Source organism: Cibotium barometz, chromosome 41, assembly GCF_041138505.1.
Source record: "Cibotium barometz isolate CiBa-2024 chromosome 41, ASM4113850v1, whole genome shotgun sequence".
Classification (NCBI taxonomy): Eukaryota; Viridiplantae; Streptophyta; class Polypodiopsida; order Cyatheales; family Cibotiaceae; genus Cibotium; species Cibotium barometz.
This window is the reverse complement of record NC_141086.1, coordinates 37476412-37548500: the sequence shown is the minus strand read 5'-3', so window position 1 is coordinate 37548500 and position 72089 is coordinate 37476412. Positions and strand designations below refer to the sequence as shown.

The following is a 72089-nucleotide window of genomic DNA, read 5'->3' as shown; positions in this document are numbered from 1 at the left end:
ATTGGTTATGCTTTAAAAAAAGAGAGGACCTTGTTCTCTTAGATCTCCTGGAATTTTTAGGAAATTCAGCAGTTTCTAGTTTTGGGAAATCAATGGCAAATTTTTGTAAATCAACTATCATGTAGCTTTAGGAAATTTATCAATTCATTGTCTTACTGTCCGAAAATGAAATGGGGAGTTTGTAAAGGGTAAAGTGTAAAGGTCTGCCACAGAACTTATTGCATGGTTTTTCTTGTTTTGCAGATGATTGATGATCAGGATCTTGGTTTTTTTGCAAACTTTCTGGGGATTTTCATATTCATTCTGGTGGTTGCATACCATTATGTGGTGGCAGACCCCAAGTATGAGTAAGTGCCCTGCCTTTTTCTATCCAGGAGGGAGCATGTGGATGGAAAATCTTGATCGTGTCTCTGCCTTTATCGACATCTATTGTGTTTTTTCTTTTCCTTATTTATAGAAGTAATGTGCTTCACATGGAGAGGCATGGGATAGAGGAAAGAGGGTCTTTGGGTTGGAAGGGTTGCACATTAACTTCTTGTGCAGGATGTTGGGATGGATGTCTGTATGATGAACATGCCATTAATATTGAAATGATTCATGATCAAAGGGCATGATGAACCTTGTATGTTTTGGAGGCTGCATCGTAGTATCGCTGCTGACATAGTTGTTTTTGCTGTTGACATGCAATTCTCATGCTATGTCAGTGTACCCATCTTTCAAGTAGTTGAGGTACTTTGCTCCATGTTTACCTTTACATTTTTTTATTTGCAAATTGTGTGTGATGTACTTTGCTGTTGCATATGCGTCTCTCTTAGCTCACTTGGGTAATTGAGAATCAAGGAAGCTGAGAATGGTTGCATGTAGTTGGCTTCACAAGTTTGGGGTATGGTGATTCTGCATTCCACCAGATACAACACACTAGTAATTCCCTAGATCGAGGCTGAAACCTTTCAGGCAAGGCCTTGTTAACAAAGGCTAGCTCTATCAGCAGGGGCTCTTCCTACTAGACATTCTCTCGAAACTGATCAAAGAAGCCTTGCTCATTCTCAATGTAGGTTTCTTTATAGTAAAGTTTCCAGTGGTTGAAAATTTTTGCTTCCAGAGTTCATATCAGGGTGCTATAGATATCCAGGAAGAGGATTCTGTATTGTATGCTGTAAAGCTGGTGCCCACTCCAATCAGCTTCAGTATTGCAAATCCAATCATCCTGGCCTTTTCAATTGGCAAGAGCTGATGTGCAAGCATTTCCTTTGCCAATTTCATGTTCCAAACCTGTGCTAGAATGATTTCTCATGACGCTTTGTAGCACAAAATCTGGCTCATCTGCTGTGCTTGCTTCTTGCTGCAGCTTTCTCTGGACACAAAAAATCCAGGAAACGGTGTTTGAGTTTTTTTATAAATCTAATGATTGTTTGAAAAAGTTTTTGTGCTGGTGAAAAGCTTGGTGTTAACTATGCCTTACCAACATTTGTTTTCTCGATAGAAAAGTTACGAGGGCGCTCCTTGCACTCATCCAAGATCTATAGTTCTCAAAACTTGTCGGTAGTTTGTAATGCCCGATGTGTCTTGCTTTGGCAAAATTATGATCAAGAAGGTTGACTCTCACAGTCACAAGCAAATGCGGAGTTCCTGCATGAAAGAGCATGCAGGAACTCTCTTCAAGTATCTTTCCCTTGCACATGAGGTTGCTAAGTGTCTCTTTGCATTGTGTGTGAAAGTCACTTACATACCTAGGCCACGAGTTCACATTGGGTTGGACACTCGTTTACAAAAGGACCAAAAGTTAACTTGGCTTTATAATCACGGCCTGTGCAAATGAACTCCATGCACTTGGCAATGCATACTCTTGGCAAAAGCCTTAGGCATAATTTATTGAAAAAACCTAGGGCGAGAATTACAAAATTAGGCTCCAAAATGTGAGAATGTCTCCCTTTATGTTGTAGGTAAAAGCTAGACTGGCTTGAGTTTGTTGGCCTCCCACAAACCTCTCAAGGCATTCTTCCACTTTTGGATATTCCTTGTGTAGTGTCAGAAATAGTAGTAGGGAGTACAAAAGCGAATGTCAAACATGTCCTTAAATGTAACAAGATAATGAGTTGCCATGTATTGAATCCTCTAGAAGTAGCCAAGGATGCATGCTGCACTTGGCCTTGTGTTGAGATTGAGGTTGAGGTTGGCAAGGTCACCTCTTTCATAGCTTTGTTTTGGCTGATTGATGAGAAGCACCAAAATTTAAAGGATCTACATGTGGCAATGATATCTGCATTTGGTATACATTTCCAATATTCATCCCTCATATATTCCATTTGTTGCTTCAGCTGTGAAGTGGTTCAGAATTTGTTGGCTCAATTAAAGGAAAGTTGAAGTTGACATGCAGGTCTTGCTTTCTGAGAGTACTTAATTCTTTCTAATTCTACCTTCTTTTGATTGGGAAGTATGTGGGATCTGTGATGCGTTGATACCTTGGCGCATACATGTTGACATGTTATTTTGGATACTTCTTGGTGTTATGTTGATATTCCAAATACTGATTAGAGGACTCATATATTGGTTAAATCCACAACACATTAGAATTTGGGGGTTCGACTACACGGTGTGTGGTACCCAACACATCTATATTTTTTGGAGTTTCTCACTTTTTCGGATAAAATGATTGATAGCCCTTATAAAGGTGTTAGTCATGCAATGGATTGGGTTATTAGTATGCTATTATCGATGAGAAATATTGGAATAATCTCCAACGAGGCAACTACTGGTTTTTCATGATTGTTGACTCTTGTCAGGCTTGATCTACATAATAATCTGGCCATTACCAGTGTAGTGTATATTGCTAATTTTAAACTTTGTGTTAAGAGGGCTTTTGGATATAAAGACTCACGCGGGGCTGGTGCTGAGATAACGGTATTTTAACTACTCTAGGATTGACAGAATAAATTACTATTAATCTAAACATTGAATGGTTTGATTGACACATTAGGGTAATGCTGTTTATGGCAGTAACATGGCTGACTTCTGACTAGGCATTCTGAATTGTTCTCTTATTTATGGAATACATTCATTATTGGTTGGGTATACATACTGGCTTCATAATGAATGTATACTCTACTGATAGGATAAATGATTGATAGGGTCTACTCGATGGTTTATGTGTATCTATCAGGTAGGATTATAACTATGGTGTGGCTCATGACTTGCTAGAAGTGCTCTCTATGGTTAGTGATTTGTAACAGTTAATGTGGTGCTGAAAAAAACAGAGGTTTAACATTAAAAACAAAAGATCATGAGATTAAAGTGCTTGGATACTCACCAATTTCACCCGCTTGGACAAGTACCTATTCTAGGCATTCCTTAAGCTCCAGGGACAGTCAGTGAGCCTGAGGGGTGAGGGGATGTCTTTGGGTGTCTTTGCTAGTTGTTTTTTCGGAGAGTTTGTGCAACTTGTTATTCTCTTGTCATAGCATTCAAAAGCTAAACGTAGTTCTACTTGCTACTTCAACCCTCGGTTCATTTTAGCCATTTGTTGTAGAAGTTATGTGGCTCCTATTGTTTCTTGGTTTCTTCTTGTTCCTTTTTCTTCAATTGTTGGGAGGAGAGCTTCATTCATTGCTTTCATGGCCTTCTCTATTTCTTGAAGTGTTATAGACTTCATGTTGCTATAATGTGGCAAGCAACTTCTTTTTGGTAGCCTTCCATTTGGTTTTGCAAGAAATTCTTGATCAGCTCGTAGTTTAGTCTAGTGTTTACATGTGTTTGGTCTTCTGTAGTGATCTGATTTTTCATGTTGGTGGGGTTGTATGTACACACATTCTCCATGCAAAAGCTTGAGGTCGGTTCCCTATGGCATGGTCCAAATCATATTGCCAAGGCCAATGTTTACTAGAGCTCCCTTCAACTTTAAAGTAGTGATCAAGGTTTACATGTGTGTGCCCTTGAGCTCTTCATGCAGGTGGGGTCCATATATATAGATTCCAAAATGACATGGCTATGGTGGCAAGAGGTTGGTATGGGTGTGGCATTCCCAAGAAATGGGTGTACCATTTGAATGGTATGGCCATACCAGTTGGAGAAGCATTTGGTATGGGCGTGGCATCTAGATCAAAAGTTAGAACGGCCATGGTATAGAGGGATGAGAATGGAACGACCTTGGCAGTTCAACTAGATGGTGGCTTGGCTGTGGCACTTGGATTTCTGAATCATACGGCCGCATGGAAAATTTGGTACATCCATGGAAAATTTGAAGTGTAGAATGGTCCGGCTATGGCAAAGGAGAGGTGAATGGTACAGCCATGGCACTTTTTGTACAACCGTGGCAAATAGGAATTTTTTTTAGGGCACGTTGAATTAAGTTTTGTACCCTTGGGCTATGCTGCCAACACCCCATTGTGGGTTTTGTACTAACTACGTGCCCAATTCGCCAAACGGACTAGTATGTTCCAACTAGGTGATGGCAAGGGTGGGACTTCCTTGGGGAGTTCAGAGGCTGGTGTGACGAGGGAGTACTTGAGATATAAGTGGTTAAGGGTTGATCGGGAGTACTCCGATGGAGTCTAACAATGACGGGTGGAAGAGCCGATGTCGAAGGTATATCTCTAGTATGGACTCTTGGCTGTGGTTGGGGGGTCACAATGTCATCGTGAAGCTTTTGCTTCCCTTTCTCCTACACAGTCATTCGTGGTAGAGGCCACTTTGGGTCTCCATTTAAGGGTGGGTGACTGCGAAGTGACAAGAGTTGGGAGTTGGTGCCTTGGTGATTTGCGGACCCAACTGTGGCAATTGTCCACATAGAAATGTTGAGCTTGTGCTAGAGGTTTTGGGATCCATTGGGAGGTTGTTTTTGGGCATGGCCGCATAGGGTGTAATTGAGGATAGGTGGGCCTTGGAGAGCATTTGGGCCGCCATTTTTCTTGGACCATGTGTGCTTGTGGTTGTCGAATTGGTTGCCTGCAAAAGGAGGATGAGGAGCTCTAGGTGTCGATGTGTGAGGATGAGAGTTGGATCGTTGAGGGATCCACAAAGTAGAAGTGTCCTCATAATACCCTTACATGTTTAGGATCCTTTTAGGTACCCATTGCCAAGAAGGCATGCTCTATTTGTGTTTGTTAGTGTCGTTAGAAGTGTTACTATAGCTAATATTCTATGGTGGGTCAATAGCTTGGGTGGCTTTTGAGATGTGGGAGTGGGATGTTGCCAAGTGGGGTGGTGGAGAGGATGTGAGAGGCAATTGTTTGTTCGAAGTGATGAGCGCCCTCTTTTTGAGTGGTATGGATTTGTGTGGATGGGAAGGTTAACTGATCTCGGTGAGTGGAGGGATGACTTGTTGGCATGGGGGAGCAGCGGCGGGTACAGGTTCTTCGTTTGTCATGAGGACAATAACTTGCCCAAAGGCCAGTTGTAGGGTAGCCGTCCTTGCATCCCAATCGATGTTGCACCTATTGGGTCCCATCCAACCCCTTCCGAGGAGTATCTCTTCGTGCATTGTTCTTGCAGGCATCACATAAAACTTTCCTTCCAATGGATTATTTCCAATGTGGAACAAAAGTGTGATTGTGTCTAAGCAGTGAACTTCTTGAGATGCCACTGTCGTGACTATGGTAGGAGTATCTTTCAATCGTGGGAGTTCTCCAAGGGAAAGCCATATTTTGTGAGACATCAAATTGTAATTAGCCATTGTATCTACAAGAGCTAATTTTTAGGTGAAGCGCATCGGGGTGGTCATTCCTAACCATAACCGAGCAGGCTCCACCTCCCAGTCTTCTTCTTCGAGGTCGACCACTTTGGCCATGTTGACCATGATATCTTTATGCCGAAGCTTGGCTTACCTCGCTTTAGCCTCTTGTTGGGAGGCTTGTTTCATTTCTTCATGGTCCCTTTTTTCTTTGTTTTTTGTCGTGAATGGCTCTTAGAGTAGTTTTGGTTAGTGGGCCATAGTAGCGTTTCAACTTTCTACTGTTGAAATATCCCGCCATTTCAACACCATCAAGTGTCTCTATGCACACCACACCTTGGAAAGGTCCTAGCCCTCTGAGCTTGAGTTTCTTTTTGTGTTGAATAGGAGGACCATGTCATTCATTTGCTTATCTTTCAGCTGGTCGTCAAACCATTGTTCATGCCTTAGCTTTTTGACAATCATGCAATATACAACTAGGAGGCATGTTTCTTCAAGCTTTTCAAGCTCGAAAAGGCGATAGCCTAAGACATTTTCCATGAGTTTTTCTTGTACAGCAATGTGTAAGATTTAGACCAAGAACTCCAAAAAAACACTGGGCATTAAAGTAGAGGTTGAGTTTTCCATAGCTCTCTCTCCCACCCATTTGTTGCAAAGCTCCTTTGTTGTTTGCGATACAACAAGAGGCAGGTTTGAGTACCCCACCTCTCCATAAGAGAAGGTTTCCCTTCTAAGAGTAGCTAGAGATGCAAGCCAATAAGACCCTTTCTTTCTTCCTCCTCTTCTCTCTATCTTACAAGGCTCAATGTTCTCAAATTGGTAAGACCCTTGTATTCTTTCCCATAGACAAGACAAAATGCCTTTGGTTCCGATCATTGCATAATAGTAGCAACCATTTGAGAAATGGGGAATATAATTCATTGGGCCCATTAGTCCAGCGCAAAAGCCACTCGAAAGGTAGATGCTCATATAACTACGAAATTTTTATACGAGCATATCATATGAAGATCACTAATAAGGGCTCCCATTTTATCAAGGAGGTCATTGAGGACTTGTTGACAGGATTTATGGTGGTACAATGTAAGTCATCACCTTACTACCCTCAAACTAATGGAAAGGTAGAAAGCACTAATAAAATCCGTAATTCATCACCTTACTACCCTCAAGTTAATGGGGACAAGTAGAAAAAGCACTAATAAAATCCTTTGTTGTATCCTGACTAAGATTGTAGAAGCTAGCCAAAACAATTAGGAGCATAAGCTAGCAGTAGCAGCAATGTGGGCCTATAAGACTTCCTATAAGGTACACACTCCTTTTCAGCTCCGCCTGTGATATTGAGGGAATGATGCCTATGAAATGTTTGGTGCCTAGCTTGAGGATAGCCATGAAAGAACGTCTAAGGGAGAATGCTCTAGTAGAGCTAAGAGGCTAGTTGAAAAGCTTGACAAGACTAGAGTAATTGCTCTACATGGAATGGTGTGGAGAAGCTCACGTGGCGCAAACAATGGTTTGACCAAAACCTAAAATCTAAAGAGCTACATGAGGGATACCTAGTATTCATGTATGGGGTCATCATGTAAGGTTTTTGTCATGCATGCAAGTGCCTTGGAAGAGGAAATGTCGCTCCGAAGAAGTTAGATCTCCGCTATGAGTTGCAAAGTTAATTGGTGAGTGAATCAAGGAGAAATCAGTGGGATTAGATGCTTGGATGTAAACTCTATAAATTGAGGCATTGGCCTAATGAGAATTTGCTCGTTTTTTATTATCCATGCCTACATTAAGCTATCAGTTAATTGCTCACTAATCACATCTTAATTATCATCTAAATTGCTCACTAATCATATCTTAATTATCATCTAATCTCTTTGTTAAATGATGTTGATTCTAGCATTTGATCCACCATAGCTCATCACATTGCTGTAATTTTAACAATTGGGAGTGAAAGACTTCCCACCTCTCATCTAGGGATTGTAGATATACATTATCACTATGGAACATCATAGACCCTAACAACAATCTAAGCAACTGTCGCCACAGCCACCCAAGATGTTACTATATCTTCCTGCACACAAAGCACCACAAGTACCCCCCGCCCAGAGGCCATAATCCCACCCCACAACAAAACTTTAAGAACCAACAACCTCATGTTCATCACTATTGGGTTCCCAAACGACTGTAAAGGCATAGTGATACTATGACAGGAATAGGAAGGTATCGGTACCCAAACCATAAAATCTTGAAGCAAAGCCATCTGTGCAAAAAACTCATCTCAAGAACGACCAATAGCCCCAAGTACCACAAACAAACTAGCAAGGAAAAGTTGCAAGAGAAATGGGAAGCAAGAATAAGTCCTAACCAAGCACACCACCCTTCCAAGTCAAGTAACAAGGGAGGTATAGGTGCCCAAAAGAAAACCAAGACAAAATCACTACACTAGACCGTAAGGTCACTAGGTGACAGAAGTCACTGCCCACCACTACAAACTAGGAAGCCACAAGAACATAAACAAGAGCCACAAGAACCTTCCCAACTTGACGTCACAAAGGATTCCAAGTAAACTAGGGTAAAACAAGTGAATTACCCCCAAGGGTAAAGTTGTCATAGCAGACCCACAAGACCACATGTTCAATCAAGACATGTTTACACAAGAACTTGTTACAAATTCTATACAGTGACTAATTCAATGGATGGGGTAAGAGTTGATGTGTTCCACAAACGATCCACAGAAAAACTACAAATGTTACACCAACACACCCCTTCTACATCCAAAGCTTCAACCAAATATGCTTGGGCCTATATCCATGTAGCACATCAGGCTAGCAAATCACGATGATCCTATATAACAAGCTCGAAGGGCGAACAAACTAACAATCTAACAATACTAACACCACCTAGAAAACCTCAAATTAGCTACCGCCGTGATTCTACAAAATCATGTCATATAACTTTTGCCCAGAATCATCCAGAAAGTTTAAAATCACTCCTAAAGTACATTATGCTCCAACCTAGACCCTATCATGGCCATACCTCCACTATCCTATCACCATGATTCTGGTTGATCACGGCCACCATGATTCTCACACCTATAGAATCATGCCATAAAACTTGAGCTGAACTTAATCGTTTCTGAGCCCCAGGCATGTCATGTGCCTGGTAAGGTCGTGTGCCTGGTAAGGATGGAATCATACCCCGACGTGATCACGGCCATTGTTGATGTGATCAAATCATTGCCATGATCACGGCATGCATTCCAAGACCACTAATATATTACCATGTGTCACATGCATTTATCCTCCCACCATGATCCCCTAGCCAGAAGTAGATGTGTCACATGCATTTATCCTCCCGCCATGATCCCCTAGCCACAAGTAGATGATTACTTCTCTTATTTGTATTATTTCCCATCATTTTTAGCTTCCCTCTTCTTCAGTGATTGATTATGCTTGCGCTTGTATCAGTGTTACTGCACAATGATGTCTAAGTACACTGACAACCCTCACCAAGTAGGAATCATGTGCCCAGCCTCCTTTACTTCTTTTTATTGCGCTTGTTTTGTATTTATCAAACCAATAAGATACCCATACTCAAGAGGCGGGTAGGTGTATCACATCAACTGCCATGTTTTCTTTATCTTTCACATGTTTTCCTTCTAGGGAGGTCCCCTACCCATTCGAAACCCCTCTTAAATCTCTACGCCTCCCTCCAAACCTCATAAAACATAGGTTCACCCACCTATGATTGTGAAGTCTACACAATCATGGTCCCCCAAAACCGTGACTGCCATATCAAAAAAACACAACCAATAATTAACCCCTCCACAAGGACATTCGAGCTGCCAATGGCATTAATTCATGACCAAACACATCCAAGGGCAATCGTGATTCTGTACTCTATAGAATCACAGTGCGTTATTGGACATGTGATCGCCACATCACCTAATCATGCCTCAAAATCATAGTGTCATGTCACCAATTGTGCCTCAAAAATCATAATGCCACATCACCAATCACGTCTCAAAATCACGGTACCATGTCACCAATCACGCTTTAAAATCACAATGCCACATCACCAATCACGACTTTAAAATCACGATACTATGTCACCAATCATGCCTCAAAATCACGATGGACGTTACCAATCATGCTTCAAAATCAAAATGCCACATCACCAATCATGTCTTAAGAATCGCGATGCCACATCACCAATCACATCAACCAATCATGGCGTGATTGCTACATTATCAAACATGTCTCTTACGCCACATCACTAATCATGGTTTCCACATCATCTTTGCATAATCATGTCACCACCGTGAGACTGCATAATCATGAAATCTTATTCTTCATATATGCTCTCCCCCAAAAATTCACCACATTGATCCTTCTCCTATGTTCTGTTACTATAAAGGATTAAAATCATGGAAGTTGTCACCTACAGTTTGCTAAATCACAGCCGTGACTGTGAAAACAGAGCCGCACTTCACTACAACCTAATTTCACACAGTTCAATGCTAACCAAAATTCTAACATTTAACCTCTAACAAGGGACCATGATGCTTCTACCAGCTAGTAGATTGATAAATATTCTCTATTTTAGCATCATGGTAGGCAAAGATACCAACCAATATCCACTGTACAAGGACCCAAGATCACCCATTTCCTTGAGAGGTGATGCCAACACCCCTAAGAGAGGTAGTCCAAGGGAAAGGTCACGTAGGTCCACCAAAAAGCCAGCTATCTCGAACCACTTATGGACTAGTGTCATAGCATAATCCTCAACCACACCGAGGTAGTAGACAACCAAAAAGTTTATTTTCAATATCATTCCCTAGCTACATGCAGTTAATAAATGACATCGAAGTAAAGGAGAAGTTGGTCCGAATTGGGAACTTGCCTGAGGTTGTGCAATGCAGGATCATCACGAAATTTTGTACCAAATTTCTCACCTCCTACCCACACCAGGGCACCAAGAGAGGCATGGTTACAAGTGCGGATGGATCCAAGAAACCCATATTGATAACAAAAAAGCTTATTCGAGATACCCTCTACCTCCCTGTCAAGCCCACCCCCTTTTCAAAGAAGTTGGATTTCTCGGACACCGCCACTAAGGTCAACAACAATGAAGCTAAGTTTGCTACCCTAAAAGATCCCAAGTTAGAGAAGGCCTATAGGGTTACCTCCATGATAATGCAAGTGAAACCCCCCTAGCCGGGTATAATAGAATGGATATGCACAAGGTCTATCGCTTCAACAGGGGAAACAACACACTACCTCATGAAACATGGCAACAACAAGGCGGTGAACCTCTATCTCCTTACATAAATTTTAAGCCACACTGCCGAGGTTCCATTGTTGTGCAAAAAGGTCATCCCTTGAAGAACCCGAGGTGGTCCCCCTAGAACACAAGGAAATATAAAGAGATCTAGGGAGGATCAGCACTCATAGTAGCAGATACAAAAAGGTTGGTGTGGCACAAATTGGTTTAAGCTCTCCTAAATAGCCACCAAAGAAAAGAGTAAAGAAGACTCCTTGACGGTGCCTTTCTACTTCCTCGACCCCTTTTGCTCATGCTAAAGGAGGGCATGAAAGTACTACAAAAATAAGCCCCAAGCTCTCCACCACCACCACCTCCATTCACACAAGAACCTGTCGCTCTAGAAGTGCACAAAGACTGGGCCTAGCATGCCACTCTAGGAGTCTACATTGATGAAGCCCAAAGCCAACAACCTAGTAGGTCTCTACTACACCAACAAATTCCCTTTGTCCTTCCAGGAGCAATTGGGTGAGGGCTAGCTTAAGGTGATCTCAAGCTCTAATAAACCTAGCAGATATTGCAACCAAGCACCAAAAGCAAGAAGCATCATAGAGCAAAGAAGAACCTTTCAAGCCCCTCTGCTTTTATAGCTACAAGATATGGATGCCACAGCTAGGCGGGTGGTTGTCCACGAGTTGAAAAAGGGCCTTCTTCATTGTCTAAATCCAAAGTACACCACCCAAGTGGAAGAATACATGAAGTAAGGAGAGCATAAGGATTACAAAATGTAGGCATACATCTCCGATCTCAACATCCTTTTTGCCCAAATGATGGAGTGAAATTTTCATATACACAAGCTTCTGCCACAAGCAACTATTGAAATAACATGCAAGTGTCACAACAACACGAAGCTCAGTGTGTAATTGTGGAATAAATGGATCGAATCACTAAGGAGGCGAAGCAAAGGTAGAAAATCACATATGCCAACAACACCCTCACCCAACAAGTTCAAGGGCTTCTCCAACAACTAGAATCTCATAGGCAAGTGAAGAAAGGACCCACCACACACAACTGCAAATCCAAGTGGATAGCCTCACAGGAGAAGCACAAAATTGATGTGGTAGAGCTGCAGGCTAAAGCACAAACCCAATTGTGCTAGAACTCCAAACAAACTTTTCTAATGTTGTGAGAATGATCACAAAGCCCTGAAAATTTTGTTAGAAGAGAAAGATAGAGAGCTCAAGACTATCGAATTTGGGCTTAAAGCACAAATGTCAACATTGGAAGGGCAGCTCGCACAAGCAAAGGATATTTATGAAATCAGCGAGAATTTTAAGATCTAGGTTAAAGATCTTAAGAAACACTATAGGGCCTATAAACTGAACATGTGACAATATTGGCTAGCCAAAGTCATTCCTCACCTCAATGAGTCGATACTTAATGCCCACTCAGTAATAACAGGCTTATAGGAAGAAATGGGAGTTCTCCAAAAAGATAAGCATGACCTCATCCTACAAAATACCCAGCTTGTTGAGGACACCCACCAGCATAGGGAATTGGCCATAGACCAGCAGGCTTTGGTTGCTCATGAAGAACAATTTATCATCCTCCAATAATAGTTGCATCCATAGAGGAAACCCGGATGCGATTGAATAGGATATCGAAGAGGATGATACTTATAGCAAGCTAGTGGATAGGGCAGCCCCATTGGCTGACCTTCTAGTCGATTCCTTGGGCCCCTCACAAACATTTTCCCTCTTTTTTTCTTCACTAACCCTCTCTAGTGGATAGGGTAGCCCCACTGGTTGACCTTCCAGTGGATTCCTTGGTTCCCCCTTATAATAAACCTTTTTCCTCTTTTTTGCTTCACTAACCCTCTCTTTGTGTTAATACAATTTTAACTTAAGTGAGGAACTAATCCAAGGGGGACCTGGTGCTTATTCAACAAAATATTTCGTCGATACGTCAATCCAACCATCAGCATGGCTATGTTCACCGGGGGGGCTCAAACTTAATGAGGATCACTCCATGTATATTTACCCTTACACCCCATTATCCTTAATTTTCAATCTTGGTGGTGTTAGGTACTCATTAACTCTACTAACTTTAGTGAGGGGGAAGAGCTTGTCAAATTAATAAAACCATCTAGCATCTCCCCTACCTAAAATACAAGAAAGCCTAAATTGGATGCTAACACACAGAGGTTGGGTTGAGGCTTGGGACACCCCACCATCACCTGTTTGCTAATCCATAATAGTAAACTATATCATCCTTACGCTATTCTATGATTTTTTTATCTCATTTGTGCACACTTACAAAACTTATTAACATTAGTCTATGATTTCGAGCAAGTTCACATTGAGTACCCTTCATTTCGTATAGTAAGGAAGAAGATTTGCATACCCTACATGATTTCTTTATCACAAAGAAACCGTTGCCGCCTTCCAATGATGAGAATGATGCTTGGCCAAGATGAGTGATGGCCAAAATAAAATTGTTGGAACAACTTCAAAATTTGGAAGTATCACATGACAGGCAAAGGGCCTTGGAATCTAGTGACAAGTGAAGAGGTGAAACCAAGGATTCCTGCAATTAATACAACTCCGACATAACTTACAGCACATAAGAACAAGATGGAAAGAGTATTCAAGGTGTTGCATTATTTCTCATATTTTGTGATTAGATGGGATATTATGTCATATCCAGGATGTAGATAATCCCAAAGATGCATGGGATACATTGGTGAAGATGTATGACACAAACACAAAGGGAAGGAAGATCCAGTTTTGAAACAAAAGATACACAATATAGCACACAAAACAATAGAAGTGTGCATGAATATATGTAGAAGAACAAAGCATGTGTAGATACATGGGAATCTATCAATGCACCAATGGATGATGATGATTTGGTTGCTCTTACATTGAAAGGTTTGGGCAAGGATTACAAATCATTTGACACTTCTATCATTGTGAGAAGTGGTGATCCCCCAAACTTATTATGAAAGAGATGAAGCTTGGATTAGGTACATCATCAAGTAGTAGTGGTCAAGGGACCATGCATTTTGCACATAAAGAGGTGCAGAAGCAGGGGGGATCCTTTTTAGAGGACATATAAGTGGATGTGGTTGTTGGTAGGATAGACCACCACAATAACAACAAAATTTTCAGCCCTTGTATGGTGCATGAGGAGGTAGTCATACTCCTGAGGTAGGGGGAGATCGGTGGGGGAGATCGGATGCTAGAGGAAGAGGTAGATGACAACCTTAATAGCAGTATAGAAGTGGCATTAAGTTTCACTATTGTGGTAAGATTGAACATATGACCAAGGAATGTTACAAGAAGCAAAATGATTTATGAGATGGAAAAATTCAACTATGCATCTTTTAGAAATGCAGGCCATGGGAATGAAGATAAATGTCTTTGCAATGAAGAATCTGATTGGGCACTATATCTTCACATAGTGAAGGAGATAATACTTGGTGCATGGATTCTAGTGCATCAAACCATATGACATTCATGGTGGTGAATGGTTTGATAGAAGTTTCTCACGCAATCATAGGGATATATGGTTAGTAGAGATGATACATAGCATCACATCACTCATGTTAGTAGTGTACCATTAAAGATACATGATGAGAGAGTGGAGACAATGTCAAATGTATTATATTCCATCAACAATCACTAAGAATCTTGCATCCGTGGGTCAAATGGTCGAGTAGGGATTACAAGTAAGGTTCAAAATGAGTATGGCTACTTTGTTGGCTACTTTGTTAAAGACTTTAAGAATGGATGTAACCTCATTGCAAAGGAACAAAAGAAAGAAAGACTATTCACTTTGGATACAGGTATTCCAGAAATAAAATTAGCCATGTTTTCACATATCCATGGCATTATATAGGAAATTGATATGTGGCATAAGAGGATTGGACATGTGAATATCCAAAATCTAAAGTCAATGCAAACAAAAGGGATTATTAGTGACCAAGATTCAAGTATAATGGAAGCAATCATGTATGTGTTGCATATTAGTTTGGGAAGTAGGCAAGACCTCCACTTCCAAATGATAGTCAAATGAGCAAGATGCCTTTGGAAATTATTCATAGTGATATTTGGGGTCCAGCACAAACTCCATCTATAAATGGTTGTAGGTATTATGTCACTTTCATTAATTACTATACTAGAATGACATAGATCTACTTCTTGAAGGAAAAAGGTGAAGCATTTAGGAAGTTCAGAGAGTTCAAAGCATATGCTAAGAAGAAATATGGACAATGGATAAAGTGTTTGAGGGCAGATGGTAGAGGTGAGTTCCCCTCATGTGCATATAATGATTTCTTGAGAGAGCATGGGATATGAAGGTAACTTACAGGTAAGTACACACCTCAACAAAATGGATTTGTTGAAAGGCAGAATAGAGTCATTGGTGAGATAGCATGGCCATGCTTAGTGAGAAGAGTATTCCAAATTACTATTAGGCAGAAGCATGTGCAATAGCAATGTACTTGTTGAATAAGACACCTACATATATCTATTCATGAGAGTACAAAGATGAGAATGAGTGGCTATAGGCCTGACATTGGGCACTTCAAAGTTTTTGGTTATGTGGCTTATATACATGTACTTGATGAGAAGAGAAGGAAGTTGAATCCAAAGGTAGAAAAGTGTGTGTTCATTGGGTATGCACGAGACAAGAAAGCATACAAGCACTATAATCTAGTGAAAAAACGTGTCCTCATTAGTCATGATGTCATATTTGATGAGATGGCTAGTTAGTATAAGGAAAGCGAGAATTTCATGGTTGATGACATTGATGCCAATGTGGAGGTACATTTACCATTAGAGGAGTCTAGTATGTCTAGACCACATGAGACATCCAGTAGCGATAATGTGAGTCCAGAGCTAAGTGAGATTGAGACATGATGTGAGCACTGAGAGCAGTGTTTTAGATAAAGGCAAGAAGAAGGTTGAAGGCATTGGCATTGGAAATGTAGGCTATGAATCATCCAATTTGGATAGTCTTGATGATGAGTTAGGAATTCCAATGATTAGGACTCCATGCTCATGAATCTCGTAGTGACCCATAGCCATTGAGGAGGCCACAAAGGGTAAGATAACTAGTGGGGATGTTGACATATAGAGAATATGCTATGCATTATGCATATATGATATCTATGGTGAAGCATGTGGAGCCTACGTGTTTTGATGAGGCTATTGGCAAAGAAGCTTGGGACAAAGCTATGGATGAAGAGATGGATGCATTGGTACATAATGACATATGGAATTTGGTTGAGTTACCAGATGGATCCCTGGAAAGATATAAGGTCAAATGTAAGTCACATGGATCCCTAGAAAGATATAGGCAAGGCTGGTTGAAGGGTTATGTATAAACTCATGGACTTGATTATAAGGAGACATTTAGCCCAGTGCCTAAGATGGCTATCGTACGATTAGTGATTTCATTGGTTGCATCTAAGGGTTGGGAATTGCATCAAATGGTTGTCAAGAATGCTTTCTTGAATGGAGAGTTGCAAGAAGAGGTATTTATGGAATAGCCACCAAACAAGGTTATGTACACCCAAATTTTCCCATACATCTATGTAGATTGAAGAAGGCATTATATATATATTGGCTGAAGCAAACACCACATGCATGGAGTGATAGGATTAGCATGTATCTCATTAGCATTGGATTTCATGTGGGAAATTCAGATTCTTCATTATATGTGAAGAAGACACAGAATGGTATAGTGGTGAGATTTTCATTTACATAAATGCTTGTGATAGTCACAAGTGATTGTGGGAATGATATAGCTAATGTGAAGGCATCATTGAGAAGACACAGAATGGTATAGTAGTGAGATTTTCATTTACATAAATGCTTGTGATAGTCACAAGTGATTGTGGGAATGATATAGCTAATGTGAAGGCATCATTGAGGAGTCATTATAACATGAAAGATTTGGGAGAGTTGAGATCCTTTCTTGGCATTAAGGAACATCACATGATATATATAGTTGCTGTAAAGGCAATATGCCTTAGATTTGTTGGCAAAGTATAGCATGACTATATGCAAGCTTATGGTGGCAATACCATTGGAGCATAACATAAAGCTAAGGGATGATCTTGGTGATTAGTTGGATGACGTTACTATGTACAGGAATATGGTCGGTATCTTGATTTATTTGACTCACTAGACTATAGGAATATATTATGATGCAGTAGGACTAGTTAGTTAATTTATGGAGAGTCCCAAGAAGTCACAATTGGATGGAGGATGATGAGATATGTGAAGATCACTTCCCATTATGGTTTATTTTATGAGCATGGAAAAAGGATGTGACTTATGTATAGCTACAGATTGGGCAAGTAGTGCTTATGACATAGTAGATCTACTAGTGGATATGCATTTAGCATGGGTAGTGCTTATGACAGAGGAGATCTATTAGTGGATATGCATTTAGCATGGGAAGTGCAGCTTGAAGCAGCAAGAAGAAGCAACCCACAATTACTTTATCTAGAACAGAGGTAGAGTATCGAGGAGAAGCTATGCTACATGTGAAGTAGTATTGCTAAAAAAGTTACTCGGTGATTTGGGATAGTAGCATGACAGAGGAGCTATCATACATTATGACAACATGAGCAGTATTCAGTCAGCTCTAGTAATCTAGTTTATCATGCTAGGACCAAACACATAAAGGTCCATTATTATTTCATCAAGGAGAAGGTGTTGGATGAATAGGTTGAGTTGACATATATGAAGACTGAAGAACGAGTTTTACAGATATCTTTCCCAAATCACTTGGTAGTAAAGAGAAGTATGGGTACTTCAGAGATAAACTTGGAGTACATGAGACGGACATGGTGAGCTTAAGGGGGAGCATTGAGAATTTACACTCACTGGCAGCTAGTGGCATGGATAGCATTAGATGTGTGGATAGTAGTATAGCACTGTGTGGATAATAATGGTTGTGCCCAACTAGCCAAGTGTGTGCAAACATTACTAGGTTATGTTATGTGTGATATAACTTGTAGAATGTGCTAATTTTAGTGGAGAATGAAGCTAGCTATGGAGCTTCTCTACATTGTGTGGGTTGGATTAATGAGAGTAATTAGGGTTTATGTGTGTCTCCTACGGTTTCTTCTATTCTCTTTTCTTGAGGAGCAGAGACATGGTGCAAGGAAATCTCTGATAGTTGGATAGTATTCCAGAGTTTCGTTTATGATTTTTAGTATGTATGTTTTTCATTACATTTTGATGTATAAAAGCTTTAATTTCAAATGTCAGTTTTCAAAAGACTTGTATGCCATGGAGTGTGTGCATGGACTATTTTTCATTACTTCAGTTGGGTGTATAAGTAATGAACCAAGAATATCAATTATGAGTGTGTAAGTTCATGCTAGTTCCATAAGCCAAGTGGTAGGGCAGCATGCTAGATCCAAGGGACTATGGATCTAGTCGAAGTAGAAAATGGGATACGCCACTAGGGAGGTAGGTGGTAGGGTGGACTTGAATAAGCGGATGCTTTCCAAACGAAACCAAAAGTTGTTTAAAAAACTTAGAAAAATGGATAAGCTGAGAAATTAGACTCTAGAAAACGATGGAGTCAGCCCAAAGGTGTAGAGGTCTACTTCATGATCGGAGTAAGACATTGGTGTGTGATATACTATGTGCTATATGTAGCCGCCACAGTCGCCTCTTACTTGTGAGAATCATGAAGAGACACATGCTATACACATTGCTTAGTGTAAGGATTTTTTGGCAGATGCGAGATGCATGCTGTTAGCCAAACACTAGGCCATTACATATGTTAGCCAGACACTAGGCCATTACATATGATGCTCCTAGGTGGGACTCTCTACTCGATACATATAGATGCCACTACCATACTTTGGGAAGATGTATTTTATTGTATATAGGGGGTGGGAGTCCTTACAATGATTATTCTACTATGCAAACATCCAAATGAATAATTATTGTGAATCAATTGAAAGAATGGGCCAATTTTCGCCCTTTGAGCATAATCAAAAAAATTCCTAGTTTAGCCTAATAATTAGCCTATTTAACCAAATCTAATACTTATGATGTTAATGAAAAATCCTCACAAACGAGATTACTAGCTTCAATCCTTACAATGATTATCCTACCATATAAACATCCAAATGAGTAATTCTTGTAAATCAATTGAAAGAATGGACCAATTTTTACCCTTTGAATATAATGGAAAAATTCTTAGTTTAGCCTATTTAACCTAATAATCTAATGCTTACGATATTAATGAAAAGCCTCACAAATGAGATAACTAGCCTCAATCTTACAAAGAGGGAGCTCAACTCGACCATCCATTTCTACCAATGAAGTAAAAATAACAAAAAACACAAAAGAAGGGTAATGGATTGGAAAAAGCTCAATCAAATCACATATGCTTCACTCCTAATCACTCAAACACAGATTTAACTCCACACATAATCATTATACCACAAGTTTTGCAACTCATGGGTAAATTAAAACAATTAATGAATCAATAGAATTCTCTAAATCCACTATAGAACTAGCTTTATTCCCCGACAACGATGCCTCTTGCTCAGGGAAGTTATAGCTTCATAAAAAGCATGTCAACACCAAGGAGTACAACCCATCTAGAGCATGAAAGTGCATTGATCATGGGAATGGAAACCTCAAGGCTAGTCAAGCTCTATCTAGCTAAATCACAAGCAAGAATCAAGCAAGCTATCTCAAGCATGCACACACACACACACACACGCACGCACGCACGCACGCACACTTAAGCACTCACACATGTAAGCAAGAAACAAGAGTCCATAACTAATGACAAACACAAACATGGAAGCATGGAAGAATTAGGAAAGGAACAAGGCAAGTGAGAAGGAACGAGATTCTAAGCTTGAGCTCAATAGTAGATTGTATTATGAAAAGTGACCTTACATACCCTCATAAGTCACTTATATACAAGTGGGCTTTGCCCACACTTATGGGGTTGGAGTGTCCAAAACATGTTCTCATTACATATTTAAGCTTTATATGGTTAGTTTTTGTTACAATGGTGGGCCTTTGGCCATATATAATGTGAAATATCTAAGCTAGGGTGGGCATTACAAAGAGTATATACAGAAAAGAGATAACAAAGACCTCAAAGTCGATGAATGGCACGCATGTCTAGAAAATGTGAGAATAGATTAAGAATGGCTAGATATAACACGGAGGCTCCATTGCCCTTGTATCTAGCAAATCAATGTGCTGCGAGAGGAAATTTGGAACTAAACCCTCCAGTAGGGGCATATGCACATTCTCACACAAATGAACCTACTTCTTCTGGCAATTGAGATTCATAAGGAAGGGCATTTGAAGTTCCAATAACGTCCAACCAAGGGACGTAATACGCGCAAGAAAAGTTGGCACCAGATGTACATGCTAATGGAGATCAACATCTTGAGTTGGCAACTCGCTGGCGAACCCTCCATAAGAGCAAAAGAAATTAGTCGAATAGGGGCCATATATATTCCATGGTGGATGTGGAAAATTTGTTTAGGACCTCCAAAGTTCCTAACGGAAGTATCTTGATGGCATGCATAACTAGAAGAAGAGGCTTGACAAGCAAGGGAAAGACCAATCCAAGGTATTAGCAACCGATGTATCTCAAGAAACTATCATTATATGGGGACCACAGACAATTGTAACACCTATCCTAAGAAGAGGAGGAAGGGGACAAGGGATATACAAACCACCTTATATAAACCCCTATGTTGACCATGCAAGACCATTTCCTAGAAACCATGCATGACCCACAATGAGGCTAGTAATGGATCGCGTTGTTCCACCACTCGGCTATTATTATGGTGTGCCACCAACGGTTGCACCTCCAATAATACTTCCCACATACAAACAATGTCTAATTATCTTTTGGGAATGGAAAGAAAAGTAGGAAGGGGGTAGCTATTGAAATTGTAATAGTAGCAAGATATTTGAGAACTAATCACCGAAACCAATTCACATTGCTAAAAAAAATGACCAAATTCACAGGTGATGGTGACCCCATCCAACATTTGGAAATGTTTGAGCAAATTTTTGAGACTTATAGGACTCTCGACAACCTTACCATGGTTCATGCCTTTGGTCTAACCTTAGACGGAAGATTTGGACAATGGTATTGCATGGTAGACATGAAGAAAAAGGTAACTCCCGAGTTTTAAAGTCTCTTTTTATACACCAAGGTTTGCATGGAGTGGTACACACACACACACACACACACACACATATATACATATAGATAAGATTACTAAATTAGAATATCATCATCAAGACCTAAGGAAACTAGAATTTTATTTCTAACACACATCTAGTAGGTACAAGAGTGAGAGTAGCTCTAACATCTAGGAAAACTCTCTGACTCAATATGCTAATATGCTACTATATGCCATAACATATCCAATAAATCTCAATATGCCTTACAAGTGAGTAGATGGCTCCTTTTCACCCTCTTCTCAAGAATTACATTAAGAGATAGAAGAAGCATTTGACTTTGGATTACCTAAGCAAAGATGTCACTATCGACATCATTAAGATCACTTCAATTTTCTATCTTTATGTTCTCACATGTTATTAATGGTGTCTAAGAAGACATTAATGGTTTGGTTTAGCCTTAAGATAGGTTAGCACACTGTGCACCCCTCTATAGTGCATGTGTGCACCCACATAATTGCATGTTGGGGAAGAACTTGTTCTCCAAGTGGGCCTACACACTACAAAATAGTTTTAAATTTACTCATTCAATTTGCATAATCAAACAAATGTAGATTGGTTACAAATTTGATGAAAGAGAGTAACTCTGCTATATACACCAATAAATCTCGGAATAATACAATAAAGGAGTGTGAGGGCAAGGGGCCATTTTATATGGCCCCTGGCTATTGCCGGCAGCAGCCCACGACCAGCAAATGCATAGTCGGCCAGCACCAAAAAATAGTCAGGCATCACCAGATCAACTAGGCAGCACAAACACAGTCGGCCAGGCATCAGCCCACACAGCTCCAAAAAAATAGGAAAAAATATGTAGTGAGGAAAAATGGAAAGACACCAAATATGGGCGGGCACACCCACAACAGAGGCCCTGACATAGTGTACAGACAAGAGATGACTGCTAACACCCCCTCTCGCCTGAGGTATAGACTTCGTGAAGCTGCCGCATTATATCCTGCGTCGAATAATAAAGAAGCAAGATGTCACCAACCAAGATCTTCTCACGAACAAAGTGATATTGTATCTCTATGTGCTTGGTCTGGGCATGGAAGACCGAGTTCCGAGCAATAGCGATACAGCTCTGGTTATCGCACTGGATGACCATGAGCTCCTTCTGTGGAAACCCAATCTCGCCAAGCAACCTCCGCAACCACACAACCTCGCAAGCAACATCACAGCAGCCCGATACTCTGCCTCTATAGATGACATGGCAATATGTTGCTGCCTCTTGCTGCTCCATGAAACAGCTCCTAAGCCGCGGGTAAAACTGTAGCCTGATGTCTCCTCGTGTCTAGATCTCCTCCCCAATCTAAGTCACTCCAACCGTGGAGTCGAACTCGTTCCTTCGTTTCACCTCCAGTGGTGTAGAAGAGTCCAAGATCCTTCGTACCCTACAAATACCGCAAGATCCGCAACCATGTGTCCCAATGAGACTTCAACGGCGTCTGCATAAACGAGCTCAACAACCCCACAGGAAAGCTCAAGTCCAATCTGGTGTTCAGCAACCAGATCAATGAACCAACCAGCTTCCGGTACAGAGAGGCATCAACTCGCTCACAAGGATCATTCACTGTAAGCTTCGTGTTCGGGTCCATCGGTGACGTGATAGGCTTGCAATTCTCCATCCCAAAGGCCTCAAGCAACTCATGGACATAGAACCCCCTCTAGGTTTGCCAGATCTCCAATCCTCCCAAGAAGAAGTGGAGTAAGCCTAAATCGGTCATCTCAAACTCCTTTGACAAGGCAACCTTCGTCACTTCAATGTGCTCCATATGACCGCCGGTGAGAATGAGGTCATCCACATAAAGGATGATCAACGTGACCATGCTGCATTCCCGAAAGAGATATAGGTTGGGATCTGCAACCAATCTCTGAAAGCCAGTCCATAGAAAGAAGGAATCAATCTTCTGATTCCAAGCCCTGGCCTGCTTTTAAGATCATACAAGGCCTTCCGCAACCTGTAAACCATCCCCTTTGATCCTGGAACTCAAAGCTTGGAGGCTGCTCAACATACACCTCCTCCTGTAGGTCACCATTAAGGAACGCAGGTTTCACATCCATCTGAAATACGAGCCACCGTTGAGAAGAAGCAAGGGCCAGAATGGTCTGAATCGTGGTCATCCTCGCTATCAGTGTGCAAAGGTATCCTCATAGTCGATGCCAAGCCGCTGAGCATAACCTTAGTCACACGTCTGGCTTTGTGTTTGTCCACCGACCCATCTGACGTGTCCACCGACCCATCTGACGTATACTTGGTCTTAAAGACCCACTTGACACCAATGACAAACCGTTTGGACAGCCTCAGAACCAACTCCCAAGTGTTATTCTTCTCTATGGCATCCAGTTCCACCTGCATGGCTTTCCTCCAAGTATTATGTGCAAGGGCTTCCTTGACGGAAGTGGACTCTTTGTCCCGCATGATACGAGACATCAAAGCATAGTTACCTGTAAAAGCTTCGCTGAATGACTTTTGTCACGAACTCTATGCAATCTTCGAGGTTTGTCCTCTATAGTCCATTCGGAGGGAAGCTCCGTAACAGCCGACCCCGGGTACTCGAACAGAACGCGGAGCCTCCTACTGTTGCGGGGGCTCACATCTCCAACTCACTCAACCTCCTCAACTCACTGAGGCTGTCCAGCTGGAACCATCCTGGGAATCATCATCAGAATCATCTGGGTCTCCAAGAAGTGGCGGCGGTTCATCAACAATGGAAATCGAAACATGCTCATCAAAAACCACGTCCCTACTAACGACGACCTCATTCCTTTCTGTATCATACAACCTATATCCCTTGGAAAGAGAGTTATATCCCACAAAGACAAGCTTTTGGGACTTTGAGTCGAGCTTTCCCCTCTGCTTCTTTGGAATGTGAACATATGCATCACTCATAAACACATGGAAACGGGAGACATCTGGTTTCCTACCAAAATACGCCTCAAGGGAGTCATGTTCGATACTGAAGTCGTCGGAGAACAATTGAGGATATGGACAGCCGTAGCCACAACCTCTCCCCAAAGTGGACGAGGAAGATGACGATGCTCCAGCATCATCCTCGCCATCTCCACCACAGTCATGTTCTTACGCTCAACTATTCCATTCTCTAAAGGCGAACTTGTATTGGCAACTCCCGCTTAATGCCATGTTCTGCACAAAACCACACGAATGCATTGGAAGAAAATTCTCCTCCTTTGTCAATCCTAAGAGTCTTTATCTGCAAGCCAGACTCTTTCTCCACCATCACATGCCACTCCTTGAACCGAGCAAAAGCTTGGTCCTTCTATGAAAGAAAATAAACCCAAGAGAATCTGCTACAATCATCTACAAGCAGCATGAAGTACACAGAACCTCCCAAGGATGGCATCTCCATAGGTCCACACAGGTCAGTGTGTACCAACTCCAAGGTTTCAAAGCCCGCCGCCTGGAACCTTGCTTCGAAAAAGATTCCCTGTGGTGCTTACCACGAATGCAAGAACTACAGCGTCCTTGCCTGCTACCAACATCTGGCAAGCCAACCACCATCTGGTCCTGGAAAGCTTGCCGCAACGCATCCACATTCAAGTGGCCAAACCGAAAGTGCCACAAATCACCAATCTGAGAACCTATCAAAGAGGAGAGTGCTGAGAGTTTGTATATACCATTCTCCACTCTGCCTTTCCAAACAACCTGGCCAGTCTCGCGGTCCCGTAGAGCAACAGAATGCTCCTCAAACTCCACCTGGAAGCCAATCTTGCACACCTCATGCACTAACAGCAGATGAAAACCAAGTGCGGGGACGTAAAGAACACGAGAGGAATGCTTCCTCCCTTTGCCATCGGGAATGATCTCCATCCGGTCCTCACTGTGACGGTATGGTGGAATTGTCGCCAATGAAAATGCGACCTGACTGCCGTTTCAGATCCTGAAAGCAGTCACGGCAAGGAGTCTTGTGCCTAGAAGCACCAATATCAAGAATCCATTCCCGAGTATCCTTGGCGGTGAAGCCAACTGCCTCCTCACTCAAAGAAGATGAAGCATCAGTGTCCAACATCTCCAAGTGCACAAAGGCTAGAGTCTTTGCAAGCTGAAGCTGAAGAATCAACACTCTTCCCAGTTTGCTTGGAACACTTCCTCCAATAGTGGCCTTTCTCGCCACAATCATTACAAGTCCTCTCGACCTTCAGTTTCTCACGGTCTGAATCGAGCTTCTTCTCACAAGACTTCTCCGATGACTTCCCTTTGCCCTTGTTATTACGGCCTTTCGACCGTTGGCCAATCAAGGCCTCAGAACCTCCGCCCTATGGAGGGTTCGTGAATCGCTCTTGCTTGTCCAAGACCATGGGCACAAGCTCCTCCCATGTGATGGTGCTGAGCGTACCACTCGTGACCAAAGATTGAGTAAAATGCTGAGTACTAAGAGGGCAAGTGTGACAACAACGTTATGGCCATATCCTCTAACGATATCTCTTTCCCGACCTGGAAAACTTCCTATTGAAGAGCCTGCAGCTTGTTGATGTGCTCCCGCATATCGTCGACGACTTTGCAGGATTCATCACCCGCATTTGAACTTCTAAGGAGATCTTCTTCATGGGTGATACCCTGTCGTAGAGAGAAGCCAAATGCTGCCAAATCCCTCTGGCCCCAACATCATATGCTTTATATGATTGATCACCTGTGGTGTGCAATTGAGAAAGATGAAAGAACAGACTCGGGCATTAACACGATCCCATAACTGTGCATGTGCCTCCCGTTCCTTGCGAATAGAGGGTAACTCCCCATCTTCCAACTGCGGCCGTGGAACCCCAACAACAATGAAATCAACCAAGTCATAGGACTCCAAAATAGATTCCATCATTACCTTCCATATGTCGTAGTTGTTCTCGTCCAACTGTCGGTCCACCGAGAACGTGGGGAGTGTCAGGATCTTCACGTGCTTCTCAGCCATCTCAAGCAAATTTGCCATCTCAAGGGTTCACAAGGTCTTGTGAAGGGAAGGTGGGTGGGAAAAAAGAAGAAGAGGCTGCAAATAGAATGCAAGGTGATTGTCCAACGGTGATGGCTGCCTTCTACCTGATTTCCAAGTCCCATACAGCCCAAACAATCTCTAATCAGCACCTCAATCAACAAACCCTCGACATCCCACTGTCTCCAAGCTTCAAGCCACTTGGGGCTCTGATACCATGTCAGAATGCACAGCGAAAATGAAGACAACTATTTAGAAAGCAATACACCGATGAGAGAGAGAAGCTTGTGTAACTCTACTATATACACCAATAAATCGCGGAATAATACAATGAAGGAGTGTGAGGGCAAGGGACCATTTTATATAGCCCCTGGCTACTAGTCGGCCAACCCAAAGTCAGCCAACAGTAGCCCATAACCAACAAATGCATAGTCAGCCAGCAAAAAGGCAGTCGGCTAGCACCAAAAAACAATCGATCATCTGGGCAGCACAAACACAATCGGCCACGCATCTGGGGGAAGCCGACAGTCCACACAAAGCTCCAAAAAAAATAAGAAAAAATACAAAGAGTGAGGAAACATGGGAAGACACCAAATACGGGCGGGCACACCCACAACAGAGGCCCTGACATAGTGTACAGACAGGAGATGACTACTAACACCCTTGCCCCCTCTCTCCCATCATCGCCACCTCTGTGCACCGTCCGCATCCATCGCTTCCACCCCAGCCTCTCCATCGCTCCCACCCCCTCTCTCGACTATTCCATCCTCTCGACTATCCCACCGTCCGCATCCATCGCTTCCACCCTCTCTCTCGACTGTCCTACAGCCATCGCTTCCACCCTCTCTCTCGACTGTCCTACATCCATCGCTTCCAACCCCCCGGCCTCTCCATCGATACCACCCTCTCTCTTCTGTCTCGGCCTCTCCATCGCTTCCACCACCTCTCTCGACTGTCCCACGACAGACCGAACAGAGCAAGAAAGAGCTCTTGAACTATGAAGAGAGACAGAGAGGAGAGAGACTGCAAGCTTTTGCTATATTTTCAGACGAGGGACTGTGTGCGAGAAAGGCAGAGACGAACAGAGAAAAAAATAGCACTTTGGTTGGCGAATGACGGGTGGATATTAGGGCACGTGGGAGGGGCATCGTTTCTTTAAATGAAATTCAAAAATCAAATTCAAAATATTGTGAGACCCTTCAGAAAGAACCACCCAATTCGAACATTTTTAGCTTTGGGTGGTTCTTTCTGTGTGGAGAGAGAAGCTAATACGTTTCAAATGGGTTGAAATAGGACAGAGATTGTCCATTAATCAAATCCTCTTCTGCTAAATAAATTAAACATCTACCAAAATCATCGAACTAAACCCTCGATGAAAGAGAGGGTTATTAATTACATCGGCTCCTTGCTTTGCAACAGATTGTAAGACATCTTTGCGCGCGCTATAGAGAGAGAGAGAGAGAGAGAGAGAGAGAGAGAGAGAGAGAGAGAGAGGGCCATGCAAGACTGCGATGCGGGGATTAGTGAGTTCCGGTGATGGCAGAGCAAGGCACATCAAAGATAGAGAGAACAAGAGAGACAAAGAGAGATCATTTGTCTCTCGTAGAGAGAGATTATTTGCTGAGTCCAGCGAAATTGGAGATTTACGTTATGAGATGACCTTTGGGAAAATCTTGATTAATAATGTTGAAAAACCTATCCTCCTCTTTGGCCCTCTAAGGTATTCGTATTGACGCCTATCATTAATTGAAATTTATTTTTCACTCATTATGGGCCCTATTGTTATGCAGAAGGGCCGCAGAACCCAAAATCTTACTATATCATTATTTACCATGAAGAACCTAAGTTTTTCTCCCACGGGTTGCTCTCATGACGGATAAGATGATCAAGAACTGGAGTAGTGCCATTGCCCTTGTGATCACCCACACAAAGTACCATTGAGACTTGATGTTTAACCAATGTACACACCAAAGAAAGGTATATGCAAACCCTACAGCCATTAAGTGAATCAGCATAAGACTAATTAAACTTACATAATTACAATCAACAGAGGGCTTTCTCTTCCTCTTCCGTTCACCTCCCAAGGAGGGCTTTCTCTTGCTCTTCCCTTTACCTCCCATCCATAGTTAGGTTTATTCTATATGCCCCACACTTCCCTTCAAGCCTCAATTTCGAATTTCTACAGTGCTAGGCCACCCCCCCACCAACCCACCCAAATGCTTGCCATGTGACCAATTACTTCTCTAAGGTTACACCCATTTGGGCCTTTCACCGTAATCTTACAATTAACGCCTTTGGGCATCCCCTTAGGACATTGGCCACCCCAAGCACTGGCTGACCCATCTAGACTCCCTAAATATGTACCTGTCCTTGGAAAAATCCCATTAATATCTTTTCCTGCAACCTTAATAGAAAAAATATACACAATGCCTTGTGTTAATTTTCAGCTCCACCATTGATAAAACATGTCCTTTCAACACCATAGCAAAGCTACATACTTTAAGAAATCCTAAGAAAAAAGTAAACAATGCATAACTACAACCAACTGAAAACAATGCAATGAATTCTTGAAGCTAACGACCATTCTGCACGCATTTAGCGTTACGAGAAATTTAAAAATTCTGGAATGCTTACGTAGTCCACCTTTACCAAGAAAACATACCTTGGTCCCCCTAGATGTTTCAAGTGCGCAGTTCATGCACATCAAGTTCAACATTCTGATATGCAATAGAATCAGCAGTCAAAGCACCTCATTTTCTGTCGTTCAAAAATTTCAGCCGTCTTGATCTTTCCATTGACTAAATTCACAGAACAAGTCCACTAACTCCATTTTAAAATTCCCTTTGTTTATCTAGAATTGATGCAAGCTTTAATATGCCAACCAAAGCCAGATGGTCCTTTGTAGATGCTCTTTCATACAATGCGTTCCAATTCCCTTGCATAACCCAAGGTTTGATTTATAAGTTGTAATGAAGGAATCTCCTTGTGCACTGTCTCTTTTACTTTCTGGAAATAGACACAGCCATTACGAATTTCCCACTCAGGATGTTCCTGCACATCAACACAAGGAACACTCCTTTTTATTAAAAAAGCTAAGAAGTCTAACAACATACTTTCACTATGTGTTTGATTGAAAGAAAGAGTGCACATACATGACAGACACAAACACTCTTAACTCAAACAAGACTGTGTAGACCAGCAATTTAAAGCTGAAGTCATGTAACTGTCTTCCTCTAAACGTGAACTTTATGAGCATAGATTTAACCCAATTTCAAAGAGACACACAAGACATTGAGCTACTGAATCAGGTAAATACAATCATTTGGAAGGTCAAAAAATTGAGCTATGGCATAAACAAAAAAGAAAATGGCACCATATGATCAATATGGAGCTTGGATAAACATGTGCACGTTCAGCAACATGATAAATCTCAGGTTTTGCGATGCTGTTTCAACTGCATAAGTAATTTGCAGCTCTTAAAGTCACCACCGTAAACAGAACTTCACTGGCAGCCCAACCCACTAACACCTAGCGCTCCTACAGCTTGAGAACCTCCATCTCATCACGTAGTAAGGCACTTGCAACACTATCTTCCTTTGTGCTAAAGGTGCCTCCCATGAATTCTACATTGCACAGTGAACATGCATGTGAGCTAAAAGGGGTGTGGTTTACGGTGATAGAAAGCTATTGGCATTAACCATTGTCTTCAGGCTGTTTGATATTGGTTAATTTATCTTGGAAATATCTGGTACTTGGTGAATTTCCACCAAGTGCCCACAGTGCTCTGTAATCCTCTTTTGGCAATCAAAAATTACTATAAGGGGAGGGGGGCTGGCCATTCTTCAGCACCCATTGTGGTCTCTTGTTGTGCATGTTTTCACAGCACCCATACACTATCAAGCTTGCTTTCATTCCGTCCTGCACTATGTAGTTGAACTAATCAAGATCTCTCAGGCCACACTCCCGTTAAAGCGTGTAGGGGTTCTTTTATTACCTTACAAATCAACCGACAAGCATAAAGCCAAAAGAATCAAAGATATTGAAACGTGCTTTGAGAAGCTTAGGACTCGCTTTTGACTGTCCATAGTTGCATATGACGTAACGGTAAGGCATGTATCATAGGCTTTGCTTGCTTTTCTTTCTCCAAAAGAAGAGAATCCGTGCCTTTATTACCACACTTGAAGCATTTTCCCACTTGCATAAAGGTCTTTTTTTAGTGGGTTGTGAGGTAAGAATTGTTTTCCCCAACCTCTTTTCCTTGTAGTCATCTTTAGTACCTATGGTTATACAAAATTTGCCAGTACGTAAGTCAACAACCAGACGACGCAAGTAGATGTGCAGTAGACGTGTGTGGTGCATGCGAGGCCGTGAACATGTCATAGAGGCCAGTTTTGTAGGCGACACAATCCCTCTTATAAGTCATGTACAAATCAATAAAGTAATGAAAAAGTCTGTTTGTTCATACTTGGATTTTCAATGTGAGAATGACGAGTATAATAATGTGCAAATGGATGCATTTAAGTAACGACACAACGGATTTCTGAAATACATATAAAGATTGTTTTATTGATGCATTACCACCTCAAAGGCCAGAGGATCATTGTATAGATATAGCGCCACGCAGCTCACCTCCAAATCAACCTCCATACCATGTGAGTCAAGCCAACAAGAAGAGATCATGACGCAAGTCAATGATCTTCTTCAAAAAGGGTTGATTCGGCCGAGCTCTTCACCTTACTCCTTGCCGGTACTCTTAGTACAAAAGAAGGATGGCACACACAGGATGTGTGTAGACTACCGGCTCTAAACAAGATTACCATCAAGAATCAGTTTTTGATACCAAGAATTGATGGCATTCTTAATAAGCTTGATGACTCTTCAATTTTCAGCCGTATTTAATTTGAAGAGTGGATATCATCATATTCACGTGGTACCCCAAGTAAAAATGCCATCCATACTGCCTTTGGATTATAGGAATATCTAGTAATGCCGTTTAGCCTTAATAATACTCCTACCACTATAAATAGAATGATGTATCGCATTTTTAGAAGCCATTAGAAATTCACAAGTACTTTCTTTGATAATATTTTGGTGTATTCCACGATGGAAGAAGAGCGTCGTGCTCATATAGCCATTGCTTTTGAATCCTACTAAGATTAAAGCCATTAAAGAATGGCCAGAGCTGAAATCAATGCATGATGTTAGAAGTTTTCTTGACCTATGTAGCTTAAGGATGCTATGGTCACAAGACCCATGCTTGTAATTCCGGATTTACATAAGCCATTCGGAGTTGAATGTGATGCATGTGGAGATCACATTGGGACTGTTTTATATCAAAATGGACATGCCATTACTTATGAGAGCCGTAAGTTACAAACTTTAGAGCTCTTTTTACAAGTTTATGAGAAAGAATTGTTGGTTGTGATTCATGCCCTAAACCATCTAGAAACATTATCTTTTGGGGGCTGAATTTAAAGTCAGAACCAATCACTAGAGTCTTCGATACCTTGAACTTTCTCACACAAACAAAGCTGTTCAGAAACATAAGAGATAGGCAAATTTCCTTTGAAACATTATCTTTTGGGCGCTGAATTGAAAGTCGAAACCGATCACCAAAGTCTTCAATACCTTGAACTTTCTCACACAAACAAAGCTGTTCGGAAAACATAAGAGATGGGCAAGACCTCATGTGGCTACAATTTCTATTGCTCATCATCAGGTGGTAAGTATGTTGCACATGTAGCTTTTAATGTTTTAAATTCTAACCCTTTAATTTATAAGGTTAGGTGTTCACATTTATTTAAAAGTGGGCACCCCCTTTGGGCACCCACTTTGGGGCCAAGGTGGGGAGCCTCACTTTTAAGTGAGTGTGGGGGTGGGCATGGTCACCAACCCCCACTAGTCCCCCTTCATGCATGCGTGGGAAATCTCTAGTCGTATCTTCACTTTAATTCTATTAAAAAAAAGGGCTCTCTTCAAGCGTAGAATCCATCGCTTCTATCTGGCGCATGTTCATCAACCGGCGATCATCTTCTCTTGCGCCTGTTTTTCCCCAGGCGGCTGGTTGCAACTGCTTCTGTACCCTCTGCAACTGCTTCTGTACCCTCTGTACTGCAGGCTGTACCTTCTGTACTGCAGGCTGTATACCTTCTGCTCTGCTGGCTGCGCTTACTACCCTACCAGGCGGCTGATGTACTGCTGCTCCTTCAGGCGGTCGCTACTGCTCTCAGACGTGGGCCATCTTCACAAGGCACTGCTGCGCATGTTTACCCCAGGCGGCTGCTGAATCTGCTGTGCATAGGCGGCTACTGTGCTGCAGCCGGCTGCCATCACCTGAAGGCTACCTGCCTCTGTGCTACTACAGTCGGCTGCCCCACCACAACTCTTCTTCATGCAGACGCCAAAGCTCTAAACCTCTGCTGGTAGCTGTGTATTGTCTCTCTCCTCTCTTGCAAGTGGAAGTTTCTCTCTCACAGCAGGCGGCTGTGCCCTTTGTGGTGGAACTTGTCTTGGTGATTCTTCACGAGGCTACTCTTTCTTCAACAAGGGTGGTTTCATCCTCAGCAAACCACAAGTATTGGTTTCCTATCAACCATCTACAAGTAAGTGATTTTCAGATTTGAGTAAAGTATTATATGTTTAAATCTGATAAAAGATTCATCCCGCTCGGCCAACACCCGTTCGGTGCCGGGTTGTCCAAGCTGTATTGGTGAACCTCGGTCCAAAGGTGCTGAGATCGGGAGAGCCAGGCGTTAGTACGAGAGCGCCTGTTTGTGCGTGGTCTCGGAACACCAGTGAGGCGCTCTCCGCGGAGTCCAGTGAAAGCACACGACCGCAGAGATTGGACCACACTAGTGGTCGTTCTGCTTCGAGTCTCTACATCGAAATTCGAGCCTACTTGTTTGGTACTGTTTTCATATGTACATGGACATTATCTGGTTCTCAGAACCCATGGAGCATTGTATTCTTTAAATACTCCCAATAAATATATCATATATTGAGGGGGGGGTCGGCCCGTTCCGGCCCCAGTGCTGGTGTCCATCTTTCCATTTCTGTTCAATTATTTTTCAAGTTGTTTTAAGTTGTCCATTTCAAATTTGTGGTTTTAAAGTTGTGCTATTAAGCGTGTGGGTGTCCAACGGAGTCTTTCCCACTTGACGGGATCGGTTTCATCACGGCGTACGACAATTATCATCCTATTGGGTTCTAAAACTGTACAACTGTTGCACTTCTGATGATGAGCCATCTTGTCACCATGCACTGAGTGCAGAGTGCATGTGACATTCCCTCCTGATTAGCTTGGCGGCAGGTTCATGGCTTCCAAGTAGTCCGCCAATAACTGGGGGTACTCCTGGAAGAACTCCTCGTCGAGCCATATGGCTTCGTGGATACCTCGATCTCGGAATTTCGTATAGAACTGACGAATCCGTCGACCGGAACCATGCTTCCATCGATGAAGAAGGATCTGCTCAGGCTCAATCACTTCTGCCTCGTCTACCACGTCTGGCTGCTGTTCATCTGAAACATCAAACACTTCTGGACCAACATATGGTTTTAGCCAAGAAACATGGAAAACATCATGCATTGTCCAACTGGCAGGCAACTTTAACTTCATTGAGACATCACTTATCTTCTTAACTATTGGAAAAGGGCCAAAACTACGGAATGAAAGCTTGACAACGTTTGCCCACTTGTTTCAATCTCTGCTTCATGATACGCAAATAGACCCAATCCCCTTCCTTGAAGTGGACATCTCGTCTAGACTTATTTGCCTGTCTGCTATATGCTTCCTGAGCTTTGGTCAAGCGGTCCTTGACTGACTCAATGATCTCGGAAAATGCTTCCGTGGTTTTATTAGCCTCTAAAGATGGAGACACCATTCTCGTCAACAGAGAAGAAAAACGGCGACCAAAGGCTGCTTCATATGGAGTCCGTCCGACACTGGATGAATGAGTGTCGTTCAAGATAGCTTGGACCAATGGAAGATAGTGCTCCCATTTGGACTGCTGGTCATGACAGTAAGACTTGAGGACATCAAAGGCCAACTGATTATAAATTTCTGTCTGGCCATCTGTCTGGGAATGGAATGCACTAGACAACTGCAACTTAGTTCCAAAGTTTTCAAATAATGCCCTCCAGAAATGCGAGGTAAACTTGGAATCTCTGTCTGATGTTATGGTGCTAGGCAAACCACAAATTGGATACCAATGCTTGAGAAACAGACGGGCTACGTCCTTGGCTGTGGCCGTATGCTTGCATGGGATGAGCATGCAGAACTTACTAAAGCGATCCACAATGGTAAAACACTGAGTGTTACGGGATCCAGTGGATGCTGGTAGAGGCCCTACAAAGTCCATAGATATGTCGATAAAAGGTCCGTCGGGGATAGGCAAAGATTGAAGTAAACCTGCCTTCTTTGTACAAATCTTACAGGCTTGTACATGTGCATAGACATCACGCCTCATCTTTGGCCAATAAAAGGACCGTTCTAATTTCTCGAGGGTACTGTTGATACCCCTATGTCCTCCAACTAAGGAGTCATGGGCATCGTGGAGAAGAGCGGAACGCTTTTCCCGAGTAACACAGAGACGGCTCTCGTAGAACAACCAACCGTTCTGTACTGAATAGTGGCCAGGCTCAGAAGTGAGGGCCAAACTATACTGAGTACCAAACTCAGGGGAGTCGACATATTGGTCTTTCATACTATCCAAGTCCTTCCCCGTGATTTCGAGAATGGTAGCTTCTTGGACTGCCTGGATGCTGGACTTTCGACTGAGAGCATCTGCTATGCTGGGTTATGCTTACCACGGATGTATTCAATCATACCTCCAAACTGTTGGAAGATTTGACTCCACCTGGCCTGTCGATCACTCCACTGGGCACTTGGCATAGTCTGAAGCCACTTAAGTGCTTGGTGGTCTGTTTTCATTGTGAAAGCCTGTCCATAAAGAAAAGGCTTCCAATGTTTGAGCGCTGTGATCACACCCAAAAGCTCTTTGTCATATACCGAATAATTCTTTTCGGCGACATCCAACTTTCTGCTGTAATATGCCACGGGTCTATTGTCCTGCTGGAGGACTGCACCTATGGCTACATTGCTGGCATCGGTGATGACCTCGAAAGGTTCGTCCCATGATGCTAACTTTAATACAGGTGCTTCTGAGGCAGCTTTCTGGAGTGCACGGAATGCATCAAGTGCCTTACCTATAACTGAGACTTTCTGCTTGCGAGTCTTCACCCCTTGAGCAAGTCGGTAAGAGGTGCTGCAAGGTTGGAAAACTGATGGACGTGTGCTATAGGCCTGACAAAGACCTACGAATGAACGGATTTCTTGGGCGGTCTTAGGAATGTCCCAATCTAAGATCTCCTGAACCTTTGATGGGTCCAGTCTAATCCCATCGGAACCGATGATGTAGCCCAAATACTGAACTTCCTTAACACCAAAGATAGACTTTTTGGCGTTTATGTAGAGCTGATTATCTCGCAAAAGTTGCAAGACTTTCTCCACATCTTTCTCATGCTGCTCCGCAATGGCTGAGAAGACTAGTATGTCATCAAGGAATATGAAAACACACTTCCCAATGTGGATTGCGAAAATCCTAGACATCATCTTATTGAACGTTGCTGGTGCATTTGTAAGCCCAAAAGGCATGACTACGAACTCGTAAGTGACCACGCTCTGTCCTGAAAGCTGTTTTTGGAATGTCAGCTTCAAAAATGCGGACCTGATGGTAACCACTCTTGAGGTCGATCTTAGTGAAAAACTTAGCACCGTCTAAACGCTCCAAAATGTACTCTATCCTGGGCATAGGAAACTTATTCTTGATAGTGAGTTTGTTTAATGCCCTGTAGTCTACACAAAGGCGTGCAGACTTGTCCTTCTTTTGGACAAATAGGATAGGTGCAGCAAATGGGGAGGAAGAAGGCCGAATGAATCCGGCTCGAGAAGCTCAAATAACTGCTTTTCCAACTCGCCCTCTAAAGTCTTGGAAAGACGATAGGGAAACCTGCTAGGAGGATCTGATCCAGGGACCAAATCAATGTGATGGTCCTCAAGGCGAGAGGGTGGGAGACTGGGCGGGAGATCGTCCCTAAGCATAATGTCCTGGTGTCTGGATAGGAGGTCTGCTAACTGAGGGACTGAAGATGTAAGGGATGCTACTAATGAGGGAGGGGCTGTTTGAGCACGAACATAAAGGAGTGCTCCTTCTGCTCCCTTGCGGATAGCTCGTCTGGCCTGGAGATGTGAAATCAATGGGATGCCAAGAATGCTTCTATCCCCCCGAATCATGACAGGCTCAGGAAAACCTTTACAAATAGTAAAAGTGTCCTGCCCCCAATTGAGAATAGGCTCATACTGACGGAACCATTGAATTCCTAAGATCATGTCATACCCTAACAGAGGTGAGACGATGAAATCTCGTTGAAATGAGGCCTTCTGAACTTCAAAGGCAAACTGCTGTGCCTTCTGGGAAATGTGGGTGCGAAGACCAGGTGTAAACCCGTCCACATCCAGATGATATGGGACTAATGTGCAGTTCAATTTATTAGCCAACTGGGGAGAGATGGCGTCTTCAGAACTGCCCATATCGAAAAGGACTACAAACTGTCGGCCCTGGGCAGAGCCATAAGCTCGGATGAGGCTCTTCTGAGCAGCATCGCTCTCACCCTCCTGCTTAGCATCAAATACCACGGATGGCATAGGATGCATGGAAGGTAAAAGTTGAACTGCATTTGAGATAGTAGGCGGGGCTGGAGGAGCTGGGGAGGCTGTGGCAACTGTGGCAGAAGGAGCTTTGGCAGCTTGTGCCGCTTGCCATTTGTGGCAATCCTTCTTACCATGCCCTATAATATGACAGAAAAAACATCTATTTTCTGACTGGTACTTCCTTTGCTCCTCTAGAGGAGCATAACCTCCAGTAATGCCTGCTTTAGCCTTTTCATCAGGGGTTTTCTTAGGTTCTTTATCCTTCTTACCCCCTGAACTGGAGCTATTACTGCTGTCCTTCTTAGCATCTTTAGAAGATGCGTTACCTTTCCCTGTCTGCGCAGCTGATTGCTGCTGCTGGGGTTTGGTACTGGACTGAGATGCCTGCTTGGGCTTGCCCCCGTTGAGCTTCATTTCTTCATTCTGAGCGAGAGTCAGAGCCCGGTCATATGTACTTGGTTCAAAGTTACGAACTGTGAACCGAATGTTGGAGTCCAATCCACGAATGAATTGCTCCATCTTGGCCTGCTCAGATAACCCTAACTGCTATGCTAAAGTAATAACCTAACCGAAAAACTGAAGCACTGGGGATCCGTTCTGTCTGAGTCCATAGAACTGGTCTTTCAGACCGGTCATGTACTGGGGCGGGAGAAATCTGGTCTTCAGGTCATGGACAAAGATGTCCCAGTCAAAGGCTGTGACACCTGTGGCCTGGTCTGTATGAATACTAGACCAATGCTGCCACCAAGTGACTGCCTCACCAGTGAGATGGGGAGCCGCTAAGTGGACTTTGTCTTGTGGGTCTGTGATCTTAGCTAAAGGAAAATGAGCATTAAACTGATGAATAAATTGATTAACCAAAGAATGATCACACTTACCACCATCATACTTACTGAAATTTGGTTGACTGCAAATGATGGTGGTTGATGCTGGCTGGTCACACCTATGACTGAGGAGACTGAGGAGAGCTGCTGATACCTCAAGTGTATGGCCTCCTTTTCCCGTTGGTGTTCGAGTAACATACGTTCTCGATCAAGCTCACGTTGGTGTTCTCGAGCGGCGAGGTCAGTGACGCCGGTCTTCGTCGATCCTGCGTTGGGCTTCCTCATAGTCCCGTCTTTCTTCTTTTTCTCTTCTCCTTCGGGCCTCGTCCTCTCTCCTTTGTTGTTCCATCTGAAAGAAGAGGGAGATGTAGTCGGGTGCTGCTGGAGGTGTAGAAGGACGTGCTGCTGCTGCCTCCAAGAGTTGGAGACGCTCCATGAGTAGCTGGTTCTGAGCTCTAAGAAGAGCTATGGTGTCTGCTGTAGGCAGAAGAACGAGGTCTCCTTCGGGGGAGACGTCTTCCGGCTGATGAGTACTCTCTCCAGTAGACATGATGCTGAAGTCGGTGGTCGTGCCGGAACGCAATCTAACCATCCAAGGATGCCCCCACGCTAGGATACGGTGTGTGTGGACTATCTGAATCTGATACCAATGTGATATGCAGCGGAAGTCTTTGTATTGGATGATCCTGTCACACAAATGCTCACACCGTCTTCTGTATCCTGAGTTTCGTGAGTTTAGCAATCCATTTCAATACTTCAAACTTTAAAGAGATGAGAGAGAGAGATATGAGAACTGTACACCAGATTGGGTCCCGAATTACCCACTGAAGGGCCCCCTATCCCGATAACGAGATAGTATTTGCTTTATTTCTTTAGAGAGAATGACTTTGGACTATAGATAAGCCAAACGCAAGATCTCAGAGGATCGGAGAGCGGCTGATCTGTACACTGCTGTAGAAACACCTCAATGACTTGATCTCGAGCCTATGCACTCTTCCCAAGGGCATGAGGAAGGGCTGCACACCTGAGGCTGAGAGAAGAAGAAGGTGGACTGTTCTACACTATGTTAGACTGCTGAAAACACTTATGAATGCTGTGTTACCTTCACCAGATGACTGCTGCATGTGTGGATGATGCATAGAAGGCTGGACACTGATGCAAACAGCAGATTCAGGGCTGGAAACTGCTGTAGACTAAACCTTCAGGGCTGGAACCTGCTGTGGACAGAAACGCAATCCTGTAGAGGGGCTATGGACTGAAACGCATGAGCAAACAGAGGCTGCAGGGCTGCTGTACGGCTGGAACAGAAACGCAGGGCTGCTGTACGGCTGGGCAAAAACGCAGAGAAGATGCACTGTTTGCTGGCGTTGAACTGAGCTGATTTGGATGCTGAATCTGGGCCTGAACTGAGGCTGAATCAGGGCTGAATGATGCTGAAGGCAGGCGCCTAGGGCTGACTGAAGCTAGGGTTTCTCAAGGGGCTAGAGAAGCAAGCTTATGGGCTCTAGGGCTGGATTAGTCTTGGGCTGAAAGCAAGGAGGAGGAGAGCTCTTAGCACAATGAAGACTGAATGAGAAAATAGGCTCTAGGCAAGCCTATTTATACTAACTGGAGGTTGGTCATTTAATAAAGTTTTATATTTATAAATGCCCAATAATGCAAATAATGCTAAATAAATACTAATAAATATGGAAAAAATACCAGATAAATCCCAATAAATTCCCTAAGGCTTCGAGGATGTTCTAAATGATGCACAGGCATATGTATGCATATTATGCAGGATGCAGAGTGCTTTCTGATGCAAACCCTAAGGCTTTTACTGACTCTACATGCATGAATGATTCTCTCCAAGTGGGTTAAGGGACTTGACTGACTGACTGACCCACTAAGGCTGAGGAATGACCTACGTAGCTCGTGCCTGACTTATCCTGGACTGAGGATGTACAATGGGGTCACGGCGTACGACAATTATCATCCTATTGGGTTCTAAAACTGTACAACCGTTGCACTTCTGATGATGAGCCATCTTGTCACCATGCACTGAGTGCAGAGTGCATGTGACATCTTCTCTATAAACTCGGACAGATTCGTCCATAGAAATTGCTTGTGAAGCCCAATATCTATATAAATCTCGTCCAAGAAAGAAATCTCTATAGATATAATCCATCCCAATAAAGGGAGCCATGAAAAGAATTCATCCCATTAAAGGGAAGCCATAAACAATGTTTCCCTGAAACCATCTCAAGGCAAACAACAACACCTTTCTCCTTGCATAGCTATACAAGGGTTAGTGAACATCAAAAACACTTCATAGTAAATAGCAAAAGCACCAACTTTGCAAACTCCAAGTATACTTAGCTTTTCTTTGCCAAGTTGGTCATGAAGCCCTCTCCATTCAGCCGATACAGCAGGTACAATGGCTGGTACAGCAAGTACAGTGGCTGGTACAACAGGTACAGTGGTTGGTACAACCAGTACGGTGGCTGGTACAATAGGTACAAAAAGTACAAATGCTGGTACAACAGATGCAGTGGTTGGTACAACAAGTACAAATGTTGGTACAATAGGTACAATGACTAGTACAACAGGTTACAATGGTTGGTACAACCGGTACGGTGGCTAGTACAACAGGTACAGTGGCTGGTACAACCGGTACGATGACTGGTATAGCAAGTACAACACAAATGCTGATGCAACAAATACAATGGCTAGAAATCATAATAAATGATTAAATACCCTTGCCTTCAGTATTTCTTCGCGATGGAAGCCTCCAAAACAGTCCCCAATAGCCGGTATTCTTCATGGGCAGCCTTCAAGAGAGAGAGAGAAAGAGAGTAGCCATCATTAGGGCAGCCTATAACGGTGGTAGAGGCTAGTGTGCAGCAAGAGAGCCTCCATTAATGAAGAGAGAGGACTCCAATTTATAGATTTGGGCCTCCCATGAGCTAAAATGGCAAGAGAAGGCTACAATGACAAGTGGAGAACCACACAATAGCTGAAGTGACAAGTGTGAGGCCACTTGTCTCACTTTGATCCACTTTCTAACAAGTGTTGGTCCACTTTCTTACCACATGTCCCAATCTAAGAGATGGGTCCTTCCATAAACTTTTTCTCTAAAAATATCCCAACTGGTAGACATTCTGTCATAGGCACTTTGCCAACTCTTGGTATCTCCTCAATTCCATATGTAATGACGCGAACAGAATTTCCATCGGAGTCGGGCCAAAAATAGCAACTCTCCTAAATTTTAGGAGTGTAGTCCTTTGTATTCTAGGATAATCCCCCATTCCCAAAGCTTGTACTTTCCAAATATTTAAACATCCTGGAGTCCACCAGACCCCTTTCAGACTGGGAAATGTCCAGGCTAGTGACACTCACCTCCCAACCATGACAGCCGTGGGCAAGCCCACAGTCTTGGTTGTCCCCACCGAGCCACGAGCTGAGCTGACTAGGTTGACGTACCGACCAATCTCCTCCTCACGACGTCCCATACCGCCACGAAGCTACCCTCGCGGGCCTCGAGATTGCTACCGGCCTCGGCTGCGTAAAGCAGGTGCACGTCTGCACTAGATCCAGGCTCCAAACCATAGAGCTCTCACAAATCACGCAAGACTCTATATATCTAATGACTAACCTTGGCCACCCTTTTATAGGCTCTTGGCCGGTCATCGGGCGTCCACACTTGGGCGCCCGCCCGTTAGTCTATCCCTAACTCAGCTCGCCAATCAGTCTACCTAGCTCCAAGCTTCCCCAAACCTCGAAGCTAGTCTTGTGTGCGTGTAGCACACAGTAGATACACACTGTGCACATGACATACTCCCCTTCCTCTAAGAGCTCACTCCTGAGCTCACTAAAAAACCAGGGTAATCTCTCTGAAGAGTAGTCAATGTCTCCCATGTAGCGTCCTCCTCAACACAATCCTTCCACTTGATCTTGTATTTTGTGATAAGCGTATTACGCAATCTTCTTTCACGAAATCCAAGAATCTTTTCAGGTTCGTGCGGAACAAATGTCATGTCCTCGACATCTATAATTTCTTCAGGAGTAACTAATTGGTCTGTTCCACCCAGTACTTCCGTTAAGTCTACTGACATGAAATACAAGATGAACTTTCACATGAGAAGGCAAATCCAATTCATATGCAACTGAACCAATCTTTCGTGTAATACGAAATGGTCCACAGTATCTAGGGGATAATTTCGGAGATTGACCTGTCCGTAAAGTCTCGGAATCTTTCGGAACTCGCAAATACACCATCGTTCCTTCAAAGAACTCTCTGGATGAACGATGTCTATTAGAATAAAATCTATCTCGGTCTTGAGCACTTCTAATAGATTCCTTCGCAACTTATAACATTTCTTGCATATCTTGCAAAAAATTACGTGCTGCATCATGCTGAAGTCCTGAGAATCCTACTGTAACAGGTGATCTAGGTTGAAAACCATACATAAGCATGAAAGGACTAAAACCTGTACTCGTATGCTTAGTACTGTTATATGCAAATTCTAACATAGAAAGATAATCCTCCCATGAACTCTGTCTTTTGGATACTATGCTCGAAGCATATCCTCCAAAATCTGATTCACGCTTTCAATCTGGCCATCAAATTGAGGATGATACGAGGAACTCAAATTCAAAGTTGTTTCCAACTTCTCAAAAACAAGTTTCCAAAAATCACTCGTAAACTTAGAGTCCCTATCACTGACTATGTCCTGCGGTAACCCGTACAGTCTAAACAATTGCTCGATAAACTGCTGTGCTAATTGTGTAGCTGTAATAGTCTTCCGGGTCGGTAAAAATCTAGCCATTTTTGTCAAGCGATCTACCACAACCCAAATAAAATCGTGGCCTTGATGTGTTCTTGGCAATCCGGTAATAAAATCCATGGAAATACTTTCCCATTTATTACCTGGGATTTGCAAAGGGTGCAACAACCCAGCCTGTCTAAAGCGTTCAGCTTTATTTGCCTGACAAATTTGACACTTGAGAACATAATCTTCTACATTCCCTTTCATCTTTGGCCAATAAAAAGTGTGTTTAACTAACGATAGTGTCCTGTGTACCCCAGGGTGTCCAGCAGAAGGGCCGTCGTGACACTCCTTAAGAATCTTGGACCTAATGTCCGTGATCTGTGGTACACAAATTTTGTCATTACGGAATAGTAAACCATTCCAAATCATCCACTGGCCTCCTGCAACCTGAATGATAGACTGCTCAGTCATGGAGTCTTGGTCAATCAATGAGCTCCCGTCCTGGATCTTCTGCCAAAATGGACCAAAATAACTATAAGTCCTGCAAAGCCCTGTCAATGACTGAAATAAGTCACTAGAAATCTCGGTAAACGACGAAGTATTCACCTCTCTAATTCGACTAAGCGCATCTGCAACACTATTCATGGACCCTTTCCGATAACGGATCTCAAAATCAAAATCTTGCATTAACTCAGCCCAACGAGCTTTCCTTCCTCTCAAGTCATCCGCATCACATCACCACAAATTTCTCCAAATGTTCACGAAAAAGATCGTTCATCATTTGCTGGAAAGTGGCTGGAGCATTGGTTAACCCAAAAGGTAATACGAGAAACTCGTAATGGCCATATCTAGTCCGAAAGGCGGTTCTTTCGACATGCCTTTCATGAATACGTATCTGGTGATAGCCAATACGTAAATCGATCTTCATGAAATATTTCACTCCTGCTAACCGGTCAATCAGATCATCTGATCTAGAGAGAGGATAACAGTTCTTAATTGTCAGCTTATTCAATCTCTTGTAATCTATACACATTCTCCAGGTGTTGTCCTTCTTTCTCCTAAGCAACACAGGTGCACCCCAAGGTGATTTACTTGGACGGATCTGGCCCATCCTCAAATAATCTTCGAGTTGTTTAGCCAACTCATCTTCCTCAGCTTAGCTCATCCTGTAAGGTGGAATACTGACAGGATGGGCACCAGGGATCAAGTCAATACGATGATCTACTGCCCTTTCAGGTGGTAAACCCGATGGCACTTCCTTAGGAAATACATCTTGAAACGAATCAAGTATCTTCTGTAATTCTTTGCTTTCAAACACACTTAATTCATTTACATCAATGGAAGGGATGAGAAAGGAAGAAAGTAGAACCAATACACAATAAAAAGCGGTATACAAAGAAGAATCCATTATATTTCCAAAATCAACTGTATTTACAAGAGGTCCCTGAGAGGGATGTATACAATCATCTAAAATACTATACTGGATGTTCCTATGCTGAAAAGAAAAAATATGACTAGACCAATCTATCTAGACTTGAAGAGTCTTAAACCACTCAATCCCTAATAACAAGTCTACATTTTCTAGGTGCATAACATAGCATTCCAGAGTATCTTTGTAGTCCTGAATCTTGATTGGAAGCATCTCCATCTTTCGATCCCATACTTGCCTTCCCGCAAGTAGGCGTACCTCATAGGTATGATCGCTGGGTGTCGTATCAAGACTCAATTTCTATCAAAGACAACTGGTTAGCTGCCTTTGGCTTGGGTCCTGCGTTGGTCTTTGCACCCTTTTGCTTCGGGCACCCGTTACGCATGTGTCCTTTTTCTTCGCAGATAAAACAACGTCCTTCCTTCCTGAGCTTTAAAGCCCTGAAGAGTCGTTTCTTCTTTGCTGGTGTCAAACTTGAATTCTTCGAAGGTTGGTCCGAAGACTTTCTTTCAGTCGTGTTAGCCATGGGTGCAGAGAACTTTCTTTTATGCTTGTTCCCCTGCTCGGTAACGGGTTTCGACTTGGAAGAGACCATTGTATCATCATAGATATGAGCTAAATGAATGGCCTCGTCCAATGTTTTGCATTTGTTATTTTTAACTTGTAAACGGTATGAGTCTGGTAAACCAGCTACGAAGAACCCCAAAAGAGTAGTGGGATCCATCTTTGTAGCTTTCATTTGCAAGTCCCTAAACTTCTGGAGGTAGATCTCATAAGTGATGTGCTGCGAAGTCATGGTCAAAGCTGTAAACCGAGCAACAACATCATAATCATCCTCTTTCTTGAGGAATTCCTTCTTGAAGACGTCTTCGAATTGTGCCCAAGTTGTTGGCTTAGGGTTGAGTTCCTTCCACCAAAGCAAAGCTTTGCCGGAGAGGAAACCTGCTGTTAACTGAATCTTTTTTCCATCATCATATGGATGAAACTGAAAATGGACCTGCCACTTATGTAGCCAAGTGTCCACGATCTCCTTGGTACGCTGCTTTTGCTCGCCCCCGAACGGTTCCAGAGTAATGTTGGGGCCTAAAGCAGAGGCCAAGATATCCATACCCGAAAGAGTGGAGAGGGTAGTGGTCAATAGAGAGATGGAGTTTTGCAAGGCTTGCATCTGGGCGGCAATTTGTGCCTGACATTCCGAAGAAGAAGCTTTGAGAGCAACTTTGAACTCTTGGAAATCTGATTTTGACACATAATCGTCAAAAAGATCGGCATCGGTATCTTCCGTAGCCGGCAAGCCTTCGCGTTCAACAAGGGGCTCCAACTCCGATTCTTGGGTCGACATCGTGAAGAGGGTAAGTGGAGAGAAAATTCGATCTTTGCACAATAAAAGTGCGAGAGAACTTGAGAGCTTGAGAGCTTGAAACTTGAGAGATGTGTGGCAAGAAGCCCACTTAAGGGATTTATATAACTATCCCCAAAAGCTACTTGAGCTTTTGCCTTTGTGTTTATATATATATATATGTGTGTGTGTGTGTGTGTGTGTGTGTGTGTGTGTTCTGCTTTCTTTTTTTTTTAAAAACAAACACCTTTAAACCTTGGAGGGGTCTTTAAACCTTTTTTTAAAAACAGTTTAATCTTTTAAAAAAAACAAAAGCGCCGAATGCTTTCTGGATTTTTTTTTTCTCTTCCCTCCTAGATTTAGCGCTGTCGGCCTGCGTTGCTGCCGTCATCCACCTGGCTGCCTTCGCCAGCCTTCCTGCCGGCGCCACCTATGCTCAGGCGTCTAGGGCGGCCTGCGCCGGCCCACGCCTAGGCTTGGCCACCTGCACAGGCCTGGCTGCATAGGCCCACCAGTATGGTCGCCTGGTTGCGTAGGCCTAGGCGCCCGCCGCCTAGCTACGTAGGCCTAGGTGCCTGGCCGCCTGCAACGCCCGGTACGACCAACACTACCACGATCGCCTCTCGCGCTTTCTCTCTCTCTCGTTCAACCAAAACAAACGAACATGCTTTTTCTTTCTGTTTTCTCTCACCTGAAACTGTTTACACAATTCAAAAACATCTTTCCTCTTCTTTGCAAAGCAAACAACCCTTTCTAGACCACAATCTCCATCATCACGGGTTCCTATGATGAAAAAGCAACATACTGAATTTGAAAAACAGTAGTATGCACAGAAAAAACAGCAAGCTTCTTGAACACATACCTTTCTTCGACCTCATCTTCTCTACCTACTGACTTGCTCGTTCACGAGGCATGCTCTCATACCACTGTCAAATCCCCACCGGATCTCCTCGTGGAACACTCCTAATACGAGACTCGAAACCTGCAAACAAACAAACAACAAGGGGGGTGCAGGCCTGACTCACCTCTCAACCATGAGAGCTGTGGGCAAGCCCACAGTCTTGGCTGTCCCCACCGAGCCACGAGCTAAGCTAACTAGGTTGATGTACCGACCAATCTCCTCCTCGCGACGTCTGATACCGCCACGAAGCTACCCTCGCGGGCCCTGAGATTGCTGCCGGCCTTGGCTGCGTAAAGCAGGTGCACGTCAGCACTAGATCTAGGCTCCAGACCATAGAGTTCTCACAAATCACGCGAGACTCTATATATCTAATGACTAACCTTGGCCACCCTTTTATAGGCTCTTGGCCGGTCATCGGGCGTCCACACTTGGACGCCCGCCCGTCCATACTTGGGTGCCCACCCATTAGTCTATCCCTAACTCAGCTCGCCAATCAGCCTGCCTAGCTCCAAGCTTCCCCAAACCTCGAAGCTAGTCTTGTGTGCGTGTAGGTAGATACACACTGCACATGACACGGATGCAGGCGATGGCACTTGGCCAGCTTGTGGAAGACATCAAGCGCAGCATGGGCAGCCAGCAGCAGCGCAGCGTGGGCAGCAGCAGCAAAGTGCCGACAGCAGCAAAGCATGCGCAAGAGTGAAAGCGCCGAGCAGCAAAAAGCAAGGCGATGGACAGAGCGCATGAGAAAAGCGCCAGACAGCCTAAAAGCGCATGTTTTTTTTTTAAATAAGGCCTACTGCTAGCCGACAGGCCTTCATGCAATCCCATGATGATGCTAAAGCTAATACTGATGATTATGATGCTAATGCGATGCTACTGATGAAGATGCGGCTATTTAGCCTTATATAGAGGAGTTAATTAGACCCCAACCCATTATGTGGGATAATACACTGCCACATGGCAGCGTGAGGAGCAAGAGGGCAAGAATTCGTCTCAACGCCCCCCCTGGATGCGAAGCCCGATGCTGAGCAAGACCCAACGAGGCTCTGATACCATGAAAGAACGCGGAACACCACGCGCAGAGTAGAGGCACAGCACGTGGACGGAGGCCAACAACCAAAGATCCCGTGAAACCACCATTCCAACAGATTCAACCGCTCCTAGGTACTGTATATAGACGGGTTCAGCATCTTCCTAGTCATATTGAGATCATCAGTTTAAGATCTATCTTCAAGGCATTGTGCACCCTTGCTAGTACATCCTCCACCTTAGACTCTACCTAGATCACATCAAAACTTCCTATCAGAGCACACACGGGTGGGCAAGCGCCATCCATTTGTAATTCAGTTTGCGACAATAATTCAGTATTATTCTCTCTCTCTATTGCATTAAGTTCTTTGTCTTGTGGAAGAACTTGCAACCCCCTTACTTCATTGGAGTTCTATTTCAGCAGCAAGAATCTTGGGTTTTGATTTCGGTCAACTAAAAACTTTTGCCTGCATTTAGGATAATCTTTCCTTTAGATATCACAGCTGAGAGGCTTTGCTTCCAAATGAAGTGTTCTACAACTGTTAAGTCACAATTCTCTTCATTTTCCAACAAAACAAGTCAAATTCCTTTATCGCATTATGAAAGACAACAATTTTTTTTGTTGGCTATTCAGAGAATCTTTTGAACTACCATTAAAATTTTATGCGCTGCCCTCAGATTCAAATCTTGGTTTTCCATCATAAAAATGAAAAAAGTGAATGGTCTTTGCCTCATATATATATATATATATATATATATATATATATATATATATATATATATATATATATATGAGGAATGATTGATGTACCTCTTCAGAATATGTAAAAAGCTCTTGATCAGAAGCAAACATCAACATTTTCTTTGCATTGGCAAGAGACAGATAATCATAGGCCTTTTCACTGCAGCCTGCAATTTCATCTCTGAAACACCCACAAAAAAAGAAATAAGCATGAACATCTCACAAATAATTATTCTCAAGCACAACTGATGCATTCAGAACTCGAGAAATACCGCACAGTTTTCGCTAGAAGGTCCATAAAATATTCATATGTTTCATGAGGAACAGATTGCCGTGCACTTAAAACTCGATTATATGCACCCTCCATGAATGACTGCTCCAACTCGACAGCATACTTTATACAAGGGTTTTCTAATGCCTTGGGAGAAAGAAGCTCTAGCTCTGTATGGAACTCGGCAATCCTGTTCTGCACTAGCAATCTCAACAAATTGAGTCCTAGGATAGGATATTCTTCTGGCGAGGAAGGAATCAGATCTCTGCGTCAGCAGCACCCACAAAAAAAAGGAAAAACGCAAAGGAGGGTCAGAACTATATAAAAACCTACTAAATTCGGCAGATCTTGGATTATTATCCCTTCTTAATTCTGAAAAGTAAGCGTCCTAGACATCATTATGATTGTGCAAAAAAGGTTGCAAAACTAAAACAAAGTAGGAGCACCAAAATTGCTAGGCTTTAATGGTATGCATTATCAAATGAAAGCAGCACCAAACTCACCACCCCCCCCCCCACACACTTTTTTCCCTGGAGGCCAAACAATGGGAACCGTACACAGTGGGATGCAGAACAAGCACGTGTTTTAAGTTTTGAGAGCGCCCACTGTGCTTGATCCCTTTGGACTAGAGTTGCTGTATGTACAATTTTTTGGGATGCTCCAAAACGCTGGAACTATAGTCTTGGTTAGGCATTTCTATGTGAAATTTTATGGGGTGCCCCAAAAAGCTGAGGCTCTAGTTTGTGTTAGCAAAAGTTGGCATGTAGAGCTCCATTTGCTTTGAAATTTCCCAGCGCAATTTCTATAGCTCCATACTCAGAAGCAGCTTCTGAGATGGATCACAAGGACACTTTAATAGCAAGCACATTGGCTCATCACATAAACATCATGTAAATTTCTCCATTTACTCTTCTTCTGATTAAAATTTTATCTTCTTTCGGAAAAACAACATCAATGTATAAATAAACTGGCATCCCTCTAGAAACTGAAACAAAAACACGGTTTCAAGCACGTCAAATCAAATCACACCTGGTATCACTGTAATATGGCTTTAGTTGCAGAAAATGCCTCTCAAAAGCTTCTTGGTCTTCTGTCACGATACTCAAAACAACTGCATGCTCAAAGATGTTTCCTAGCAATCCAGAACACATGACAGCATGTTAACAATGGATGCTCTTTCAATGTAAATAAACAGAAAATTAAAGACAGAACCCAACCCTCGGCACTTGTGATACCTTTCACAGCTGTTCAAAGACCGAGAGCTAAAACACGCTCTTTTTTTTTTAAGCTCAGCAATCTAACTAATCGAATGGAAATGGACAATAGGCATCTCATACTTGCAAGGAGGAGTTCTTGCACTGCTGTTGGCGTTTGCCTGAATAGAGGAGGAAGACTTTGAAATTCTGTAAGCTTAACCTGAAAGAGAACAGATTTCTATTAATAACACAGCATCACCATAAAGACCATGACAAGTGAACTGCCTTACCAAAAAAGAAGAAGAAGAAAACTGCAATGGACATGAAACAGCGCAAATTTTGTCTCAGCTTAGGGCAATATGACCACGCAAACCTCCTTCATGGCATCACAAAAGCAAGTGAGCAACTTTTTAACATGCACAAAGGTGCAAAAAAGCAAACGCAAGAGGACCATCAGCAAAGTGCTACATTCCACAAATCATGATTTATAAAAATGTATGTGAGTGAATGTGGGTGGGTGGGTGTGTGTGTGTGCATATACACATGTATGCAGGTACGACAACACATTATGACCTCGGACCCTTGAGGTTCTTTTGCTGCCTACTCTATTGTACATGCAGGGCCTACTCAGAACGTTGGCCTTGTATTTTGCAGCTAGTTTTCTCAATGTTCTCTTGACATCCAGTTTACTCATGAGATGGATCACATGTAGCATCTTTTTCGTCTCATGGACCCGTTGGGTCTTTTGTAGACGTTAATGCGCTCTCTCTCTCTCTCTCTCTCTCTCTCTCTCTCTCTCTCTCATTTAAAAAACAGAAACAGAAGCTAACCACAGATGAGATCTACCTTCAACTGTGATAACAACGTGCAACTGGCTTCGAAATCCTTCTTGGAGTAGGCAGATTTGAACTTCTCGAACAGACTCTGCGTCTGCGCAATCTTGGACTCCATAATCGAAACTCTGCTAGCTCGATCGGAGCAGACACGAGGATGAAAACTCAAAGGCGAAGGGATTGTGTTAATTAACAGCAAACTTACTTATACTAGTAGTTACTTATACTAGTAGTTACAAACTTGAAGGCCTATTTTAGACTTTTAAGTTGGAAACCTATAAATGACCTTTTGCCTTCATTTTTTATTTTCTTCGAGCAGCCTTCAAATGGCCTATGAAAGCTTCACCTCAGTGTTTATTTTTGAAGGTTGCAGAGCCCTTCCACGAACAATTTGACTTGCTATAGAAGTACAAGGATCTTTGATATATTGCTGGATAAGTGTTTCCAAAAAAATTTGTCTTTCATAGTGAAGGGCATAAATTTTTAAACCTTGCACATGAAGGGCTACTTTTATTTAAAATTTTTAATATATATTTTGTTAAATTATAATACTAGCTGGCTCTAGCTATTAACGGCTCGGTGCTTACCCATTCTGCAACCATAGCTGCTGTAGAAGGTGCATAGACAGCGCTGAAGGAGGGATCTTGGTGGAGGTACGTCAAATGTTGGGTGGTTCACGTCCAAGCCTCAAGCAAGCTAGTCGTCGACGTTTTCAGAGTTCCAACGACTACCACACAGGCAAGCTAATTTCTTGCTTTTTGAGTCGTTCAAACTTAGCATTATGTGCCTGTTTAGGAAGCGTGTGTGCCTAGACTCGTGTTTAGGAAGCGTGTATGCAAAATGTGGGCTTCGGGAGAGCACCGCCAGCGAGACGACAGACCGCTCCACCAGTGACGCAATGTCGGACTTGGTGAGGTCTTGCCCATGCAGTAGGAGGGGTCCAAGGAGACGACGCCTAGCTTGTTGCAAGCGGCAGCATCGGCATTGGAGGAGTCCTTATAGCGGCAGGCGATCTTCCACCAAGTAGCCACGGACAGTGCACCGCCTTTTTTCTTGGCTTGAAACGAGGAGATGAAGTCGGTTGAAGGGCAGCGGGTGAAGGGCGGGGCAAGACCACTGTGGTCAGAGAGGGTCGGCTGGGGAGGGGACTAGGGTGAGCAGTAATGGTCTGGCAATAGCGGCAGTCCAGCAGCAACATGTGAGGGCGAGCAGGCAAAGGAGCAATGGTTGGAAGGGGAACATAGGTGGAGAGGGGAAGGCTTGAGCCATCTGGCACAGCCTGTAAGTTTTGTAAAGTTAGAGAGTGCCTTGTGAGGAGATGAAGTCGGGTAAAGGGCGGGGCAAGACCACCGTGGTAAAGAGAGGGTCGTCCAGCAATAGCACAGCAGGTGAAGGGCGGGGCAGGACCACCGTGCTAAGAGAGGGTCGTGGGCTAGGGAGGGGACTAGGGTGAGCAATAATGGTCTGGCAGCAAAGCGGCAATCCAATAGCAGCAGGTGAGGGTGAGCAAGCAAAGGAGTAATGGTTGGAAGGGGAACGTCGATGGAGAGGGGAAGGCTTGAGCCATCCGGCGCAGCCTGCAAACTTGTAAAGATTTTGGTGATGATTTATTGTATTGAAACATTTGTGATATTTTACTTCTATTATTTGGTTTCTAAGATTCTAGATTATGTTGGACCTACATGATGGTGAGTTTATGGATTGATAATTTGATGATGTACAATTCATGAGATTTCTTGGTTGTACTTTTGCTTAAAAAGACAATCTTTAGGTTAGATGTAATCTTTTTAAGTATATTATTGGTTGTATTTCATCTAGAAAGACAATCTTTATGTTAGATGCGATCTTTTTAAGTATTGTTGGTTGTATTTTACCTAGAAAGGCAACTTTAATGATGTCAGGCCATCTCTCGAAGGGCAGAGAAAAAAATTTGCCTTTCTTGGAGAAAGGCAACTTAAAAAGAGACCTTCCTAGAAAACAAGGTACCTCACTTGCAAAAATAAACACTGTAGTTGAAGTTGAAGTTCACGTAGCTAATTACACACTGTAGTTGAAGTTGAAGTTCACATAGCTAATTACACACTTGCTCCCTTTTGGCACGGTGTGAGGGGCAATTCACAAGTCAAGGAGAAAGTTGATAAAAATCATTTTGCTTACATTCAACGGGTTTCTCATTGGGCTTTTCATTGTTCTCCATGTTGTGAGTTTACACTTCTCATATGTGCAATAGAGCATAGTGTTCTTTCTTCTTTCTCTTACAACTCCCTGCTAGCATGTGTGGGTGTGTTTATAAATGGAGGTTGAGAAGGCATGGCTTCTCCCAACATCTCTCTTCTCTTTACTATTCTCTCCTCCTCTCTTACATGAGTGAAGTTTTGCGCGATAATAAAGTCAAGCCTTGAAGGCCACACCTACATCCTATTTTTCAACATGAGGAACCGTTGTAGTGTAACAACGTGAATGGGAGAGGGAGGACTATTCAAAAGTGAGCGCGTACCAACATGAGGGTTGAACAATAAAACCAACGACCCTTGTTGCAACAAGGCCTAATATTTTTGGTATAATCGTGATTTTCATTCCTTTGTTCATGGAATGAAAACCATCTACCATGTGTGACACATCATGAACCATGCTTGGTTTTGGATTGGATAATGTTGTTTGAATTTTATTGGTATGTTTTTGCATTATCTAGCTTTCTTTTTCTTGATTGCATTTTCATAGAAATTAATTTTTGCTTTTCGATATTCTTAATAAATTAAGTGTGTTGATTTGTTATGGATTTGTAACTTCATAAAAATGGTTATTTTTAGAGTGGATTCATAAAAATTGGTAATGTTAGAGTGGGTTCATAAAAGTGGGTAATGTTAGAGTAGATTAGAGTGGCTTCATAAAAATGCATAAAGTTGAAGCGGATTAGAGTGGATTCATAGTATTGATTAGAGTAGGAAATTAGTAGTACTTGTAGCATTGATCAAAGTAGAAAATTAATAGTAATGGTGGCTAGATTGTGTAGGGGCTTAAGTTAAAAATAATTATTTGATTAGATTTGATCAAAATAAGTAATTTGTGAATTTTATTGCAAATTGATTATTTTGATAGACTAAAGTAAATTAATCTATTAGTCTACTTTATTCAAATGACATTATGTAATTTGAATAAATTAGACTAATATGTTCAAGACAAGAGCTTACCTTAGCCTATGCCGAAACAAGTGTCACCCCATAGAATCACCCCGTAGAGTCACAAAAGCAACTTCCCATGTGGGTGTGCAAGCTCGACTTTTGCATCCTATCTCCATTGTCACATCGAAGAGCTTCAGTTGGCTATGAGAGTAAAGGTAGAACTTTAATCACCTTGATGGAGGTGAGGAGAAGGTGGTCACTCGCAAGAGGTGGGTCAAGTAGAGGCTCATGAGAGGGAGAAACCTACACTCGATCCTATTCATTCAGCTATGCAAGAAGCCAGTAAAACACAAGAAAGAAAAAGAGTATTACAAAGGAATTGAATTGAATATGTATTTCTTAATGTAAAAAATAACTTATATACAAACAACAAGCTTTCACACTAGGTTGGATAAAACTAAAAGAGGTCCATGGCCACTAGGTCTAGTCCTTTAAGTGAGTATGTACATGAAGTTTGTGACTTCCCTATTTGGCATTGAGCTCAGGGGGTAAGGTCGCAAAATGTCATCTTACAAAAAATGGGCTTCCATTACTATATGTAGGTAAGATGGCAAAGTGCCTTACGAGATAAAGACCCGTGGGTAGGCAAAACCATGTTACCTGACAAAGTGGTTAACATACCCTTCTTCCTAATGTTGACCTCATCCTTGTACGTTAAGCCACCAGCGAGGTGTTATGTAGTCTAGGCATTCGATAGGTCGATGTAATACTTAATGGAAGGCACTCAAGAGCTTGTCTCTCACCCAAACCCTCGAGTAAATAATAAAGAATAACAAATAAGCTAACTTCATTTGTAGTCTAGTTGAATAGGTTAATCTAAAGGGAATAAGAAGAAGAGGGGAATTAACCTAATCTAAAAGGAAAAGGAAAAGTAACACATTCACACTCACACTCACTCTCACACCATCACTACAAACTCTCACTCCATGTTCTCCTCTTCTCACTCACAAGTTGAAGCAAATGACAAGCACATGGCAATGAGGATGGAAAACTGAGGATGGAAAACCCACACAAGCTCTTAATCATAAGCTTCTTACACATAGGGAGTGCTCAAGAGTGACCAAGCCATGCCCTAACACACCACATCCTAAGCTCAACTCCTAAGAGAACACGGAGACTCAACTCATTAAGATAAGAAGGAACACAAGGATGGAATCCACAACTTGGGCTAGAAGGGAACGAGATCTCCCTCACCCATGCTCTCTATTAATAGGAAAAGGTAAGGCCATCCCATATGCACACATGGTGAGCATAGGTGAGTCCTCAAAAATTTATAGAATCAGCTCGATGTTACCCAAAATATTATATGTCAAACAATATAGGATATGTGCACCAAAGTGATATACATATACATGTGTGTTATGGAAAAATGAATTGTGGAATTATTTGATATTTTATGTGATATTTATGGTACGCTAATTTGCCACACGGTCGTGACTGGCTACATGTGAGAGGATGCAGCAATGGTCGCATCATGAGCAGATCAGTGCACGGAGTAGCGTGGGTGCGATGAATTTTGGCCGATGCACAGCCGTCGGGTTTTGGTGTGTGCTATTTTGCTGGTGTGAGAGAAAGAGGGTGTTTACTCTCCTCACAATTGCATGAAGTGGCCTCACGCGTGTCGTGGTGCTGTTTTGTTGTTGCAGTGGTGGCGGCGGCTGACACTCGGGCTTAATGAAAGAAAGAGTGAGAGACTTCCTGTCGCAGTGGCTACACTAATGCTATGAATTGCATGCGCCATTTAACGTGCTGCTCTTGCCCATTGATTCATGGCCTCGGCGCTTTCCGTTGTTGCTCTTGTGGTGGCCGATGTGTTCTACCATGATGGCAGCCTATGTTTGTGGCTTCCCATTACGCGCTTCCCCAACCTCCTTTGATAGCGTGAACTTGGGTTTGATCTCTCACATGGGCTCTAATACCAATTATATTAATAAACTACCATAGCCATAGCATAAAGCTTTGCAAATAGACAAGAAGAATATAAAAATAGCAAACTATGCACGACAACGACAGTGGGTTTAATCTCCCCCCATGCATGAGTAAGCACACTTCCTCATGCATGTATTTATTTATTTATTAGCAAAAAGCAAGTGCTCAAAAATAGCTTAATACATTCCACTTTGGGCTATTAATATCATAAAGTAACTTGGTCTCCAAGCTTGGCTATTTACATTCAAATGGTAACAATTTAATTAAATAAAACTATGGGTAGGCGACCATCGGCACACACCAAAACCTGATGGTCGTGCATCGGCCAAAATCCATCGTACCCACGCTACTCCGTGCACTGATCTACTCACCAAAAACACAAGACACATCAAATCTCGCTTATCCGCCCATCACGATGCAACCACTACTCCACACTCCCGCGCGTAGCCAGTCACGATCGTGCGGCAAATGAGCGTACCATAAATATCACATAAAATATCAAATAATTCCATAATTCATATTTCCATAAGCAAAACACACAGCCGTCAAAGGCGAAAACAACGAACCATCTCTCTTTAAAAACCACCTTCTAAAACCGCCTTTTGCACAAAAACATTTTTTCTTATTTCTCCACCTCTTCACAATCAGCTGGATGCAATGTACCAGCCTTGGAGCATCTAAAACCATCCCTTCAATCTTCAAATTGTTACAATTTTCTCTCCCTCATCATCGACGGTAATAGGTGGCTCCCTTCAATGTTACGTTTTCTTTATTCTGTAGGCTTATAATCCAAGCTCTTATTATTAAGCCTTTGAACACTCAAACCCTTACAAAGCTTTCATTATTAAGCCTTTGAATACTCAAACCCTTATAGCAAGTAGACTTTTTTTTAAAATCAAAGCAAGTGGACCTCTTCTTCATATTATCAAAGCCTGATAGAGGGTTTTTTTTTCACACGCCTAATATACCTCGCAGACATCCTTATATCTTCTCGATCGTGATCTCGGCAACACCAATCAAATCATCATTTTTGAAGAGGGTAATTCACAAGTTTAATTCATCGGTGCTCAAGTAACTTCCACTCTTGGTTTTCAATTTTCTTCATCAAGCGACAATTCGTTTGCAACACAACTCTGACATGGATAGCCCATTGCCCGATGCTACTATGGAACAACAAATTTATTTGTTGCAACAATAACTTCAAGATGCTGAACGCCAATTACAAGACCATGACAAGCAACTGCGGGACACGGACGTTGAGGATGACCGAATTGCTAAAATTTTACGAGCCGCATTCGACGCCTAACAAACCCGCAAAGAACAAAAGATAAGTCGTCGCTCCTTTACTTTTTCTTGCTTTGTTGGTCGCAAAGATGGAAAAACTATTTTGTCATGGTTGAGTCGATTTGCTAACTATTTTGTCGAGGGAATTTTTTTTTAGCGTGACAAAATTAAGTGCACCACCAACCACATGAATGATAAAGCTGCTTTATGGTGGAACGTTCTCCACAATAGCATTGATCGCCCTATCACTTCGGCCTCGTTCCAAGAGAAGGTCAAACAATCATTCTTACCACCTCAGTTTCATCTTCACGCGCGCTGCACATGGTCAAATTTCTCATGCATTAAAGGTAAAAACACGAGTCAATATACTGATCGTTTTTGGTAATGCCTCTTACTCCTTCGCATGCTCAAAGATGTGCATGAAGATTCACTTCAACGCAAATACGAAGATGGTGTTCCACATGGTATACAAGCAAAAATCAACACTTAGAAGCCCTCTTTGCTCTAGGAAGCAATTTCTTTCACTCGACCAGAGAAAGAGTTTCAATCTATTGCCCAAATGGTTCGCTCTTCTCAAAAGGGTACTCAAAATCGACACCACAAGCGGCTACTCAAAATTGACAATCGTCTTGGGTAACAAACAATCATAACTTTCGTAAACCTTTTGTTACTCCACACACTGACACTTTTAACAACACTAGTGTACCCACTTTTCTAAATAAAAATGTATCTAATGTGGCTAATTCCAAGCCAAATGATGTAAATTCAAAACCCCAGCTTAGCCACAATAGCGTGCATGTACCACATGCTGATTCACAACACAAATATCCCATCTTTTGTTATGAATGCCATAAACTAGGCCATAAACAGTCTCAATGCCCTGCTAAGCTTCCAAAGGACAACCCTTTATCGACAAAACTCCACTATGTTGAAGAGGATAGTGCTATTAACAATCTCAATTTCGCTCCAGATTGGAGTGAAGATGCTCTTCAATTCGATGTGAACAACAACACGAAATCTATTGATCCAAGTATGCCTCCCTCACTATATGCTTTATTATGAATGAAAGGTCATATAAATGGTTATGAAGTATGTGTTTTACACGATGATGGTAGTTCACATGACTTCATCTCTAAAAAACTTGTTAAGAAACTCCAACTTGAAACTTCTCCTTATGTTTATAAAGTTAAATCTTCTTTTCAAGGAACTAGGTACAATGTCACACGTGAAATAAAAGATCTCAAAATTTCTATTGGTTCTTATTATAAGGAAAAACGAATTTTTCTTATTGTACCTCTACACTCCACTGATGTCATTCTTGGTATGCCATTTAGACACCAACATAATCCATAGATTGATTATCATACACACACTATGTCTTTCAATTTCAATAATCAATATCTCTCTTTATCTAGTCATTCTTCTCTTGAAATGTTTCCACTTATCTCTCACACACAAGCACGTTGTGCATTAAGGAAACGTGAGAAAGCGTACAAGATTTATGTTAATGAAGTGGAAAAGAAAGAATCTTCTCTCTCACCACAAAAACAAAATTTTCTTGCTTTATTTAATGATTGTTTTGTGGATGACTATCCTCCTCCCCATCTACCCCCTTCTCGTGGTGACTTAGACCATAAGGTATAACTTCTTCCAGGCATTCAATCACCTCACAAAGTACCATATAGACATAGCCCTTTGCACCAACAAGAAGTGCAATGTCAAGTAGTTGAATTGCTTGACAAAGGTCTCATTCACTCTAGTAGTTCCCCATTTGGTGCCCTTGTCTTGCTTGTGTAGAAAAAGAATAAAACCTTTAGGATGTGCATAGACTATAGAGCACTAAATATAGTGACTATTAAGAACTGCTACCCAATCCCTAGAATTGATGACCTATTAGATAAATTGAAAGGTGCAAGTGTATTTAGTAAAATTGACTTAAAGTCTGGGTATCATCAAATCTGCATGGATCCTGCTGATATCTTCAAGACTGCTTTCTTGTATACAATCAGGACATTATGAGTTCATTGTCATTCCCTTTGGTCTCATTAATGCTCCTACCACATTTGCATTCATGAGATGATTAAAAAATTTATAGATTATCAAAGCTTTGTAATTGTTTTCTTTGATGATATTCGTGTTTACAGTCACTCTAAAGAAGAAGACAAGGATCACTTAAGTATTGTCTTTGATTTGTTAAGGGAAAATTAATTATATGCTAACCTTGACAAATTTTCTTTCTTTCAAACTAAGATGGAATATCTAGGCCATATTGTATTGGCCGATGGTATTTGAGTAGACCCTAAGAAAGTCTAGACCATTCACTCACGAGACTGGCCTATTCCTAAAAACACCCATGAAGTTAGATCTTTTCTTGGTCAAGTAGGTTTTTATCGCAAATTTGTAAAGACTCTTCCATTGACTATCTTGCTTTGCAAGAAGTTAGTTTTTCAATGGGGTGACAGTCAACAGAAGACCTCAAAACTTTGAAGTACTTATTGACCCATGCACCTGTCCTACAACTACTAGACTTTGACCGTCCTTTCTTTCTAGTTGTCACAGATGCTAGTCGATCTGGCATAAGCACAGTTCTCATGCAAGATGACCATCCCATATCTTATGAGAGCCGCAAGCTCAAACCTAATGAAGCCAAGTATAGTATCTATGTGACAAGGAACTTTTAGCTATTGTCCATGCCCTCAAATATATGAAAGCATTATCTCATGGGATCTGAGGTATCAATAAAGACAAATCAACAGGCTATCAAGCACTAGTTGACCCAATCTTTAATATCAGATCGGCACATCCAATAGGCTTCTTTTATCCAAAATTTTCATCCTATGATCCAATATCAATCAAGCTGCATTAATGTAGTTGCAGATGCTCTAAGTTGCAGACCTCTTGATGATAATCAAAGTTTTACAATTCTAATTCATTTGATGAGCTTAAACATGCTTATTTGAATAATGTCTGCTATTCAAGTGCAATCTTTTGATGCCATGATTAACTCATATACTAATGATCCTGATTTTTTGCCTGCATGGAATGCCATACATGCTAACAATTCTTTGCAACTAAATGATTACTCTGATGATGCAAATGGATTTTTGTTCTTTCAAAAGAGACTTTGCATCACTTCACCATTTAGAGAACTAGCCATAACTGAGATGCATGCTCCTGCATATATGGGACATAGAGGAATTCAATCCACATTAACTGCATGTAAAGAATATTTCTTGTGGCCAAACATGAAACATGACATTGCAAAATTTATGTCTGAATGTATTGTTTATCAAAGAATTAAACGCCATCATGGTAAATCTTTTGGCCTTTTAATGCCCCTACCTATTCCCAAAGGTCCATGGGAAGAAATTTCAATGGACTTTATTACTAGTTTTCCGACTATGTCCTCTCATAATGACATGATATGGACCATAATTGATAGATTTAGCAAGTAAGCATACTTTGTACCTTGCAAGAAGACCATGTCTGCCCCTCAAGCTGCTAAGCTATTCATTAAGACTATCTTTCCTCACCATGGCTTTCCAAAGTTATTCTCTCTAACCGAGATGGCCGCTTTTGCAATCATTTTTGGGTTGCTTTATTCAAGAACTTAGGTTCTAAAATGGACTTTACATCCGCTTTCCATCCAGAAAGCAATGGCCAAACTAAAGCTACCAACAACAACACTATTATGGATTTCTTAGATCCTATACTATTGATCGACCTTTGCAAAATTATAGTATTTGATGGTGTGGTTGCGAAGGCTTGTGGTGTAGGTTCTTTCAACCTCGAGGGTGCCCTTCATAGAAGACTTTAGTTTCTAGTAGATTTGTTAGGATCTATCAGAGTGTGCGTAGTTGCTAGAGTGAAGCTAAGGTTTAGGTCCATTGCTTGAGTCTCTTTGCCTTAAGAGATTGGGGTATAAACTACGAGGAAGGGTTTCTTGTAGAAGCCTTGAGCTTCTAGCATCTGAATAGGGATCTAGTGGGGCTCAGGTTGTGGGTAAAACTCTATTACTTGAGGCTCCCACTTGGGTAGGCTTCTGGCTAAATGGTGGGTTGCTAAGTCTTTGCTTAAGCATCATATATTCCTTGGCTAGCCAAGGTACTCTTGGGTATCCACTCCTTCTTGTGGTGACCTCCATGAAAGGTTGTTAAGATTGAGACTTGGTGACCTCCCTTGGCTAGCCAAGGTACTCTTGGGTATCCACTCCTTCTAGGTGACCTCCCTGAATTGTTGTTAAGGTTGAGGCTTGGGAGGTGGGCCTTCATCTCTACTGGCAAGGTTTTATAAAAAAGGTTTGCCAGGGTAACCGACATAGTGAGGTGAGAGCAGTGTCAATGTAGAAAAGTTACATGAGATCGTGGCCTAGAAATAGAAGACGAGGCTTAGGATGTTGAAAGGTCTAGGGTGACCTCATCTACTAAAGTTACAGTGGCCAAGTTAGGCCACAGACCTTTTGTTGCTCGCTTGCTCTCCTTTCCTTTCAAGCCAAAAAGAATAATGTGTTCATTTTTTAGATTATACTTCGTATTAATCTCTAACTACTTCACTAAAGCTAACTCATAAAACAAATGAAAGGAACTCGAGTGGTGATATTCTTGCTCACACCTTTGGTGCAATTTTCACTTCTTTCATTTGGATATATCCTTTACCCAAAAGGCTCCTCACTTGGAAAATTTAACCTACTAGGTGGTTTTAGATACATAGACGATGTAACTTGGAAAGTGTCTAGAGCTCATCCCCATCTTTCATCCTTATTTGGTCATATATACCTAGATTTGAGATCTATCTTGGAGAACAACTTAGCTCCCTAGAACTCATCAAGTAGATCATCAATCCTAGGTATGGCGTAGTGGTTTTTGATGGGTAAGCTTGTTAAGATCTCTATAATCAATGCACGTCCTATATGTACCATCCTTCTTCTTGACTAATATCATTGGAGATGCAAATAGAGATTGACTTGGTTACACAAATCCCATGTCCATGTGCTCTTACACTTTCTTGGAAACCTCTTCTCTCTTAAACTTAGAGAGTCTATAGGGTGGCTTGTCAACCGGTTCAGCATTTGGCTCAAGTTCAACCACATGGTAACACCCCTCTTTAGTGGAAAACACTAAGGGAGTTGAAATACATCCTTATAATCCTTTAAAAGTTAAGCCATCTCTTTGTCAAGGGCTATCCACTCTTATTTTCAACATCCTTTATGAGTTGCAACATGTATATGGAGCTCAAATTCTTCATTTTCATCTTCAAGTTCTTAGGAGTGATGAGGGATAGTTTTGATAAACCAATGCCATTAAGAGTCACGAGCTATCCAACCTCATATACATGTGACCAAGGCCCAATGAAATCTCACCCAAAGTGCTCATCCCAACATCAAATCAATAGGCCCTAATTCCAACATTTGGCTCAAGTTCAATTGCATGGTCAACACCTGTTAGATATCTGTAACACCACTACGGGCGTTACCACGAGAGGGGATGGCCTCTGGCTCACCACCCAGCCATAGAGGAAGAATGAGGATGGCCCCTTATCCCCCAGGCTATATAGTGTGTGGCCTGCCGTCCACACTAGCCTGGCCGCCCATGACTCTGCATGGGCGTCCTCTCCCACTGAACCCCGGACGTGGCCATCCGGTCTGCCGTCGGTCTCACAGGCATTACAGCCTACGTGACATTACCCCCCCCTTAAGAAGAGTTTTCGTCCTCGAAAACAAACTGGGGAAACCTTTTGGAAATTGCACTACGGCGTTCCCAGGTTGCCACCTCCTCATCCCTATCTGTCCATTTAACAAGTACCTCCTGGTACACTTTATGTCGGGTTTGTCTGTCACGATACTGTAGAATCTTTTTAGGTTCATGTGGTATCTTTGGTGGCTCTATCAAGTCCACCAAAATCTCTGGAGAAACTGCGTTCTCTAACCCGTGAACTGATTTCTTCAGTTTACTGACATGGAAGACAGGATGAACTTGAGAACTCTCTGATAACTCAAGTTTATATGCTACGTCCCCAATCTTCTTAAGGATTTTAAAAGGACCACAATATCTCGGAGAAAGTTTATCACACTTTCCCGTTTTCATGGTTTCTGACTGCGCAGGAACCTTGAGGAATACAAAGTCACCTTCTGCAAAGGTCACCTTTCTTCGTCCTTTATCCGCATAAGTTTTAGCGCGATCCTGAGCGCTACGAATGCTCTCTCGTGCGGCTCTGAGCATATCATTCATATCTTCAAGGAAATCCTTGACAGATTGAATCTTCTCATTTTCTAGGCCTACAGCCATCGGAGATCTCGGTTGGAATCCATACATTAACATGAATGGTGTAAATCCAGTCGCTGAGTGTTTGGAGTTGTTATAGGCAAACTCCAATAAGGGCAAGTACTCTTCCCAATTAGATTGCTTCTTATTAACATAAGAACGCAACATATCCTCTAGAATTTGGTTAACTCTTTCAGTTTGACCATCAGACTCCGGATGATCTGCCGTACTCATACTCAGAGTAGTATCCAACTTTTTGAAGATTTCCCTCTGAAAATGACTATTGAACTTTCTATCTCTATCCGACACTATATCTGCGGGCAGGCCACATAGCTTGTAGAGATGTTCAATAAAGAGTTTTGCCAACTCTGGCGTTTTTACAGTTTTCTTCGTGGCAATAAACTTTGCCATTTTAGTTAACCTGTCCACTACCACCCACATCGAGTCATTCCCTTGACTCATCTTGGGTAAACCGGTAATGAAATCCATGGAAATGCTTTCCCATTTCCCTTGAGGAATCTCCAGCGGATGGAGTAGTCCTCCAACCTTAAGACGTTCATGTTTATTGACCTGGCACTTACTGCATTTCAGCACATAAGTCTGGACGTCCTTAAACAAACTAGGCCAATAAAACTGTCTTTTTACTAGTGCACAGGTCTTCTGAATCCCAGGATGACCCGCACTTGGACTATCATGACTTTCTTTAAGAATTTGGGCCCGAAAGTCACCAATAGTTAGTACACATACTCTACCCTTGTAAAGTAAGTACCCGTCGTCAATGGAGTAATTAGCATATTTCTCCCACGTGTCCGGTCGAGCTCGACCGCCGCTACGGGCAATCCGACGTGCCATTACAGGCTACGTGACATTACCCCCCCTCTTTCTAAAGAGTTTTCGTCCTCGAAAACAAACTGGGGAAGTCATTGGTAAGCAAATGTCTAGTAGTACTCACGCAAGCCGTGATTTGGTATTTCAACCAAAACCCCAAGGCAAATTTCATGCCTTGATTTTGCAACATGTCATTAGCACAGAAGCTAATGTACTGGAGAGCACTCTAGTAGCGCAAGTTCTTAGACTATGCTACTAGATATTTGTAGACTACGCTACCATGTTGCATCACCAACTTGTTAAAACTTCTCCTTGGAAAGCTCTACGGCCATATGAGAAATAAACTAGAGCCAATCTAATCATGCATCACAAGGATTAGTTCCAAAGCTGAGAGATACTTTCTCTCTTAGAGTAACATCTTTGCACAAGCATATGCTCTAGAATCTTGTTGAGTTTCTAACTACCATCAATCTACGGATGGTTAAACTCCACTCTAACTCAGAGTAAATGTAAGTTTTGAAAATTTCCCTTCAAATATAACAATCAAACTTCCTATCTCTTATGCCATACTATATCTGCGGGCAGACCATATAGTATGTGGAGATGTTTGATAAAGATTCTTGCACCACTACGGGTGTCTGGAGTTACATCCAATCACTTACAACTCTTTGTTGCTATTACCAGACACATCCCTTCAAGTATTGTCTGGACTCACACAACTATTCGAGTTTATGTGATATTTGAGGATATCCCTCCTTTCCCTCAAGAAAGGTTTTTGTCCTCAAAAACTCTACTCTCAAGCGGACTACGCGCTAGTGTCATAGGTCCAAGAACAAATCTAGACCGTATTTAATATCATATGTTATATTCTTGAGTCCTTCCAAGAAACTTTTAAACATCTTGCAACGAAGATGTGGTATAGTGTCTACGCACATATGGTGGTACTATTGATAAACTGCTTTGCAACAGATCAGTGGTTCCACACTTGTAACAAAGTGCTTCATTGTTGCACATTATTACCCTTCATAAGCGGTTACACACTTATGAATCATTTGGGTGGGTCGTACCATCTATCAAGAAAAATTCCAAACTACTAATAACCACATTATCAATCCACAGATAATGACTGAGCTTGCTGCGAAGCCATAGGTTGCTAGATAATTGATGGTAATTACACAAGCCCAATGTCTCATTACATCATACATTCAATATAAATGCAAACATCACAGTACTTCGTGATGATGAACTTAGGAATTTCATCCTATCCCTGTTTGGTGTTTGGTATGAAGTATAACTATGAGAACATTATTTGCTGCCTCCTCATTATAGCGGCAAAGCTACCTACCCATCACAGGTGGCAATTTATCAAGCTATAACTGATGACAAGCAAATAAATGAGTACTCTTGTAAGAACTTCATAACCATATCTCACACCAAACTCATAATCACTACGGATTAAATGCCAGGGCTTGCAAAATTGAATGTTGTCTGATAGGTAGAGGGGATCATCAAACTACGGATGACCTTGACAACTCACTAGGACTAGTGATGTGTAACTTTTAAGTTACTCCACTCTCCTTGCTTATTCCATACCATCGAACAAATCGGTCCCTCGATTTGAGCAACATCAACATATTTATGAGTACCTCGATACTCATGGATTGTGGTTCGGTAATTTAAAATGTTGATCTAGAGTATCTTCCACTCGAGGATCTTAATTTTATTAGCAGCTATGTATTAGTAGTGAGTAACTACGTACCCACTATCATCACACTAGTAGCTCCATAGTAGTCTGTGAGTAACTCCGTACTCAATGGCGTACCTTCCCCGAGTGGGAGTACCATATACAACCATCTATAACAAGATGCTTAAGTCACTTGCTGCTAAGAAGTGACTACACAAATTGACCCCTCCATTGCACATTGCAGTACAATCTCTGGTATTACAACATGAATTTTTGGACGTCCTTATCATAGAGGTCAACTTAAAAACCAGTGCATAGGTCTTGTGGAGTCTCAGCTGACCTAACCACACCACTGGTGACTTCCTACAAAAAATGTGGCGCCGAAGTCACCACCTATGTACTTTAACTCCGTAAAGTACATGGTCTTCATTTATCATCTATGGAAAGTTGTAAAACATTCCTGCGATGGATTTTTATCACCCTAAAATTATTGTGCACTATTTTAGTGTGAAGAGCTTTTTTCCTGGGTACCATGGTTCACCCCAAGCTCATCTGTTGCTAAATTCTCTGATTTAACAAAAGATATGTCTGCCTCCGAACACTCCAGTTCAGCCCCAGACTTTGAGTTTACTTCTTAACACTCCGGTTAAGTCAAAACTCACCAGATATAGTAGGATTTACCACTAAGCTCTCCGGCTTAGCCTCCTATCCTAACTCAGCCCGAGTTTATGTACACTACATATGTCGGATCCGATACTAACAACAACCAGGCTCGTCTGGAGTGAGATACTACTCACTATTGCCATGTAAAACCTTATTAAATCCTAGAAATGCTCCACTCATTCCCCAGGGGTCATACGACTTATAGGGTTTACACGCACATGAACTTTGTAAGCAAAATAGCCTGTCATCATGCAATATTACAATTGCTTATGTAGGAAAGTAATATATTTCCCAAATTCATATGGTAGCAACTAAAATGTGCTCACAATCGCACACTTATGTTGAACATAGGCAAGACTACACTTGCAAAATGCTATAGGGCGTCCCCCATGCATGAAACTGTCCAACCAAACTAGTCTTACTGCTAACCTCTAGATTTAGATCACTTCGAAACTAAATCACTCTGTTAGCACTAGTACACCATCATGGTCTTGCTACCTAGAGCTTCTCCGAACTCTGTAATTGGGTTTTATCCCAACTTATGGCTATATTTGGTAATTTTCAAAGTTCAAATTTTATCTTGCACACTTTATCACTACTGACAAGTGTACATACAGACCTGCCAAAGAGTCAAGTTACATGCACAAGCCTTGGCGTCCCATTCCACCAAGACTACAATCGATTCCGTGAGAATTTGATGTCCCATACCATCAAATTACCACCAAACCAATTGATGTGACATATAAAAAGGCTCTTTCCCCCCTCGAAAGATCACCACAAACTCTCGAGCAGTGGGATGTCGACGCATGGCAATAAAAAGAAGAGAAAACCATGCTAGTAAGTTTAAGAACAGTTCTCTTCGTCGATCAACTTCTATAAGGGCATTGAGCATTACATCTCAAGACTATACCCCTTCAGATTTACCTTTGATTTCTACAAATCAATCCTAAATCTGCTATTATTATCTAGGCGTATGCTAATCCCTCAGATTAGTACTCCTAGATAAACCATTCAATTGAGTACTGCTAGCAGCACTGCTAGCCCCTTTATCCCAAGTAATACACACCTTAGGGATTACTTTTACAAGGCAATCTACGTGACTAAATCAAACTAGTCACTACTCTCTAGGCCCAAGTAGTGACACTATTTTGTTACTACCAACAAGGGTCAGCTTGCCTCTACGGGCCAAGGCTCTCTTGTTGCTACAAACAGTAAGCAACTTGTTTGGACACAAGGCATAACCACATCAAGACTACGCTTGTACATGGTTCTCATTTGCCAAAGTTTATCACAATCTTTTAGCAACTGTTAAAAGATTGTGAAGGGTTATGAGCACTACGGCTCAATTAGGCTTACCTTGATTTCTCGTGATAAGCACTTCGTCTAATTTGGGCACAACTGACGCCATTGCCGGTCCTCTTAGCCCAAGTAAAACACACCACAGTTTTAGATTTACACTATAGCCAAACTACGTGACTTTGATGGTCAATACTAAGTCTATGCTCAGCTTAAATTTAGTCTCTCTGAACCAAATGTGTGATCACCACATGTGCTACCCTCAATTCACTTCGAACTAGGACCAAGTCACTCCGGACTAGACCTGAGTGGTGACAGTGCAGAGAAGGTGTGTCTACAGAAGAACACATTTGTTTGTCACTACAAAACAAACACAAATTTGTCCGAACAAAAACTTTAACTCTAGCAAGACGACATTCGCAAAAGTGGAAATTGAAATCTGGCGAGGCTACGCTCCCAGAGTCTTCATAACAAAAATAAAAATGATCGAGAGGCTGTGCCTTGCAGGGATTATCCCTCCTCCCCATCCGAGAGAGAGGATTTGTTTGAATTTAGTTCATTTTTAATTTCATTAGAAATGAATAATGAAATATATATTAAAAAAATATTTTTTTTCTCCTCTCGCTGGTGGCCGCTGATGGCTGGCCGCCCCTGGCTGGCCTCCGCCGCCTGGTTGGCCTGGCCGCCTGGCTGGCCACGCAGGCCGAGTCTCACAGGCAAAGGGTCAGCAAGTCGCCCCCCCTCTACACACGTCGCATTTCAGCAACGGGCCTGGGCTGGCCTTCGCCCCCCCCCACACACAAGCTTCAACGAATCTCTTCCGCAGACAGTGGGGCTGGTGTCTGCCCCCCCCACACACAAGCATTAACGAAGTCTTTGGCAGACAATTTCAACGCAGAGAAAAAAAAACAAAACAAAAATTGCTTACCTGCGTTGCTGTGTGTGACGGGGAGAGAGAGAGAGAGAGAGAGAGAGAGAGAGAGAGAGAGAGAGAGAGAGAGAGAGAGAGAGAGAGAGAGAGAGAGAGAGAGAGAGAGAGAGAGAGAGAGAGAGAGAGAGAGAGAGAGAGAGTTCTTCCCTTCCAAATGTCTTGGCCGCCTCCCTCCACACACTCCATTGTGGAGATAAGGGTGAGAAGATGAATGGTTGAAAACCATCGCGCGCGGACTCTGACGACCCCATCGAACCACGCTCTGATACCAGTGTTAGATATCCATAACGCCACTACGGGCGTTACCACGAGAGGGGACAGCCTCTGGCTCACCACCCAGCCATAGAGGAAGAATGAGGATTGCCCTTCATCCCCCAGGCTATATAGTGTGTGGCCTGCCGTCCACACTAGCCTGGCCGCCCATGACTCCGCATGGGCGTCCTCTCCCACTGAACCCCGGACATGGCCATCCGGTCTGTCGTCGGTTCACAGGCATTACAGCCTACGTGACAACACCCCTCTTTGGTGGAAAACACTTAAGGAGCTGAAATAAATCCTTATACTTCTCCAAAAGTTGAGCCATTTGAGCCATCTCTTTCAAGGGCTATCCACTCTTATTTTTAGCATCCTATATATGGAGCCCAAATTCTTTGTTTCCCTCTTCAAGTGCTTGGGAATAACGAGGGATAGCTTTGATGAACCAATGCCATTGAGAGTCACAAGCTGTCCAACCTCATATACATGTGACCAAGACCCAATGAAATCTCAAACAAAGTGCTCATCCCAATATCAAATCAATAGTCTCTAATTCCAACATTATGAGATTAGTTTGCAAAGAGTATTCAAGTGTCAGGACTATAGTAGTTGAAGAGCAATACATAGAAGCAACTTCATTGTCCCCGTATGTGAAAGATCTATGGGTTGTGATCTCAAGTTTTGGATAGATTTGGAGTTGACAAAGTTATGTGTGCTCCTTGAATCCACCAAAATGTGAGCCACACTTCCATTCATATTGCCTTGAAGCATGAAGGTAGTGTCTCCCTTACATTCTGTAAGCAAATCATGTGATATAGCACATATATGGGCTGATTTGCCACCCAAATCAAATGGAAATGGTTTTCCATAGAATGATTTGCCACCCATATATGGGTTGATTTGCCACCCATATATGGGCTGATTTGCCACCCAAATCAAATGGAAATGGTTTTCCATAGAATGAGACTCTTTCACCACCTTCTCATGGTAATCCACATAAGCATCCTCCACACATCATCATTTTCAACTATATCATTCTCATCCATAAAATAATCATGTTCACATTTGTCTTCTTGCCCTTGCATACATGCTCTTTACTCCACTTTTCCCCACAAGTAATGCATAACCCTTTACTCATCAATTCTTGAATCTTTGAAGAATCCAATTGCCTTGACTTGTTTGAGAGTATGTGTAGGCCATTTGACATAGGAAAAGTGTTTCTTTGGGCCATCAATTTGAGCATAAGAGTTACCAATCCTTGGTTGTCTGATCTTTTGCCATAGGAGAAGTGTTTCTTTGGGCCATCAATTTGAGCATAAGAGTTACCAATCCTTGGTTGTCCGTGTTAAAATATACAAGTGAATAGGGTGTGTGCGGGAACAAGCCCTTGGCTAGAGGCTATAAAAGAGAATTTGTAAATGTGAGAGAACCTGTGAAAAGGTGAGAAGAATCTACTGGGAGAGAATAAAGGGTAGCATGAGAAGATTTAGGAAGTGTGGAGATATTCTCGGAGAGGTGGAGAGAATCAAGCAAAAGAGGTGGAGTGAATCAAGGAAAAATCAGTGGGATGTAAACTCTATAAAGTGAGGCATTAGCCTAATGAGAATTTGCTGGTTAATGATGTTGATTCTAGCATTTGATCCACCATAGCTCATCACATTGCTGTAATTTTAACAGTCCGGTCCCATACATTGTGCAAATTTGGGTATGGAAGATGATTGTGTGGGAAACGAACTCTTCCCATTTTTCCATGTGGTAGTGGACGGATGGCTTTTGGAAGCTCTTGTTAGCACTAAAATTTGTTGAGGCCTCTTGGACTCATATAACTCTACAAGCCTCATTGCTTCCTTTAAAGAGGGTGGTGTTTGAGCTGATACATCCGCTTTGATAAGAGGATCTAATCCATAAATGATATTTCTCAATGTCATGCCTTCCTTAAGCCATTCCACATACATGGAAAGCTTTATGAAGCTCTTGATGTAGTCTTTTACCATTTCCCCTTTTTGTTCAACCTCATACCATTGTTCCATGTACCTTTCAAGATTGCAAATTTGGAGGCATCGATATGAACATGAAAAATTTCATCCTAATTAGGTGGTCTTAAAATAGGTACAGTAGCCAGTGCTTTTTTCAGTTCATAATATGCATGCTGACATTCCTTAGTTCATTCAAAGACTATAAGTAATTGATATAATGGGTGAGCTATCTCATTGTAAAATGTAATGAATCTATGATAATACCCTATATAGGTAGAAGTAGCATTTGTGTTTGAGCTCATGTTAAGACCTTGAGAGATACAATTACCTATTTGGACTGCACACTTATAATTTTGAGTCTTGTGGTAGGATTGCTAGAAGTGTACACTTCATTATTTATTCTATAAGGACAATACTTAAAGAGATGATCTATTCCACATTTTATACAACTTGCACTAGGGTTCATCACCACATTTTGTACAGGTTGTTAGCTCATTGAGGCCAACTTGTGGGGGCATTCAACCACACAATGAGGACCTTGGTAGTGGTAGCATTCCCTTCCTTTCCACCATGTCGCGGTTTGAAACATAGGCACTAGTTTTCCTCCTTGCATAATGTAATATTTAGAAGTGATCTCTAGAACTTCATGAGGGTAATCAACATTCATTTTAATTCCCTAGAGTAGTCTTTGTCATCTGACAAATCCTTAATAATAACTTCCCTACTCAGGCAAGAGAAAAAAATTCACACTTATTGCTCATAGTTAGCAATAACATTATTCTAATTAAGAATGATGTTTTGCACATTGATTCAAGAATTTCAAGGCATGGTGGTAAGACTCTTGACATTGCCCTTCTTGTATAGTTATTTGACATCTTCCACCACCATGGGGTGTTTCATGAGGCAACAATGTAGCAACAATGGGAGTACGGCCACCAGCTTCCCTTATGTTATCAATAGTAGGCTCTATGGTTGTATCATGATTAGGAAAAATTACATTTCTAACGTAGTCCACAAATGATGGGTCTATAAGCGTGGCATCAACTTATTCTTGTGGTTTGTTTATGGCTTCACCCCCTAGGTTTGTTATAGCTATATGTGTGATTGTGTCTATACCCACTTAAGACTCTTCAAGAATAGGCTCCAGAGATGGCATCCCTTCCTTTATAGCCTAGGATAATGCTGACGCATCAAGCCAAGCTATTTAATCCCTTTTAAAACTAGATTATACTCTTTATGCGTTGTCTTGTCGGGTTAATTTTGCCCATCTCTCAGCTAATTCTCTCCTGAGATCCAGTTTAAAGCTCTCTTGCTTAAGGGCATATAGCTATAATTGCCCCCCTCACAATTTATTCTCTAGGTCCAATCTCTTTAGTGGTAGGGATGAACATCCTCCCTGGCCTCTCTTAGCATTTGCAACATGTCTTCAGATCCTAGGTTTGAGTTAGGAGGCAGATGACAAGCCTCTAGCCTCCTAAAAATGTTACAGTGGTGGTAGGAGGTTCTAGTTATACACACTAGCCTCGTTTCATGTTTTTCTCTCTTGATTCCCATTGTTTGGCCTATGTCAGTTGAACTAGCATCCTTGTGTACTTTATTTAGAAATCCAATCATACCTCTTGCTATTTCAAAGAAGTTGCAGATCTAGCTGGAGAAGAGGTTAC

The 72089-nt window shown here is 42.2% G+C and overlaps 1 protein-coding gene and 1 pseudogene across 2 annotated transcripts in view; one reads left to right on the top strand and one right to left on the bottom strand.

Annotated features, from left to right (window-relative positions):
* Positions 1-743, top strand: part of LOC147614933 (dolichyl-diphosphooligosaccharide--protein glycosyltransferase subunit 4A pseudogene) — a 1265-nt pseudogene extending 522 nt beyond the window's left edge. Inside the window, exon 2 of the transcript XR_015263001.1 lies at positions 244-743. The product of XR_015263001.1 is annotated as a dolichyl-diphosphooligosaccharide--protein glycosyltransferase subunit 4A pseudogene (transcript). The remainder of the gene's footprint in view (positions 1-243) is intronic.
* A 27915-nt stretch (positions 744-28658) lies between these two features.
* LOC147614932 (26S proteasome non-ATPase regulatory subunit 8 homolog A-like) lies at positions 28659-50351 on the bottom strand. Its single transcript, XM_086780247.1, has 6 exons — positions 50151-50351; positions 49446-49524; positions 49138-49240; positions 48110-48373; positions 47907-48018; positions 28659-29165 (listed from the first exon to the last, which is right to left on the bottom strand). Exons 1-6 carry the CDS (start codon positions 50253-50255, stop codon positions 29028-29030), a joined length of 801 nt encoding a protein of 266 aa, XP_086636373.1. The 5' UTR covers positions 50256-50351; the 3' UTR covers positions 28659-29027.
* Between the last annotated feature and the right edge of the window lie 21738 nt (positions 50352-72089).

What these genes read in the sequence shown, in the direction of transcription:
- LOC147614932 (XM_086780247.1), bottom strand. Translation starts at nt 50,255, where the DNA reads ATGGAGTCCAAGATTGCGCAGACGCAGAGTCTGTTCGAGAAGTTCAAA. An exon ending in GCAAGAACTCCTCCTTGCAA is followed by an intron (nt 49,241 to 49,445) that starts GTATGAGATGCC and finishes CTGGATTGCTAG; the next exon opens with GAAACATCTTTGAGCATGCA. An exon ending in TTTTTACATATTCTGAAGAG is followed by an intron (nt 29,166 to 47,906) that starts GTACATCAATCA and finishes GTTGATGTGCAG; the next exon opens with GAACATCCTGAGTGGGAAAT.